At 41.0% G+C, this 72,089-nt stretch overlaps 1 protein-coding gene across 2 annotated transcripts; it reads left to right on the forward strand.

The window, feature by feature from the left end:
- Positions 1–516: 516 nt before the first annotated feature.
- Positions 517–31,560, forward strand: ZBTB10 (zinc finger and BTB domain containing 10). Of its 2 annotated transcripts, XR_007508831.1 has the most exons (6): positions 517–1,774; positions 9,034–9,931; positions 23,180–23,353; positions 25,482–25,657; positions 25,858–25,941; positions 28,454–28,539. XR_007508831.1 is itself a non-coding variant. In XM_049823095.1 (5 exons), exons 1-5 carry the CDS (start codon positions 815–817, stop codon positions 28,757–28,759), a joined length of 2,514 nt encoding a protein of 837 aa, XP_049679052.1. In that variant the 5' UTR covers positions 522–814; the 3' UTR covers positions 28,760–31,560. The 2 variants fall into 2 exon arrangements, 1 of the variants encoding a protein (XP_049679052.1); XM_049823095.1 differs by lacking the exon at positions 25,858–25,941 and having other exon boundaries at positions 522–1,774; positions 28,454–31,560.
- The last annotated feature ends 40,529 nt before the right edge of the window (positions 31,561–72,089 follow it).

Genomic DNA, 72,089 nt, shown 5'->3' on the forward strand with positions numbered 1-72,089 from the left:
ACCCGCCCAAGCCGGCACGTGCGGGCAGCGCACACGCCGCACGCGCCGCCCGGCAGCCCGCGCCTGCGCCGCGCCGCGCCTAACGGTACCGACGCGCCCGGCCCCGCCGATCGCCGGGCAGCGCAGACCTCCCGCCGGCGGGAGGCTCGGCCGCGCCGCTACCTCCGCTCCCCCCTCGGCACCCGCGGGCCCACCCCCCCCACACACACCCCCGCGCGTGGGCAGGGGGGGCGGAAGGGAGGGGGCTGCGGCCCCTCGGGGAGAGAGAGCGAGGAAGGGAGGAAGGAAGGGAGGAAGGGAGGAAGGGAGGGAGGGAGGGAGGGGGTCGCGCGCGCCCCCCCCCCCCCCCGCCCTGCGGCGGGCGGGGCGGGGCGGGGCGCGCGGCGCGGCGCGGCGGGGCGGGCGGGAGGCGCAGGGGCGCGTGACGCGCCCCAGCTGTCGCGCCCGCCCCGCCGGCCCCCCGCCTGCCCGCCCCCCGCTCGCGCTCCCCCTCCCCTGCGGTGGCTCTCCCGGTGCATTGTGGGAGCAGTCCGTTGTTCATTTGCCATTCGACCTGATCCGGGGCCTGTTGGGACGGAAGCGCCGCCGAGCGGGATCCATTGTGGGGAGCCTGCGGCGGCGATCTAGGCCGGAGCCGGGGGGGGGGGGGAGCGGCCGGACTTCGTTTCTCTCGGCCGCCACCCCCGCCCTTCCCGCGCGGCGGCCGGCGCCTCCTTCCCGCGGGCAGAGCCCTCGGCCGGGCGGGGAGCGGCGGGCCAGGGTCGCGAGGAGGAGGAGGCGGCGGCGGCGGGCGGGGGGCGCGCGCGCGCGCGCCATGTTCGCGGAGATGAACCGGCGGACGCTGGCGTTCCGGGGCGGCGGCCTGGTCACCGCCACGGCGGCGGCAGCGGCGGCGGCGGCGACGGCCGGCGGCGGGGCCGGCGGCGCGGCCGAGGCCTGGGAGCGGCAGGACCCCGAGCCGCTGAACGGGCGCGGGGCGGACGAGGAAGTGGAGCTGGAGGGGCTGGAGGCCGAGGAGCTGGAGGCCGGCGCCGAGGAGAAGGAGCTGCTGCTGCCTCAGGAGGCGGTCTCGCCCCCCGCCGCCGGCCCCACGTTCGCCGAGAGAAACCGCCGGACGCTGGCCTTCCGGGGCGGCGGGGGGCTCCTCGCCGCCCCCTCCGCCGCGAACAATGGCTGCGAGGCCCCGGCCTGGCCGCGGAAGCACTTCAACGGGCGGGGGGCGGACGAGGAGATGGAGCTGGAGGGCGCGGAGGGCCTGGAGCCGGAGGGCCTGCTGGAGGGGAAGGAGCTGGTCCAGGACGGGGGCTCCCTGAGTGACAGCAGCGACGACGAGGAGGACGGCGAAGGGGGCAGCCTGGGCGACGGCAGCGGCGCCGAGGGCGGCAGCTGCAGCAGCAGCAGGCGGTCTGGGGGCGACGGAGGGGACGAGGCGGAGGGCAGCAGCGTGGGCGCGGGGGAGGGGGAGAGCATCAAGCATTTCCCGCTAGCCAGGCCCAAGTCGCTGCTGCAGAAGCTGCACATCTCCTTCCAGGGCTCCTGGCTCAAGGAGTTCCCATGGCTCTACTACTGCCAGGAGACCGGCCTCATGTCCTGCGCCTGGTGCACCGCCGCGGCGGCCGCCGCCGCCCCTCCCGAGCTGATCATGGCCGGCGGGGCCCTGCCCGGGGGGCACGACGAGCTCTGCAAGGGCACCCGCAACTACAAGCGGGCCCTGCTCCTGCGGCACCACCTCTCCGCCGAGCATCGCCTCAACGAGCCCGTCAGCGCCGAGCAGGTAGGGGGGGGGGCGGCGGGGGGGGCGTCCCCGGCAGGGTCCGGCGGAGCTGCGCGGGGCAGCGGCCGGCCTCCCCTTCCGCACGGGCGGGGGCTTGTTTTTTCTTGTTGTCTTTTTTTTTTATGCCCACGTGTGACAAGTTGTTTAAATGGCTTCCTGTGTTTGTTGTGGCGCGGCGTGCAGCTCTCGCACGCCGTCCCCGGAGCGGGAGCCGAGTCCGCTTTCCGATCGGGGCTGGCGCTCCCGCTGGGTCCGGGCAGGCAGAGCGCTGTCAGCCCCGCCGTTGCGCAGCCCGGGAGCGCTTGCACGAACTGCCGTTGCCCGTGGTCGTGCCTGGTCAGCGCTACCTGCTCGGAGGTAGCGAGCGCCGTTTTCGTCGGGTTATCTCTTCATCTCGTGAAGATAAACCGGCGACGTGGGAAGAAGTTGCGTACGAATACCAGTGTTGCGGCACTGATTTAAAAACACTCGTTGCAACTTCCTCCTGCGGTACCGGAGAAGGGAGGGTAGTGTCCGGCTAACGACTGCGTGTGAAACTGGTACTTGCCGCCGTGAAATTAGAATTACTCTGCTGTTCTTAACGGTATGGTCCCCATGCGCTAATCGGATAACTGCGTGTAGTCGAGACCTTCGTGTTTAAATCTTTTTTTTCTCCCGATTGTGTTGCTTTAGATTGAGTTACTGAGCAAGAAGTCTGCAATTGCTTGGTGTGTGTTTGAGATAAACATGTGGTTTCCTGAAAGGCGTGTTAATATGCCAGCTCTCCTCTAACGCTTTAGGACCAGTGAGGCTCTTCATGTTCCGCGCTGAACTTAAAATTACTGCGTTTCTTGGCTGTTCTTACAAATAAGGCAGGGCTAACTCTAGAACATACGTGGATGAAAAGCCTCTAAAGAATACTCGTGTTGAATCACCAGCCTTCTGCAGCCTTTCCTCCTAAGGATGTCTGCGCTGCAAAAGTTCACTCAGATCGCCTAGCTGGCGTTAAACTTGCCAGTGAGTACAAGCTAACGTGCTTCAGGTTAGGCTAGTACTTGCACTGTTAGGCTGAACTTGAGCTGTTAGCCAGAATTAATCCCCAGTTGCTCTGTTTTTCACTATGTAGAGCTCAGTTATAATTAAAACACCCACCTTGCTTGTACAGGTGTATCTGGAGTCTGAATTGTAGCACAGTAGTTAAATTGAGCTTATTGCTTGAGCGCTTTAAGGAGCTCGGGGTACCTTGGACAAGAGCTGCTATTCAAATGTTTGGGTAGGATATCAGGATGACAGATAAAATATTAGGTGAACATAGGTTTTCTTAGAGCTAGTTGGAAAAGTTATGCAAGTTTTATGTGAAACTACTGCAGGACTGCAAGGAAAAACTTAGGGTGCATAAATATCCAAAATATTATTTTTGGATTTGCAAATGCAACGTCCACCTTCAAGATGAATAATAATACCTTTTCAGTAAGCGTGTTTTTAAGGCAGCTGTTGTTACAGATGTTTCGTGGCAGTAGGTCATCTTATCAGTTTCCCTCAATCTGGGGTTTGCTATTCACTCTGCAGTATTTTAACCAAACGTACTTTAAATAACTTGTTTCTAATTTTGAAACTTTCATTCTTAATTTCTTTATATCTTTGAAAATGTTCTTTTTGTTTAATGTTATTGCAGTATATTCTTTACTGTCTTGTTGCTTGGTTTCTAACTTTGAGTTGTGAGTGTTACCCTGTAAAGGTACGTCCTGTCACTGCGTAGCCTCCTGTGTCACTAGATGTTGCTAATTCATGCCACACTTGGAAGTTTCTCTCCCTCCCGTTAAGCTATGTGTAAATAAAACATATTCCAAGCAGTTGTTCTTACTAAACTTACTATTTTTTTCTTTCTGTCTTCCTATCCCCAGTCTGTTGTAAGACTATTAAATACTGGGAGGGTGGAAGGGGGGACGGAATATTGGCTTGCATGTCACAGTAGCCTAAAAGTTAATGTAAGTATTTATTTGAAGATTAACCTCTCATCATCATGGGAATCTTTATAAAAATGAGCCTCTGCTTTTATACCACTGACAGTTTAAGAAAAAGTATTTGTAGTAACTGTAATAATAAATGAAGCAGTATGAGATGCGTCAGTGGTTCTTTTGTACTGTATTAAAGATAAGGTTTGGACAAAGTAAGCTTCTGTAAGGTAGCTGTAGAGAGGTGGGTGTTTTCAAGTGGAAAAGTGCTGGATGCATTCCTGTGCAATTACATTTCAGTTAAAAACTTCTCACAAGGGAAGGAATTGCAGGTTTTCAAGAGTCAATGTAGTTTTCTTTGTGGTGCGCTTTCAGGTTACACTTGCTTTATCAAAAATCTGATTAAGAATCTCTGTTTTCTTTCCACTTTTATGTTTAATTTCCATATCCTTTCACACTCTTTTAATAGCACTTGAATTTCTCTTGATACATATGGTTAAATTAATACCAAAACAATTGCCCCATTTTTTCCTTAATGCCATGATACCAGATACTTGGAACAAAAGTAGGTAATTTGTATCCTGACCGTACTTCCAACATACATAATGAGGCAGCAAAGCTGTTTAGATTTAATGAAACTTGGGAGAGATCTTTCAGCCTTTGTCTTAGAGACAACACACATGTATTCTTGACTTGACAAGCTTCAACTGCAGGGCATGTTTAGCAGCTGCTAATAAACATATGGCATAGTGCCACTGTTCAAGTGCGAAAAGGAAATTGTAGGTGTTAAGACAGTAAAGCAGTGGAAATTTCTATAGGTCTGTTGGATATTACACTCATGAAGAAATGAGTGATGATTTCAGTTTATTTTTGGGATACATTTAATTTGGAATGCCAAAATAATCACAAGTGATTGCAGCTGCTGTGATTCAAGGGTATTGAGCTGTCAGTCGGTGCTTCTTTCTAAGACAAAAATCTTGACTCTCTTTTCTAGTTTTTAAAATAACATGTCCATATTAAAGCTTAAGGAAAGATATAACCAGCTTGAAACTACCTTTGTTTTTTTAATAAATGGACTGTTGTGTTGCAAAAATCTTAAGAAATAGGCACTTCCTGGGAAATCACTGCAAAAGACTTTAATTCAGTGATTAATTTAGATCCATAAGATGCAGATTTATTGGCTGCTGAGGTTCCTTCCCTCAAAGCAGCTTCTTAAAACATTTTCTCTGTGGACATAATTTGAAGCTGAGCTTTGGAAATACTGCCAGAAAAGCTTTCTCTAGCCTAACAGGCATGTTGGTTTAAAGCAGAAGCTCTCCAAAAGGAGGAAGGCCTTTGATGTGTTATTTTTTCCATGTGAACTCTAATTGTTTGCTTTATGTGAGCAGTGATGAATAGAAGTCGTGCTTCAGATCTAAGAGTTACATTATATAGTGTTCTAAGTTAACTTCTTGAATTACTCTTAGCAGAGCAAAAATGTTTAGGAGGGAGTCAGGCCTTCAGAGTAAGGACTATCATTTACTGTATTTTTATGTAGCGTTTTTACCAGACCTTGAACTACTCAGTTGGATGTTAGGCACTTAATGGAACAGTTTTAAATTGCTGAGTGAGGACTATATTATAGGATTATAATTTGAGATAATTTTCCTCCGTAGCTGCAGGTGCTTAAGAAGTTCCTGGTAGCTCACTTTTGTTAGAGGATCCATTTTTCAGGATAAGAATTAATTTCGGAGCATAGGGAACTGCTGTAAAGTGTGGTAGTGGGGAAGGGATTACAAAACTGTGGCATAACTACTTTTCATATACATACAGCTGAGGTGGAATCTATGGTTAGATTGGTTTTGGTTTTGTTTATTTCTTTTTTCTTTTTTTTTTTTCCCCCCTCCCTTCCCTTCCCTTCCCCCTTCTCCTCTCACCTCCCCCTCCCCCATTCTTGCTCCCAGGAGACAGAGTATGCTGATGGCACAGGAGGAGAAAGAAAAGAAAGTTTCTAGTAGCAGGTTTTGATCATCTGTTTTTGCTCCTATAGCTTTTAAGCAAGTTTAATTAGTGAATTATATATATCTGAAATAGTCATTCATCTTTGGGTGTATTCAGATGAGTCAAGCTAACTGAAACTGAGCACAATATTAGTTTCCTTGAGCAGTCTCTGTTCTGTTAGACCGCTTCTTAATCTCGCCTACAGAGAGAAGCTTTTCAGACTTACAATACTGTAGATTCCACAAATAAAACTGGAATAGTCCTGATTTTTATTCTAGATTTCTTAGCAGTTTTTCTTAAATGATAAGGTGGTTTTGTGTTGAGATAACTTAGGTGATGGGAATATTTGGGCTGTATTCTGAAAATATAGTTGACGTCTAAGCAAATATCATTAGTTTGGGGTTCTCATTAGAAAAACAGTACCCTTATGGTGATGTGCCATGAGCACAACATGACAAGCTTGAAAGTACACTTTTTTTAAATTTTCTGTAATTGTTTTCTGCATCTTACCTCCTATTGAACTGTATTGTACTTTTTCTGTACAAAGTGAAGATGTTTAAAACTCTCCAAGGGATATTCCTCCAAGGTGTGTTTTTTTTGTTTGTGTTTGGTGTGTGGTGGTTTGGGTTTTTTTGTTGTTGGGTTTTTTGTTGTTTATTTATTTATTTATTTTTCTCATAGTGAATGTTAACTCTACTTGTCACACTTGGTGTACATAGGATTGATAACTGTTCAGATGTTGGGACTTTCATTTCATTTAAGGTGTGGCATTAGGGTTAGCTACTTCCGTACCAGCAGTTAATCAATTGTTTCCAATATTACAGTTAGTTTTAAAAATCTTTATGCACCCATTTCTGTAAAGCTGTAACACTGATCTGTTTCCCCCAACACATGCCCCTATAGCTTGGACATTAGTTGCATAATATCTCTTATTTTCACTCAGCCTTCTGGTCCTCTCATAATGAAGACTTCAGTCTTGTGTCTCTGTAGCACATTTGTGATCTGCAGCTCCTTTTTTACCATGCAGGCTTGTTCTTTTCTTGGGAAAACAAAAAAATACATTGTAAATCTCAATTTCTTTTTTTATCGGCTTGCTTGGATTACATACACATGCTCAGTTAAAATGTACTCTTATCTTCATTCTTTAATCAGAGATCTGTAAAAAGAAAAGAGCCGCTACAGATTATTTTTAAATTTTGTGTTGCATTTAATGTGTTCTTAAAAGAATTAAATTGTCAGCCATCGTAGCATCTACCTAATATTTACTCTGTGAGGTGCAAGTCACTAATGATTGACTTTGACTAGAGTGACAACACTTTAGGGTATGATAATTTTTGTCTTAATCTGATCCAAAGTCAGTGTAATTGGTGTTTTGAAACTACACAGTGCTCTGTTGCTGGAGTGACAGGAACCTAGTCCAGATCCAAAATCTGCTGAGAACTTAGAGAATGATAGGCTTAGCTGTCACACGTTTGGGACATGCTTTCAGAGCTCTGATCTGAGGGAGTATTTGGGTATGTCAGAGAATATGCCGAAAAAATTAAGCCAAGGTTGGAAAAAGATCTGTTGCTCGTTTTCACATAAAAGCCTAATTGCATTTATTTCTACCTCTTCTTTTCACTGAAGTGTTTTTCAGAGAAGTGTAGAGATTTAGAAGCAACTTGAATGTGACAGCAAACTGAAATTTCTCTGCAGGAAATGCTGAAATAGTAAAGTTTCTATGGTCATGCTGGGCAATTATTTGCTGCTTATAGATGTAAATACCATTTTAGAGGATGTATTTACAGTCTCGGTTGTCATCCCAGTGATCCACACTGGGATTATAACTTGAGGCGAGTACTGATTAATGCACTAATTCCTGTGTGGTGGAAAGTGACTTTTTTTTTATATAGTTGGCTTCTACCATAGTCCCAAATTAAGGGTAGTTCTCTTCTGCAACATGTATTTTAGCCCTGGTATAGATTATGGGCTCATGACAGCATTACCATTACTTTGTTAATGCTGATTTTGACCTGTAATGTTGAGGCAGTCAAGCTTTAATGATACCTCTAGCCCCTAAATATTTGAGTTGTTTTAGAAAATGAGAGGAGAAAATAATGCCATAATTTGCAAAATCTGATCTTCTCTCATCTTAAACCATATTGGAGCCAGCCTCTTTTGAACTGTCCTTATTTGCTAGGGAAAAAGAGAGATTGTTAGAGATCGGGTATAAAACACTCTGTCATCATCACTCCTCCTGATGGTAGCACCTGTCAATCAATATAAGTATGGTCTCAAATATGCCAGTCTGTGTTGTTTTCTGCTTTCTCATTTCTAGTTTTGTAGCTACTTTGTAGCAGCTCTGAATCATCATTGTCTAAACATCAGTTAGAAGTTTTCTAAATGCTCTAAAATCCAGTTCAGATCTCTTGTTACTTATCAGCTACTCACTGTCTGAACTAATCTTTAATAACAACTAATTTCTTGGTGTTGGATTGTCTGATACTACTTCTAGCAAAATTTTCAAGTTGCGTTTGAGGTCACATCTTAGGTTGTAGAGAGACAAATAAGTATGTATTGTCTGCATAATAAGTACGGACCAGTTAGAGGTGTTGCTACTGGAAAGTTTCAGTGAAGCTTGATTCAAGAAAGTCTTAGTTAAATAATGTAATGGAAACTTAAGTTTTGTTTGGTCACCTGCAATATTCTGTCCACTGGTCATGCGGTACACCTATTTAATCCTAAGCCTGCCAAAATTAGAAAACAAAGAATAAATGCCAAACTTGTAGAACTGTGTGAGAAATATATCTGCTATTATAACTACTTCAGTATTATGTTTTCTTTAAAGCGTACAAGATGGATGGGAAGATACAGACCTAATCTTTTATGCATTCATCTCTCAGCATGAGAAAATGCTGAATCAGTTATCAGGGTTCCACTCATCTGTTTTAAGTGGAGATTTCTAGGGAAGAAGGGGGGGGTATTGGGAACCATCTACTTAAATCTTTGGAAAGAGACTCCTGAATCTCTAGTGTACGTGGGTTAAGAAAAACCTTCATGGTCAACTAAATCTTTCCTTACATTTGGCCAAAATTTCACTTCCTTTGCCCTCAAGGCAATTCTGTGAGTTCTGTTTTTGTTTCAAATTTGGGGATGGAGGGTGCAGAATGAGATTGTGATTCTTAGTTTTCAGAATATTTTTTAATTATATATTGCTGTCTGCCTTTATGACCAAGAACATAAAAAAATAATCTTTTTAATAACATTATCTTCTTAAGTTTGTTTTCATATCCTTATTGTAGTGTTGGAGGCCTAAGGAGAGCATTCATTAAGAGCTAATTATAGTTGTGGTTTTTTTAATTGCAGGAGTCAGAGTTACCATCAGAACTGAATAATGAAGGATACTGTGATTTTAACAGCAGGCCAAATGAGAACTCTTACTGCTATCAGCTCCTGCAAGAGCTCAATGAGCAGAGGAAGAAAGGCATTCTTTGTGACGTTAACATTGTGGTGAGCGGGAGGGTCTTCAGAGCTCACAAGAACATCCTGGTTGCAGGCAGCCGCTTCTTTAAGACTCTCTATTGCTTTACAAACAAAGAAAGCCGTAACCAAACCACTGTTACCTATTTAGACGTTGTTGCTGTTCAAGGTTTTTCTGTCATCTTGGACTTCTTATATTCTGGTAACCTCGTGCTTACGAGCCAAAATGCCATTGAAGTGATGTCGGTGGCCAGCTACCTTCAGATGACGGAGGTTGTCCAGTCCTGCCGCAACTTCATTAAAGATGCCTTAAACATAAGTATAAAATCGGAAGCTCCAGAGACCGTTGTTGTGGATTACAACAGAAGATCTGTTAGTAGGGATGGTTTGTCTCCAAGGGATCAGAAAGTTGCCAGCTTCTGGGCAACACGAAACCTTACCAACTTAGCAAGTAGCATAAAAACTGAGAACGATGGTTACTCTATTGATGAGGGCCAAATGGAAAGCTACCAAATGAATGACTGCAGTTGGGTCCAGGACAGCTCACCTGAAATGGCTGAAAATGAATCTCAAGGTGAGGGAAAAGTTTTCGTATGGAATGACATGGGTGCACAGGGACAATCAGTTCAAGAACCTGGAAAAGCAAGAAGGAAAAACCAAACTGCAAAGAGATTTATTTATAATATACCACCTAATACTGAAGAGAACTCAGAAGATTGCTCAGTGTTGCAACCATCAGTCCCATATCCAGAAGAAGATTTGTCATTTATTAAAGAAGAAGCAGGTAAATATTGCTTAATGTCAATCATGTCATTTCAAAACTAAATTATTGAATAAAGTACATGACAATGCAACTTTTATAAAGGTATGTTGGATAGGATCTTTTAGTAAAGTCAGCACACCAGTCAGTTTACTAAATCGGGAATCTGATTCTCCACCTGGGGCACAGCAGTGTATCTTTGGCTAGAGAAAGGAATGAGAGTGCTGTGCCGTGCAGAATGTAACATGCTGTTTGCATTTGACGCTTGAGTTGGGGATCCTTACCAGCTGGTAGAAGCTAAAATTCTTACATTTACATTTAAACTGTAGCCACTATTAAGCACAAAATCAAGGAATGATAACTGGTGGCTAATGATGTTAGCTGGTAGCACAGAGATAAAGGGCCTTTATAATTTCCTTTCCTACACTAGCAAAAGATTTTTCTGGTAATCTCCCTCACTTGAGTGTCACCCAGAAACAGAAGTCAACTTTCCGCTGCTGTTTGTTGTAGGGGTATCAGGGAAGATACAAAACGGAGTAATCCTGGCTAGTATAATAGAAACTCTTAAACCAGGCTTGTGAAACAGATTGGAAAGAGATGCCACAATGACATACAGTAGGAGGAATATCTTTTTGTTGAAATATTCTTTAAACAAATCATGAGAGTGACTGAATTCATACGATTTTTTTCCTTAAGGATCTATGGTTAATGTAAATGCTAGAATAAGATTGAATATCTGTTTGCTAAACAAATATGGTCACACAAAGAATTCCAGGCAGACTGTTCACAGTGTAATTGGGATTTGGGGCAATGTAACTAAGTTCAGAGTTTTATTTTTTTAATAATTATTATACTGTATCAATAGTTGAAGTATATATTTGCAGGACTGTCACTTACCTATATCACTTTTAGATGAATTAGCAGTTTTGAAAACTTACCCCAATTTAGGAGTGAAATTAAAGGTGAATTTGAGGCATAGGTGGAACAAAGTGTTTTAGATGTGTCTGTTTCTAAAGCATTTTAAAATGAATGCTGCCTTCAAGTGTCAAGGGACTGTGGCTATCCTCTGCTTACCAGGTTCAAGGAATAGAATTAAGATGGAAATTAAAAAAAAAAATAAATAAATAAAATCAGCACCCACACCTGTGGGTATAGAATATTTCCAGATATTTTTGTATTCCAGTGACAAAACAGAGATTTGAAAGCAGCCTGAGTTCTAGGAGAGTCTAGGAACCTATATTTATTTTGGTGGACGGAAGGATAGCCTTAGTTTCTTCCTGTACACCCAGACTTGTTTAAAAACAAGGCTGAAAGAAATCCTTTCAGTAGTGGCAGGGACAGGCCATTTCTCTTGGGGCCCTGAAATGCCTCTACCTGCAGTGCTGTAGATGCCTCTCTGTGTGGCTGGCAGCTGCTGAGGTGCGAGAAGGCAACAGGTGAATGAATAGCGGTCCAGCAGAGGGCTTGTGGTGACTCTGCACTGTACTGTACTGTACCAGTATATATGCATGAGCATCATGATGACATGCGACAGTGTAGAGTGATGCAGACTGGAGCTGTGGATGTGTACATCTGGCACGTGAGCAGGAGCAGCCACTAAAAGATAGGTCCATATACTTAGCAAGCAGTGTGGCACAACAGGAGCAGCTCTGGAGAAGTGGCCATGCTGAGGAGCCAATGTTCATTCTGTAAATGCTTCAGGGGGCTTGCTTATCTCTGGTCTTCATCTCTGAATTCAGTGGGTAGGTCTGCTTTAGCTTTGCAGTTCAGCTTGGGAGTGTGCACTTGTAAAGTTAATTTCCTGATCTTCTCTTATTGTCTAAGCTTTCTTAGACTGCACAGGGTTTCTTCTGGCTGAAATGAAAATAGAAGCTGTGTTTCAGAAACATGCCTCTTGCATGCCAACTGCTAACAGGCCTTGGGTCCACAGCACCAGGTTAGATCTAGCCTTCAGTAAAGCACCTTTAGATGTGTATGGTGGGGATGTTGAGTCCTCAGCACCCACGCAACAAATCTGCCTGTGCTGGGCTACGCTGCTTGCTAATAATACATACTTGGTTGCAGCGGCATCAAAAAGGGCAGCAGAGGGTCTGGAGCAGGAGCTGAGGACCTGTCTATTAATTGCACAAACATCAAATTTCTGACACAATTTAGCACTTGATTTCTATTTCTGATTTATAGGGGGTAGATATACAATCTCTTTTACTGTTGGAAATACCACAGGTAATATGTCTAATCAATGATGTCCTCAGCCACAGAAATAAATACTTACTTGCATTCTGCAGAACTTGAATATGTGGTGTGGAGCTTTCTTGAAAAAGTAATGGATATGGGCAGTGCAGTAATGATTAAGCAAGTTTAGACCTTACTCAGTTTTTTGGGGCAGAAGCGCCAAGGTTTCCTGTAACTTATTGTACTAAAGAATTAAATTACAAAATACAACCATGCAACATCTTGATGAAAAGAGCTGTATTAGAGGCTAGGGGCACACTGAATTTGTGCTGTGGTGTCTGTCCAAAACCATTCAAAGTTCTGTGAGTGCAGGAGGGAGTTTATTTTATTGAACTGTAAAATAGTGTCAACTAGTGATCTCCTTGGTATTTTCAGAGCACAACATAAGTGGTCTGAATTAAATAATTACATTTTCTGACAGTGTTAGAACCATTTTGGAATCCATATCTACTATTCTTATAATGAGGCCTTTACTTTTACAGAGTTTTTATGTGCATGCATGTTGTTTGAAACAAGAAGAGATGTTGGAAGTAAGGCTTGGTATAGTCTGTGCTTCAGCATTTGGTGTTCTTTCTCCTCTACTGCTGGCTGGCTTTTTCTTTGCTCTTCAGGTAGATTCCACTCTTAAACATTCTTCTTTCAATTGCTCCCTTTATGTCCAAGAAAAGGTGGAAGAGGGAGGAGTGGAGAATTGGAAGAATGACAAGAATGAGTTGTAGAGTAACCTGCAGGTTATACGGTAACTTTTCAGTTGTGGATTAAATTTCTTGTGGAGATGAAAAACTACCAAAACAATAGGCACTGGGAGTTCAAAATGCTAAGAAAATGTCTTCTGCAGTAGATATAAGAATGCTGTGAGGAGAAGAAAAAGGAGGAATAGTAAATTCTTCTGATGAAAGCTAAGGAGTGTGCTGTCCCTTTGGTTGCTAAAAGGGAAAGAATGAACTTCTATTATGCTTTGTCGGGTGGTGATGGCAATAACCAGCACCAGCTGTGGTTATGAGATGTCCAGTTACATGCAAAGGGAGTTGCTGTGTCCTTGATCATGATTTCAGGTTGTCTAGTGTTTTTGTGAGGGGAAAGAAATACCATAGATATGGTAGAAAGGAAGCCTGTTTTAAGAATGCTCCTTTCACTACAAAAGTTTACCCCAAAAGCCACTACCTTGAATTCTGTAGTAAATGGGTACTGCTAGGTAAGTATTAGATAATCAACAATAAAAGCTTTCTGAACTACCTGCTACCCCTCTTGCCCCAGTAAAGCAAACTTGTTAAACTGTCCTTGCCAAACGTAAGTTTTCCTACAGGTATCCATAGGGATATGTCAGCTTCTCCTTCCTCTCACCCTCCATTGCCAGTGAGTTTATATTTAACACCTTCCCTGTAAAAGTAGCACTTTGAGCTTCAAAAAACTTCATGAAGTTGAGACAGATTTTAAACTGCATGTACTGTCTTACTTCATTTACCTACTGTTACTGAAGCTTTCAAGCCTCCTCCAGTTTTAGCTCAATTAAAATAGTTGTGTTTCTTCACACTGAATGTTACTGCTTATCTCACTATTTTCTCTTCTAGTTGGTAATCTGCTAAAAAATCTCTTTACTGTTTACAGCTGTGGTGCATCCTCCAATTAACTATTTACCATGGTGAAAATAACAATGCAGTCAGTCAGCATCTCTTATTCAGTTTCCAGTTCATAAAAGCTCAGTGATTCTAATGCATCATATTTTTAATGTCTGTTCATAGTTTTTTGTAAGTTTTTATCACTTCTTGATTTTGCTTTTCATTTGGGCTTGTTTTTTGGAGTACAAGTGTCCTATCCTCAGGCTTCAGATCTCAGCTGTTAAGTATTGCTTATGCTTTCCAGAGCTGACCATGTTGATTCTTAAGGAAACTTGTATGTAATATCCCAATAGCTTTGTGAATCTACCACCAGATTGTTACTATGACTTTTAGGCTAGATAATGCTGTGTTATATATTGGGGTGGGGACAAGGGAAAGGATAACAAGGGCAGGATGAAAACAGCCTTTCTGTTGAACAAGAGGGTTCCTGAATGATTTTGTAGGGGTTCTTAAGGAATTTAATTCAGCTTGCTGTAGAAACAGCTACTTTTCAGGAGGATACAAGCAGCAGCTAAACCTGCTTACAAAAAATGTAGTGCTGGTCACAGTTTTTGTCATGACGTGAGGGAGCAGCATAACACAACTCGGTCAGGACTTTACAATAAAGACAGGTAACTTTTGTATTTGAAGAAATCCGGATTGATGGACTTAGCTGGACATGTATATATTTCTTGTAGGGATAAACCCACTTGACTGAGTTTAAAAAAAAAAAAAAAAAAGGGGGGGGGGGGCTTTTTTCCTACTCTTCTGTGGTACTATGACTCTCAGTCAGATCTCCAGCTGATACACTGATTGAAAGATTTAAAGTGCTTAATGGACCTGTAACCTCTTTATTTGCCCTGTTCCCTATGTAATCTGCTATTGAAGGCCCTGTAGGTTTTTAGGAATCATCTAAAGAGTACAACACCCGGGGGTCAACCTCTTCACCATTCATTAAATTTACCTCTCCCAGGGATGATCCCAAAGACAAGTAGATCCTCACATTCTCATAGTATGGTTAACCACTGGCCTTGCAACTTTAAGCAATGTTCTGTGTATTACGGTTGTGTTGGTTTGGGGGGGGTGGTGTCACCAAAAAAAAAAAAAAGCAAGCAAGGTGGATGGACTGGGGAAGAATGTTATGTGGTGTCTACAGATCTTTTCTGCCTGAAAAGATTATTTTTTTTTTGCCTCAGTTCAAGTGAAGTGCAGGCAATACATTCACTTTAAAAAAATTATCAATCTGGACTGCTGATCTGATTTTTCTGCTACCTCATTTATGAAATAGTGATGATAATGGCAGCAGCTCCATAAATAAAGAAAACTAGGGGGTGTATTTCTTCTTGATTCATTTGGGGGTGTAACTCCAGCCACAGAAGTTAGCTGTGCTATTTCTTCAGCTAGCTTCCTTCCTGCATCTCGAAGATGTAGCTCAGTAAAGTCAAATCTAATCAGTTTTATTACACGCTGAGTAGTGAAAGTGGTTTTACTCCAGTTGTTTCAGATCCTTTTGGATTGTAGCTAATTTTCAGAGTAGTGTGGAGTTTTTTTATACTATCAAGAAGATTACAGTACAACTTCCTTTAAAAAGCATTTTCCAGGGTAATTACTATCTGGAAAAAGAAAAGTTTTGATTTTATCCACAGCCCTCTTATCTCCTACATGCTTGTCTTCACATGCCTGTCCATTCCTGTATGATATTTATGAAGCTAAAAGACTGCTAAAGGAGTTCTTAAAATATCCTTTATGCCTTCACTGACTTATATGGTACAGAAAAATGATCTTAGGTTTCTTATTTAAGCTGTAGGTTTTCTGTGTTGGTAGGCCTATTTAATTCAGTTACACCACCATAATTCCCTGTGAAAGCACTCTTATGCTAGAGTGACTTTGTCATGTAAGAGTTTATAGAAGTATGAGTTGATAAATTGCTGTTCCGTTACTCTGGGCTTAGCAGTCTTAGTGTGTTGTGTGATTTTGGGGGGTCTTGTGGGTTTGATTGGGTTTTTTTGTTTTTGTTTTTTGTTGTTGTTGGGTTTGGGTTTTTGTTTTTTTCTTTAAATTTACATGGAAGGGATAGATCATCCTCGTAGAATAGGTTTTAAGTGGCATGTAATTTGACTAAAAGATGATTCCTTCAGCTTCTCCTTTTCAGGTTCTCTTTCCTTGCCGAGTTGTTTTGCTTGCTGCCCAACCAGTTATTCTCTGTGTATGTTCTGGAATTCTTGTGTACAGAACTTGGAGTCATTTTTTGGAGTGGAGGAGAGAGGCAGGCAGTATTTCTTACTTGTACCAGTTTGACAGGTATCAGTAAATATATCCAACCAGAAATGTGTTCATAGTATAGAAAGTTTATACAAAACGTAGAATATCGTAGCATAGCAAGCTTATACTATGCGTTTACCCTAAGGCACACTGTAGTACTTGCAGTACATATGTGTTTGTGGGAGTACAGCTTTAGCAGACAATTTCACTTTAACCACTAGACTTCATTGGTGTGGTTAGTTACAAGCTTCATCCTGCCATACTGGAAACAATGGAGAGGGGAGTTAGCAAGATCAGAGTGGCCATTTTTACTGTAAAAATGTAGCCACAATTGCAGAACTTTAGTCACTTCTGGTATTCTCAGGGTGGGGTGGCAGGAGGGGTTGAGGGGATATAATCTTTAAGACGGGGGAAAAAACCCACCCCTTTGTTTAAGCAGCAGTTGTCTTTCATGGTCAGGCTGTGTGCATGAGAAGTATGAACTGTGTAAAAGTTCCAATCTTTTACACATTTGCTTGCTTGTGACTTGAGTTGATCCCCTTTCTTTAGGGTGTAATGTTGCGTGTTACTTTGTAGGGAGAGCATGACACCCATCTGGCAAGCTTAGTTTGTCATGTACTCCCAGATGTTATTACGCAGAGTTCCCAAGGAAGTATCTGGTTTTGGATCTTGGTGTTTTTGGGGGTTTTGGGTTGCTTTTTGTTGTTGGAAGGGTTGGTTGTTTTCCTTTATGTTTTGGTATTTTTACAGATTTGCACCTCTGTCTTGTACCTTAATTTTCTTCAAAGCCCAGTGTAAAGACAAAATCCCTTTGTACTCCGGGACAAAGTTAGGCTTTGGCAAATTAAGTCTGGAATAAATGATACTGAGATGCCAGTTCAACACAAGGGTTTTGTTCAATTACGCTACTGCTTCTAAGACTACCTGTGATTAGAGAAGCTAACATGAAGTGAAGATCTCCTTAGCATTTCCTTTCAACTGTTACAGCATAAAAAGTTGTTTGGGCCAAAAGAGCGTCTGTGCAGCAATGGTATCTGTGCTTATGTCTTTACATAAGAATCAATACAAATGAAGACCCATATCAGTTCTTGGTGTATTCATCTCAACTACAATGATATCGGTGGTCTTTGATAATAATGCACGGTGATTCTTCTATTTTTTGTCCCTCAAGCTGACATTTAATTCTTCTTCTAAGAAAATACATTTACAAGCTACAATGCATAGCTGATAAAATAGTAGCAATAGCAGTTCTCTAATGCCGATGCAGAAAGAAACTAATGGCTTTACTGTGTGGACAACCCTTATATTAGGGTTAAGATGGGAATAAACTTAATCTTCCTTTTTTCTTTTTTAATTGGATGCTTTTTTACCCCTTCATTAGGGAGAAACTGGATTTGTTCTGTAGTCACTTTTTCAAAGAGTTAGCAAGAAAATAGGAGCAGAACGTAATGCCATGACGTTTAATTTGGTTACCAGAGCATCTAGAATGGTGGGTGTGTTTTACTGTATTGAAGGATCTTAATCCTAAATGCCAGTCAGTCATTAGGAGTTCAGTGCAGCCTTTTAGGTGTATATCTCCTTGAAAGTCATGCTTAGATTAACACTTTAAATGTAAGACTTCATGAAAAGGGGATGTGAAATGTTTATATTAGAAAGTCTTTGCGTTATCTCTTGAATACTTTACTTGAGAAAGCTCTTGAGGTACATCCTTAAACTGACCTGTTTGCAGTGTTCATGATCTGGCCCTTGAGCTCACAACATAGTCCAGAAGTTTATGGATGAAGATATTTTCTTGACAGTGAAGGCAAGAAGAGCTATTTTCCTGAAAATAGCTTACTGAGTCTCATACTGTTTAACACCTTCATCAGTGATCAGGATAGTAGGACAGAAGACACTCTCATCAAGTTTGCAGATTACATCAAATTGGTGGGAGTGGTTGATATACTGAAAGGCAAGGCTGGGCTATTGTTCAGATGGACCTCAACAGTCCGTAGGAATTGGCCAAGAGGAACCTCTAAGATGCTGTGCAAAGACAAATTTCAAGTCTTGCATCGGGAAGCAACAGCCCTGTGCATCAGTACAAACTTAGCACTGAGCGGCTGAGTAGTAACTCCATGGAAAAGAACCAGAGATCCTTGTGGACAGCCAGCTGAACCACTAGTTGGTGGTGCCTAGTTTAGATGAGATGAAGAGAAAGATGTCGGCAAGCTGGAGGGAGTGCAGTGGAGGGGCACTGTAAGGTGGTTAGGGGGACGGAGAACATGTTGTTCAAGGAGAGGCTGAGGAACTGAATTTATTGAGTATGGAGAAGGCTGAGGGATCTACCTGCCATCATATAGCGGAACAGATTGCTTGGAGGGTTTATGGAATCTCCCATCCTTGTAGATATTTAAAACTTGGCAAGGTCCAAAGCAACATACAGTCTAGCTTTGAAGTTAGCCCTGCTGTGAGCAGGAGGTTGAACTAGGTGACCTTCAGCAGCCCCTTAAGACCGAAGTTTTTGAGTCTGTGATAGACCCTGAGAACAATAACTCCCCAGAAATAAATGATCTGGATGAGAAAAGCTCTCACTATCTTATGTTGCACTGATTTAACCTTTGTGAAGAGAGATCAGCAAAATAGCTTTCCAATGTGAATGTCACCCCTTCTCAGGGAGGAGTTTTTCAGGGAGTATACCATAAGTAAGTTGAAAAAGCAAGTGGGTGATAGATTTGGCGTCAATTGATAGTCGTCTGGCAGGGTTAGTTGGTAATAGATCTGCCACCATAGTCAAGGCAATAAACCCTTTTTTTTTTTTCTCATGAATGAGAAACAGTAAAAATTAAGAGCAATTGGGAGCAGTACATCGAGTATGAGTAAGATTGCATTGGCAAAATGTCTTGGGTTTGTCTGAGCCTTCTGTTGCGAGAGGCAGTTGAAGTAATGTGCTTTGACCCTTCTCAGAAGCAAGGTTAAAGATGTGAGTAATACTCTGGGAACAAATGGAGTACAATATATTTTCTTTCCCCCTCCTTCTCAGTATGTCAGTCTTGATAGTGCTGGTTTTTCTGTCATGTTACCTAACATAAGCAACAAATCTACCTCTCTAATATCAATCCAGATTGTATCAGTAGGTTACTGCTGCTTTCTTTACAATCCTTGAAAGTTACGGCCTAATTGCCTATCCTGTCTACTTTCTGTCTTTTTTAGTTGATCTGAATGAGCAGTCAATGTCAGAAAATCGGGTGGGGAACAATAGTATTCCTTTTTCTCTTCTTTTGGCACTGTTTTTAGTGTTAATATGTATAAAGAAAACAGAAGTTGAGTTCATTAGACAACTGTATCTAATGCGAAGTTTTGCATTTTCTCCCTCAGCACGCTCTGCATCCATATCCCTTTCTATAATTACCTGCTCAATGGCTTCTGTTGTTGATCTTCTCATTAATTTCCTTGATCATCCCCTACTCAGTAACATCTCTTTTTCTTCCCAAAAATCAGCATATTTCTGGTTACAGAAAAAGAGCAAAGCTTGTCAAACTAAGGATGCTTCTGCTCAGATGCATTTTTTTTCTGGTGATACTCCCCTACCTTTTGCCTTCAAAACTGAAAATCAGTGTGTCTGACTTCTAGTTATCTTTTTTCCTGAGAACACACACAGTAGAACACAAAATCCTTCCATAAAGTTTTTGTTAGTTGTGTAAAAGCCTACACAACCACTTCATTGTATTTTGGATTGTCTTTATCTCTTCTCAGATTGACATCATGAGAATTTTAGTGCTGACAGTTAATCAACTTGCTTGTATTCTGTTTTATTTTTATTATTTTGGGTTTGCTAAGATCAGGTTACTGATAGAAACCTTCTGCATGCGGGGTAGAAGAATGGGTAGATGTTGGAGATTAATTGACATTTGAATTATTAACTTACACCTCTTTTAGGAATCAACTAAACTGTAAAAAGTTACCCTTAGATCAGAGGAAAGCTGCAGTCTTATGACCTGGTTTAGAGTTACAGAATATTATTGCTTCTAATTACTCTCTTTCTTTAAAAAAAACCACAAAAAAAACCCCAAAAAACCACCAAACCAAAAAAACCCCAAATCCACCTTTTTCACTGCTGTCTGTATTTCCCACTTTGTACCCACCCCCAGTCTACCAGTACAACTGCATATGTAGTTGCTTTCAGTCTATCAAAATCATCTGTAATTAAGTTGACAGGAACAAGTTAGATGATGACTGTACCTGTAGTTTTGCAAGTAGGCTTCAGGGGGCAGTAGCCTGGGTGGGAGGAGGAATGGGAAAAGATGTTATGATCCACAGGGGTCTGTAATAATATCTTATACTTGGCCCAGCTACAGTAAGAAGCTTATCTGACTGTAGGCTATATGTCCACCTGGGGAAACTAGTAGAGGCTAGGTATTACACTTCCAGTTCCCAGTCTATATATAATTCATGGTTTTCCTGTTTGGATTAGCCATTAGACATTAAAAATGCCTTTTTTTGTTGTTTTGTTTTGAACACATTATATATGTGCTTAATCTAGAAAGCAGGTTTTCTAGGTCAACGAATTATTCTAAGAATAAGCATTAGGTTTAATTATGATCTGCTTAGTCCTGTACTGTGCAGAGACTGAAGTGTCCGTAGCAGCTTCTTATCTCTTGTGGTATCTGTGCTGGTGTTCTTTCATGTTATAACAGGTTTTCTCTTCAAACTGGAGGTAGAAGAATTTAATAGCTATTATCCCCAGTAGACTACACCTTTTAAGTCTATTTGGCTCTATGCCAAGTCTTATGCCAAGATATAGACCTGTGCAGGGATTTGAGTTCCTAACTTCAATACCAGCTGTGAGCATAAATGTTTCCAATGAAATTCAATTTGTGTTCTCTTAGATCCTGAAAAACTGTCAAAGTGACCATGTTATAAATGTGTTCAGCTTGGTACAACTCTTGCTTATGGTCAGTCTTTGATGTATGCTTATTTTGAAGGAAGCTATGCAATATTGCCTGTACACAGCATATACATTACATCTGTGAGCAGAAAAGGCTTGGTCTGTTATCTTACAGATATTCTTCCCATAAGGGGGGGGAAATGTGATTAAATATTTTGATCACTGATCTTCCACTGGTCAAGTAGAGACAGGACAGCTCTATTAGAGGGGAAAAGCCTATAAAGAAAAGGTCTAATATTTTAAACAGATTATGGAAGTTGTTTTATTTTTTATCCTCTGCTAGAGCCTGAAGCCTGCTTTAATTTGGAGGCTTTTAGCCTTGAGGTCAAGTCATCTTTGCTCTTGCCCAGAACTGCTTCCTCCTCACTAATCCTTTCTTGTATATTACAGAAGGAAGCTTTACTGCTCACCTCAAAGGAATGTGTAGTTGGCATGTCTATAGGGTATCTGTGTTCTATTCCTTGAGCTGTTGTGAGATGCCATTGCTGGAGTCCATAGCTCCAAGTTAGTGTAAGGAGTTCTTGCCTCTTTTGGACATAACAACAGCGATTGGAGTCAGTAATTAAAACAATATAAAAATATTTTCCTCTCTACTTTGTTGCTTAAAGGAGAGGGAGATTTATTCCCTTCCCTTCCCCTTCTTTCTTTGTATACCAAAATAGCTAGGTGGATGAGCTAAAATACTGGGATTTCTCTTCCTTCATCCACTCAAGCTCTGCTTTTTAAAAGCTCTGCTTTTTAAAAGCTCCAGTGGAATACCTAGTTTGGCAGTTGGGATCCAGCTTTGCTTATCATTTGCCATTGTCTAACAGTTAGGATAGAGTTATAAGCTTCCTATTTGGTAATTGATTTCCTTTTGAACTGTTGTCCTATGTTTCAGATGAAACCACTGCTGCCAACCGTAACAGTGCCTGAGCAGTAAATGAAACTACTGTATATGTCTAATGCTGTGAGGATTTGTAATTGGTACTTTTTTTTCCCCCAGTAAAACTAAGTTGTGAGTGTTTTAGTATGCGGCTTACCACTAGCTGCATGAAATTCTAATTTACACTAAGACAGCTTCCTTTCCCAGAAAAATCCTGAGAATGAGCAGTATAGGGACAAAGGAAAAAGTCTTTTTGGACTATTAAAATGTAAAGTCTCAGGCTTGAGAGTAAAAATGTATCTATTTCCTCTGAAGCCCTTCACAACAGTGACATTGGGAATCCAATGAGAGGACCTGAGCACCATCCAGACAAATAAAAGGAAATCTGCCAGTTTCCACTGCAGTTTGTTTATTTAACAACTGTGTGCCTGTGAGGAAAGTAATGGTTTATAAGTTCATGTTTTCCAACAAACTTCTGTCTTGGGGTTTGGGGGGAAGGTTGATTTGCACTCTTGCCAGAAGAGTCTTTGCCCCACAAATATGATTTTGTCAAATGCCTAGTGCAACTTTCTTGTGTACTATTTATAGTTCTTTGTGCTGTGTAATAGTGATTCCATATTCACTCGTGCAATTCTTGTTACAAAAGTACAGAATTCAACAAGCAAGAGTTGTCTTAAGGCACTATTCACTTCTGAAAGATTTTGTTCTTTTAAAGAGGAAAAAAAGCTACAAAGACCATGAAAACTCCATGAAGAGCTTGTCTTAAGACCAAATGTAAATATGCAAACTAGTCTTTTAAGATGGTATGTTCCAAGTAATTATGGTGTCTTGAATTGATGTGGTTATAGAGTAATGGAGATGATTATTCAAAAAAGGATTTAGACATAGCTGTAGGATACTTTATGTAAATAAAGGTATTTAAAGCACTTTATATACCACTGAGATATTTTAAGGCAGTAAAAAAAATCAAACCTCCAGTAGAAAATGTTTACTTTTGTACCAGCTAGACTGCCTGTGGTAGACCAGATGAAGTCACTGCACAAAGCAGTTGTAAAGAGATTCCAGTGGAAAACTTTTTATCCCTGTCATGATGATAGTGAGGGAATAAATATCCTTACGATAAAAGTTCTTGTAGTATGAAAAAGGCTTTGAATTTTTCTCAGGATGTGCAGAAGAAATGGTGCTGTGGAGAGTAGTTGAAAGGTCTAATTTCAGTGAAATTAGGAATGCAGTTATTTCTTCATTTCAGTATTGAAGATTATGTGAAAAAAGATAATTACTATTTTAAGGTTTGAAACTTCTCAATCGCAGTTTAGAAAGGATATATATTTTGCTAAACAGCATGACCTACTAGAACCCAGGAAGCTAAAGTAAGACTGTGTCTGTAATAGGTACTTCAAGTGACTTCAAGTATGGACTGCTGCCGGGTACTTCAAGTGACTTCAAGTATGGACTGCTGCCGGGTACTTCAAGTGACTTCAAGTATGGACTGCTGCCGGGTACTTCAAGTGACTTCAAGTATGGACTGCTGCCAGAATCTTGGCCAAAAGAAGCTTGGGAAAATGGCAAGTATATCTGATGGAGAGAAGGTTGTTTTTTTGACTCCGATAGGTGTTCTTTATATTCTGTGTCACTGCTGGTAATATTTGATTAATTTGTTTAGAGCTTTACAAGATTAAGTGTTTACATAATCTCCTGCCATATCATTTGCCTTTCTGGATAATGTAAATAGGAGTACTTCCTTGGAGGGAGAAAAAGGAATTCAAATGTATGGAAAAGTAAAAACAGAACATGATTTATATCAGCTCTTGTATTGTGCCTGAATATGAAGATACCTGAGGTCTTTAATGATCTGATGGCTCCCCCCCCAGTAAGCTAATTACAGATAAATGGGCTTCGAAATTGAACGCTTGGATGATGAAGTTATGAAGTTAAATATAATTGTCAGAGTATCAGAGTAGACATCAGAGCAGACATCAGAGCATACTTCTTGCTATTAAAAATAAAAGGTTTTGAATTCAATGGAGCCACAGCTAAAGCCCTCTTCAGTCAAACCTATGTTGTATAACCTACCCTTTCACAGCTTATGTGCCTTTCTTAATAGTTAAAGCAAGCGATTATCCATAATTATTTTTCTGTCTGAAAACATACCAAAAACCCCACCACATCTAAAACAATTGTTGCTAGATTCTTAAAATACGTAAAGTCTTCAGTAAAAAGAGGATCTTAAGGACTGGGTAATAGTAATGCCCACCTCTTCTCTCTGTAGCTTTGAGCTATTACTGGGATGTGGTTTATGGTTTACTGTAAATATTTTGTTTTTTACGGTGGAAGGAATTGGGTCATCATAAGGTGAAATTCATTAGCAGGCAAGGGATTAGAACTCTGGTCTTAGGAGGTCTGCCTGTTCTTAAACAGTTAAATTCCCATATATCTTACAGCCCTGATGTCTGCCTTTCTGTCATACCCCTCTTGATGTGTGTAAGACTGCAATTTAAAACGTTTTTTGAACTTATTTTTCTTCATGTAAGCCATATGTGACATTATGCTGACATGCAGCTTGCATGAGTGCTCCGATATACCAAGGCAAACTTTTGAATACAGGCAAAATTTAACTTCCATGTTATGATGGATTTTGAAGCTGGGAGGAGGCATTTTAGGTATAGGCATGCAATCCCATGCACATAGCACACAATTACTTTTGTTTTCTTCCTGCCAGCATGAGCATTAGAAACTTATGTCTATAATCAAGTAGCCTTAGCCAGTGCTTTTTGGATGCTTCTAGGTAGTTATGATCATGTTCATGAATTATGTCACTTGTAGTAAGTTGACTTGGTACCCTATTTTCAAAATAATACTTGTATTCCTGTGTGGACTTCTTTGTACCTGTCACAGCATCCTATGCTTTTCTATTTCACACAGTAATAGGCAGCTGTAGTAAACCTGTTTTACACATATCCTTTGAGCAAGCTATGTTAGTTATCCTTGGTCCAAGGATATGTAAATAGCTCTCTTGTTTCATAAGGAAGTGGGATATTGCTGCTTCCAGAAGTTTTTTTTCTGCTCTCTATTTTTTTCTACTGTTATACCAAAATAGACTTTGGGTAGAGAATAGCTAAAATCTGAACCAATAACTTCCCTTTTTAGCTATTTCAGAATTATGCTACCTCTTGTTCTATTCCTTTTGTCAATATTAATTCTTGCTTAATTATACTTTTTTTTTTTTTACTTACTTGTAGAGTCAGGTCTTGGCAGGCACTTCCTGCACATAATTCTAAATGGAATATTGGGGGAGAAGATTGTAACTGTCTAAATGCCGCAGAGCTAGAGTGTTTCTAATCCAGAATAAAGTGTGTTCTGGTATAGGTGACCTCTAGAAAATGGAATACTGCTAATTTGGAGCTAACTTCCTCTGACTCATGAAATAAGACTTCTTTTCAAAGAATTGATCTGTACTTCTGTAGTAAAAATTCTCTGGTTACAAGTAGGTATTTTTCTAGCAAGATCATACATGCAGAACCTACCAGTATTTGTGGTTTCTGCAGGCAGGCATTGTCCTGATTTGGCTGATGAAAAGTCATGTGGGTGCTTTATTGTTTTGGCACCTGTTTATTTTTGTGCACCAGGCAGAACATATTGAAATAGTTTTTTGTGTTTCATCATCTTTTCTCCTGATGACTTATTATCTTGTAGGCGATTCCTCTGCTTTAATCATGAACAAGTTGAAGTGTCCACACTGTAATTATGTAGCCAAATACAGAAGAACACTAAAGAGACACTTGCTCATTCACACAGGCGTGAGATCTTTCAGTTGTGACATCTGTGGGAAGCTGTTTACTCGAAGAGAGCATGTAAAGAGACATTCCTTGGTAGGTAACCTCAAGTGTGTGTGTGTGTATGCGCATGTACAAGTGGGTTTTTATAGTTGTTTCACACGTTTTGGTAGTTGAGAGGAACACTGTTCTCTGATTTGCCATAATGTAACTTGTTTTATCTTAATCTAAAATGTATGAAGATAAACATATCTTTGTGATAACTATACCTCTTATATTCTTAATGGAAAATGCAGTATCAGTTAAGACAGTCGCTGGAATTCTGATGAGATAATTTCAAGATGATTTTCAAAGTGATGTGATAAAGAGATGCAGTATATGTAAGTATTCTGTAGATAATGAAAGGGAATTTTGGCTTCGTGTTACTGCAGTAGAATAGCACATCTTCTTGTTCTATAATGCTGCATCACCATTTTCTGTGAGGACACCCTGTTAATCAGCAATTACACAATATCTTGGGGTAGTTCTGAAATACTTATTTCCCAACTAGACAAAGCTATAGTATCCTATCTGCTTTAAGATTTAGGAAGGAATACAAAAATACTTGAGATGCAGAAAGTAAATGTCCTTCTGACTTGCATTTTACCGAAACCATAATCAGCAGGTGAGCTTACCCTGTCCTGTGCATGTTGCATTACTCAGGATTTGACTTGAGTACTGTTTATCTGAGGAACAGAGAAAGTATTATCTGTCTTGGGTATTTTGCAGGTACTTTATCTAGTCTGTAAGGAAATTAAGACTTCGTTATAATATTTACTGTATAAAATCCAAAGTGTGTTTTCAGGGAGTAATAAAAGCAAGATCATGTTGGTGGTGAGAAAGTAATAACATTTCTCCAAACTGCAATTTTAAAAAAACTCATTTTGCAACATGTTTTGCAGATACTCAAAATAGGTTATTACATGGATCAGGGTATATTGTACTTCTCCATTTTGGTAGCTTTCCTCAGTCCTTTGAGAATCAATGGACCACCTTGCTCCCTCATGAAGGTGTTCCATAAGTCTCCATACGCTCCTTGCAGTTGGCTTTTTGTTCCTCAGTGAGTAGAAAAAGTGGTTGTGAGCTTCCAAGTTTTAATGCAGATGCAGAAAAGAGCTTTTGGTGTAAGGCTTCCTAACTTTCCTTTCTAGCTTGTGCTATCATGAAATGGACTTTCTGTTAGCCAGTAATATTATTAAAAGTAAATAATAACCTGAGTCATATCAGGATATAATTCTAGAAGATATAAATTTAAGACCGCTATAGTAATTTTAAGTATTCCTTAAATTGCTCTACAGGTAGGAAAGACATATGTTAGTAGCTCCTACGTTTTAGAACCAGCATCTTTCTTATGTTCCACTGGACTTCTCTCATCTTGGATACACATCTTTCCACTCTGCTACTGCTGCCTTTCTTCCTCTTCCCATACCACCTGGTGAAGGCTTAGATGCCTGAAGGGACGGGAGTACCTATGATGCTACTGAGTCTGAAGGACATTTTGTTCTGTAGTGTCTGTAGGTGACTGCAGTGATGGAGGTGGTGATGGTACGGGGCAGCTCTGTGGCTGGGCAGAGGAGGTTAGGTCATTATCACCTTATTGGTGGTGATACTGTGTAAGACATCCCAGCAGCTACTTTACTTCTTCCTTTGTGGCTCACCAGAGAAGATAGCAACTGTGGGTGGTAGTCAGTCTACCAGGTAGAGTAGAGTGGGACTTTAAGTTTCTGTCCTGCAGTATCTGATGAGGTCTTGTAGCTGAAGATTTTTTTTCCTTCAGGAAAGGAGATGAAGTTAGACAGGTTGAAAATAGCTATAGAGTGAGCTCAGCCCAGCCCAGTGTTTTAACTTTTAACTGAAGTGTGCTCTCCCTGATGGAATCAGAACACCTTCCCCCCTCACCACCATTCAACAGAAACCTCAAACATTCTGCTTTGTGTGAAACACTATCATAACAAGTCTAGAGGCTGAGGAAAACATGTAGTATCAGCTGTACAGATTATACAGTGGGACTAAGGTAACTATTTGTATCTTGACCTTGTTTGGGTTTGGTTTTTTTCCCTCATCTGGGTGGTAATTTCTGTTTTATCTAAAATGGCAACTTTTTCAATGTGACCTCAAATGAGATATTTAAGCACATAGTTGTAATCTGTTATGGGGACCCCCAATAGAAGAAGGAAGCCTTCAACTTAATTTTTTCCAAGATGATAACCATTATACATGGTTGCTGAATTCAGTTACTTGTACAAATAACATACCCCCAAATTAAAAATTAAAATTTATGTTTAGTCAAGTTAGTCAACAGCAGCCTCCTAATTTTACATGCAAGCTCACTCTTACATAGAAGACAAAAAATTCTTCAAAGGAACCTGGAAAGATGATGATGGGTTTGGTTGTGTTGGGAGGGAGGTGTCGTGGAAGAAGGATCTTGCTCTTTGAATTTACAACTCCAGCTTGTTCTTAATGTTTCTAGGACTTAATATTGTAAAGGTGATTTTCTAAATGAGTTAAGATCCTGTGTACAACAGAAGTGCTTATACTGTTCCCAGTGCCTTTCAGAGTCTTGTTCTGTACAGTGAATTGTCATAAAATTAACACTCACCTGTTTACGGAACAGGCAGCTATTCAGCTATCTGCTGAACAGTAAGCAGCTAGTTTGGTTGTGGGCAATAGCTTGTAGTCAGAATGGACCTCTAGTAGTACTTCTCTTTCTCTGAACGGTGTTGGGGCATCCTTCAGAAGAGGTCAAAAAATGAATTTTTCTATTAGTAATTATTATTAGTAGTAGTTCTCTAGTACTATTGCAAATGCAACCTGATACACACATTTTCAGCTGTTAATGTTTCTCTTCCATAGGTGCATAAAAAGGATAAAAAGTATAAATGTATGGTGTGTAAGAAGATTTTCATGCTAGCAGCCAGCGTTGGAATAAGACATGGATCACGACGTTACGGAGTTTGTGTAGACTGTGCAGATAAATCTCAACCTGGAGGGCAAGAGGGAGCAGACCAGGTGCAGGACACAGATTTCCCTAGGGATGAAGAATATGAGGAAAATGAAGTGGGAGAAGGTGATGAGGAGCTTGGTGATGATGTAGAAGAACAGAATGACCAGTCTCGATGGGATGAATCTGGGGAAGTTTGTATGCCTTTAGATGACTGACAGAGCATATGACTTCAGGGTGCCGCAAATGGACACTATGTGGATTGACTTTGAATTTTTGGACTGAAGGCTTGCAAAATATGGTACAGGCTGGGTGGTAGTTATGTTGCTGTGAAAAATGTAGGGTCAAAGCCTTATAGCAAAAAAGGATTATTAATTTTTTTATGATATTTGCACAGGACTGTACAGAATACAACCATTTGGTTGAATTATACAGAGTCCTCACATCTACAGTCAGTTATCAAAAGAAAAATGTATTTTTTATTATTTATAGGATATAGCTACTTGGGTCCTATTCAGACATAGTAGTAACTGTACTTATGTTACACATTCATGTATCTGTTAACATGAATGAAGAAAATTGCAACTTCTTATGGAAATACAAAGACAAGTTTCCCAAATCCACTCGTACTTTGTCAGTGAACCAGTTAAGCTAATTTGGGCTATTGGCTCTTGTTTCCACAAGCATGTCTTTGCCATACAAACCTTACCTCTCCCATACTCTGATAGGTGAAAGCCAATAATTTAAATATGCATCAACTATAATGCCAACACTGTACTGAAATTTGGTTTTAAAACTTTTGGCTCTATGCTGGCAGGTGGTATAGGTGATAAGCACTGGAGAAGTTAATAATGGCATTAATTTAGTGTCTCTTCACAGTTTTGAATTTTCAAGAAGGCTGTTATTGATTCATCAGTTCCAAAATGATCTTGCAGAAGGAATGACCAATAATGAAAATAATAGAATGATGAGAGCATGGGTAACTCTTCTGCCACTTAGTCAGAAGAGATAGTCATGCTAAAAGGTATCTGATGTAATAATGTTTCCTCCCTCCTCTAAGGCCCTCCCGCCCCCCCCTCAAACTTTTGATTTCCCTGGTGTATACCTCAGTCCCACACAATAAAAATACAAGGAATGGAGAAAGTGTCATATTAAACAACTTTTTTCGTTGATAATTTCTTACTTGTCCGTTTTTTGGCTAGTTTATGTGATGTGAATTGGACACTAGGCTATTGTGCCCATCGTTCGTCATTAAAATGAACACAAACTATTTTTTATTCTTTTGTACTTAATGGGTTGTTGCTAGTGTTTAATATAAACCAACTACATTTAACTTGTTGACTTAATTTGCTGGAATTTTTTTTTTTTTTAAAGAAAAACAAAAAGTCCAAAGCAAAATAATGCTCTTTGAGTTGTCTCCTCTTCAGGATGATATGCTCCCTACACTCTTTATTTCAAATTTTCTTGGAGGTGTTGAAACTTGAATTTTTGTAGCCATGTGGGTTTTTTTCCTAAGCTTGTAATATTGTACCAATGACTTCAGGCCTCTTTCATAGGGAGGGGAGGGCATTACACCTTCATCTTGAACTCCTTTGTGTTGTCTAGCCTAAAGGCAAACGAATTCAGGCAATCATTGGAACAATAAATCTAATGTACTATTATGTCACGAGTAAATATGCAGAGCATTTATCATGACACATAGCTAGGCCAGTGTGACAGTACTGTATAAAAACCAGTTGAGGGTCACCATATTTTTCAGCTTTGTTTAATTTTAAAATGAGTATATTTTTTCCTATTTTATATCAGGTAACTAAATTATGCTAGTTGTGTGGATAACTTTGAACTTAATGCTTTGACAGACAGAATCTTAATGGTGCTCCATCTGATCAAAGTTGGTATGTATTTAAAGAGACGAGCTTTACTGTTGTCCTTTACATCAGTAGAACAGTAACATAATGTTAAGACATTGTTTTTGTTGACTGAAGCTGAGATAAGTTTGAATTACAGTTAATATGGGAATTAAAATGCTTTTTTTATCATCCACTTGTTTCATTGGTAGTTTCCACAACGTTGTAAACCTGACAGATGATTAGTTTTGTGGGGGAGGGTGGGGAGGGTGGGGTGCCTTTTTTTACACTGAACAATACATCTTATTCTCATTGTTCTAGACTGAAATGAGTAATGTGTAATTCTGGTGGGGTCCAAAGTAGAAATTAGTTGGGCAAAGATGATATGAATGAAAAAATATTTTAAACGTTTAAGTAATGTTCTGCTTTGTGAATATGTAAGTATAGCATAAAGATTTTTTCCATCCCATTTATCCCCTTTAAAACCATAGTTTACAATTGGTAGATCTGTCTATATATATAAATATATATATATATATATATCTGAAATTCACCTAAATCTGCTTTATTAGGATACTGCTCACTTAATGCTTAGAAACTGGACCTGGCTCTACATTCTTAATGTATTTTCTTTTTTTTTGTTGTTGTTTTGTTTTGGTTTTGATTTTGGTTTTTTTTCCTCTAGACATGAACTTATTCTCTTGGAACTGAATCTTCTTTTACTACTTAAATCATTTATGTATATCTGGTAAATTATGACCAAATTTGTTGTTAGACTGCATACAGTAAATTGAAATATACACTTGGTACACTACAGAATTGTTGTGCTTTTGTTCTGGTTATATTTGGAAAAGCAGGCTTTAATAGAAATTAGTGTTATTTATAAATAATCAGTTATTATTCACTGACCTTAATATTCTGTTGCATTGTGACAATCATCGATTCCTTGATATTACTTAACTGCTTGCTTTTATAGTTGCATGTAATTGCCCTTGGTAGGACTGGAGGGAGAGGGACGACTATTGAAATGTGGTAATAGCTCTTTAGCAAATGGTGTGAAATAGTTTAATGGAGATCCACTGTTCTTGTATTGGGGAACCAAAAGAATTTGTTTGGAAGCTATCTGCAGTCTGGATTTTCTGAGCTGTTTATTCAGAAGTTATTTTAAATACATTATTTGATTGGGGAGTTCTAAATTAATAAAAGTAAATTTCCTAAGAGTTACCATAAAAGGGACAGCTCCAGTTTCTTTACTATTACAAAAAATAGGAAGAGATTTCTGTTTGCCCTAGAAATCATCTTCCCTTAAGAAATGCTGGAGCTATGCTGTAGTAACATGGCAGTGAATTTTAGTTTGTCTGATTTGGGGGGTTTTGGGGGGGGGGGAGGGGGGGGGATGTGATTCCTTTTTAAAAGAAAACAGACTAAACTGTCTTCCTTACCAAATTAAAAGATACCCAGTGTTTCATTTTGTCTTCTGATGAAATAGTTCCCAAACCAAATGTCTGAGACTTGCTTATTTGGGGCAATGATACACAAGAGTAGTGTTATAAAAAGAATTTTATATGTTTCCTCCCATTCTGTGGGGGTTTGTTTGTTTCCTGGTCTCTTCAAGCAGTGGCAGTTATCTTTTAGAAATAAACATACAGAGCAGGGCAGGGAACCATGATGCAGGGTAAAATCAAATCAGTGGGTAAATTCACTTTGATTAGAAGTCCTTGTTAAAGTAGGTGTGATGCAAGGAAGATGGACAATGTAAAATGTGTTTGTCTTATGCCAATGTTACTACAATGCAATAGCAAGCATTTTTCAATTGTAATGTCAGATGCATCTTGCAGGAAAAAGGGCTTTTTTTTTTTTTTTTTCAATTGTGTAGAAAACTTTCATAGTTCAGTTTGCTAACAGATCTTCTAGTGAAATCATTTTCTGAAGTGAAACCAGTTTTGAAAGCCAGAAATGATACTTGGTTGTCAACGCAATGATGCACCCTAAGAAGTAAGAGTTGAAATTACTGGTCCTCACAGTATACACTGTTACTTGCTGAGACGCATATACTTCTGCAAATGCAGAGTTTTCAGGTACTACTACATGCCCCTTTCTACTAAAAAGAATAAGAATTATTGGGACCAGTACACTGGCATGTGGTAGGCTTCCAGTTGTGGGTCACAGCAGTAATGCTGTTAGCAGAAGATGCTGCCTATGCCTAGCTTTAAGTTGGTAAGACTTTTAATAGGATTTTCTTTAATGAGGCCAATCTCTGTGGTTTGCTTGCTTAAAGTTTTGTTTCACTTGACTTTTCCTGTTCTTGCCACTCAGTAACACAAGTCTCCCACCTAATCTAAAATATTGCTGTAGTCTGCTGACTCCATACAGATCCAGAATTCACTTTGCAAGAACTGTACCTTATTGGCTGTTCATTTGTACTTTGTTGTATTTAAATGGCCTTGGAAACTAATAAGAGAAATGAAAGCAAGATAATTTACACCACCACCAGCCTGAAAAACTTGTTGTGCCAAAAGAAAGTGAGAAAGAAGAAAAATGTTGAATGCAATGTGATAAGAAAAAGGCTTTTGGATTTGAGTTGTTACAGTTCCTCTTTTTTGCTGCTTGACTGTTTCGGACAATTCACTGTATTTCTCTCTAGCACAATTTGGTGACAACCTTCTGATGAAGAAGCTATGCAAGGAGCCCAGTTCCGAATTTATTTGGTGTCTCAAGAATGTGGTTCAGGCTCTGCAGAGGTAGTACCACTGAGTAGTTTGCTGTAGATATTTTACCATATACCCTTCTGTTAGCATCCCTCTTCACTATGTAATTGTTATCCATTTTTTATTTGATAAATGTTTGCTCCTTTTATGTTTTAATAGCACACTACTGTGTTTCACTAAACAATATGGTAAAGGCTAAATATTAACACAATGGATAAAAAGAAATAAGTTGGTTTTCATATAGTTTATTTTAACAAACCTGTAATAAAATAAGTCTTTTGTAATAAAGAAAATACAGGTTTGAAATCCAGGGGCAGGGACGTTGCTGAGCTGAACCCTTTGAGATGTTGAAGATCCCACATATAATTCACTATGGCTTTTTAAAATACTTTATGTGAAAAAAGGTAAAAATATACTAGAAGGATCCTATGACTTTAAACTGGAAAATAAAATTGGCTTAAGTACTTTGTATGTAACATTGTTGCAATCTGAAGCAAATGTTTAAAATAAGCTATATATAATGTTTTGCTTACCTGAATTGATTTGAATTAGCCACTTCAGAATACAGACATAAGTAATTTCTCACTAACATACTGATATGTAAACATAATTTCAAGACTTCTAATACTATGTGCACCAGTCTCTAAGTTACCATGCTGCAAATAAATTTAAAAAATAACTATTTCATTCTATCTATTTTTATCTGTGCCCTGCATCCTCACCCTCCACAAGTAGATGGAGAGATTTCTTTGGATGGATAAGTGTTAACATACAGTCATTTGCTGCAAAGGACTTAACTTCTGCTTCTGACACAGAATAGAACTTAAAGAAAATAGAATTTAATTTAAGGTTGTATATTAAACTTTGCTCATAAGAAGGCAGATCACTTTAAGATAACTAGTTTCTAAAAACCAGCAGCCCAGACAATGTGTGTGTACCTAAAACTGGATTTTAGACAAACTTCAGCACAATGTTGAGCAGATTACTTAAGGGATACTTTAGACACAGTCTAGTGCATACCAGAAGAAGGCTTGGATCCCCTCAGAAATGCAGTTGTACTGTGTGCGCCCAAAACCTTTGCCTTGATGTTTTGTTCCCTCTCTTCAGCCCCACCAACCTGAGATGTTTGTAAAAAGTGCTTTCACCTGGGTTTCTCAAAAGCTTCTTGACTGAATAATGCTGGATGTGTGTTTGAGCTGATCCTTCTGTTATCTTCCTAAATGAGAGTTATTTTTGGTAGGTTAAGCACAAGTGGGTTCCTTCAGTTAAAAAATGATCAGCCCTTTGTCAGCTCTTTCAAGGATTAGGAAACTTCAAATTTTCTGTTTGCCTCATACAGAAAATTTTAGGTTTTGTATCCTGGATAGGCAAGTCTGCTTGTACGTCTTGACTTGGATACTAGGCCTTTGTGAAGACTAAGGCTTTTTCCTGCTGACTATCTCTGCACAGCTTTCTGATACGTAGGTAAAGCACATAAGCAAATTGTCTTGTGGGGGACAGTAGTTCTGGTTTTGGGAGAGCCTGGAAAATAGCTTGTAAGCCGTTGAATGAACTTCTGCATTACTTTTAAAATCATCTGAATGGTGTTTCTCAGAGAATTATTTCAAGACTTGAATATATTTTCAGCTTGTTAATTAAGTGCTATATAGTAACGTGATGTTTTCTTGTTAAATTTATCTAAACTATTCTGTTTTGTCTGAGTATGTTAGGAAAAGAGCTTCAGATTCCACCGAATAGTGTTAACTTTGTAGCTAGAAAGGAGCAGCAGGAAAAGAAATAAGTTTCTTAAAATTCAGCAAATTCAATGTAATTAGATAAGAGTTAACATTGGGACAGGAAGCAGTTGTAGCTGAACTGCAGAGTTTGTAGGAGGGTCATGAAAAAAGCTAATGCTGAATGAAATAGTCTAGCAGCATTCTTCATGGACCTGAAGTCGAGCTGCTTTCATCAAGGACAGGAAAAGATGCTTATCTTTGCAGCATGGTTGAGTTGATATTGCTGTAGAAATCTTAACTCTTGAAATGCTGACCTTTAAAGGATAGACCTAACATGAAACTTTTAAGCTCTCAACCTCTTTCTAGCCCTTTAACTTGAAAATGCTTACAAGATTAACTCTTAAGAGATACCAGACTTATGCTGAGAAAGAGCCCACATTGTTTTCAAATCAAATGAAGAGGGGTTTTTTGAGCACATTAAGTGAATATACCACTTCAGTGCATTTTTTTTTCCCAAATTCATAGAGCAGAGGCACAGTACTTGTTCAATTCATTCAAAGATTGTATTGATACTGAATGCCAGACTGTCAACTTGATAGGAAATGGTAACTGCATCTCACTCCTATTAACTCTTAAAATGCCTTTAGCTTTGAAGGGTTGCTTTTATCAGTCAGTGTGCTGCATTCTTCCATGATACTGTCTCCCTAGGCAACATCTTGTTCAAACAGTCCTTAAGTTCTGCCTTCTGGGTGTAGACTGCAAAATGTTATCAGTGAAGAAGTGTCACAAAATAAATCCTACCTGGGAATATTTTTCTTGTGTTTTTCATGGCTGAAAAGTAGGAAGTACGTTTCTGAAGCGCTGCTTTAATTGAAAGATACTTTAAGTATTTTTCTTGAGGAATGCTGATTTGGTGAGTGACCTGCATGTGCTCTTTGAACGTTGTCATACTATCTTTCTGCAAATTATTTGCTGCATCCACTTGAAAAATCAGACTGCTGAGGTCATAGGATATAATATTAATATATTGATGCATTTTTGTTGTCTTTCTCAAAAATTGAGGTAATTGGAAAAGGGGGGGGAGTGGGAAGGTTTATCTTTAACCTCTGAGTAATTGGAATTTAGGAAGATGCTTGCTTTTAAACCTTACTGAGACTTGATGTGCCAAGATGTTTTATAAACTGCATGGGATATGTAACATTACTCTTGCTAAGTTTGCAAAAATTACTATTGCCCTGTTTAATTATATTTTTTCAAAACTATTGGAGTTGTAATCTCAGTCATCTTTACTGTCATACCTCTAACATAATTTACAACTTTAGAGGATCTACTCACTTTCTGGAAACAGCAAGATATGAATACTGTTCTCACAAAGAAGTTGTCAATAACTTTCTCTTGAAAGGTATTCTGCCCTGGATTCCTCCTTGAATAATGGTTTTTATTGTCTGGAAGATGTGGAAAGGGGCATGGTGCCCACTGTACACTCACATGGAAAAAAATGTTAATCTGCAAAAAAGGCACATATATACATATTCTGGAAGCAGACTTTTCCCTTGGAATTTCTTGTACTTTCCTTTGAAGCATTTTAGTTTTGAAACCTGAATAGTAGTGTAAAGACACCACTAGTCAGTCTGAACTGGTGTGGTAATTTGGTGGTATACACCATTTACATTAATAAAAATATGATCTCATAGTGCTGCACAGGTCTTAACTGCAGTTGTTACTATTTGCACTGCTTTAATAACGGTAGCTATCGAAGTGGTGTAGTTCCATTACAGCGTTTGACAGGGCTTTTTAAAAGCCCTTTTGTTGTCCACTTGTGCCGTGTCCTGCTGGGGAATCTCAGGGAGGTTTTGTCCCATATATGTCTCTCCCCAGTTATATCTTTTTCCTTTTTGCTAGATACTTCATAAAGCTCTCCTGAAGTAGTGAGAAAAGTGCTATTCAAGAGCCTAAGTATTGAAGTACCTGTGTAAATCTGTAGTGTTTAATGAGAATTATTGGAAGTTCCTCCTCTTTGATGTAGGTTTAGAAAAGAATCTAAAACTGAATGTGGTTTTAAGTTACCACATCAAATGATTTAACTTTAGAGTATATTCATTGTGATGGATGATGACTCATTTCTTTATCATCACAGGCTAAAATCTCAAACAACTGTTCTCTAAGAAACACTTTTACCTGTTTAGCTTGCACCAGATACTCTTTTGTTCTCTTCACAGGCTGGAATGCTTCAACTGAGTTTGTAATTATCTTTTCTCTACTTCTGTTAGCCTGCTCTGAAGTGATTGTCCCTCTAGATCCACAGACTTCCTTCCTTGCTGGAGACATAAAAACTCTGGAAAGGAGTTCTGTAGGAAGAACCCCAGTGGAGTTAGGGAGACCTGGGTCTGCTCAGCGTGAGCTGATAGTTGCAAAACACCCTTGATTTTTCTCAATGCTGTCATAATAGTTAAGAATTAAACAATGGAAAAAGAATCATGACATTATTTAACATAAGTATCTTCTGCTGGGCTGGGGGGGTGGGGTTCGTGATGCTGCCTTGCTTTTACCAATGTTAATGAAGATGATTGGCTTTCCCCATACCTACTGAAGGTAGAACAGTTACAGTAAATATTTAAAGTGAATGCATCATGGATATCGGCCAAACAACTCTGACTGTAAGTTGCTTGCAAATTTGGTGTATCCTGAAGATTGCTAGCATGCTAGAATGCTTAAATTATTTGTAAGCAAAAAACCAATAGCTTTTAATTTTGGATATGATGCCACTCGTTTTAAAACACCTTAGGTGAAGTATCTTAAAATGTAGTTCAGGGTTTTATGTAACCAGTGTTTGGAACGATATTGCACTAACTAAATTACTGCAAGTCATTTGTATTTCTGTAACTTGATAGCGGGCTCTCAAAGCAACTTGTTTAATATCAGCAAGTAACCACCTGATTGCTGACCCCTGACTGCCAGTCAGTTCTCTCGTGAAGAATGGCAGGCAACAACTGAAAATATCTTAGGAGAGGGAATCCTCAGGTTTGGCACAGCAGGGAGAAGGACCCCTGCTTTTAAGAATTCCTTTCACAGTAAAACTGCATGGAATTAGATTTATGTACTTTGGAAGGCGGAAGGACTGAGTCAGCCCTGTTGGAATTTGAACTTTTGTGCTAGGGCACTTAGATATTTCAAGTCTGAGCTTACACCGCATCCCTTTTAACAGTGTATAGGAGCTTTGTTAGTATGTTGTAGCGTTAAGTCTGCAACCTGTTGTTGCCATATGAAGGTCAGATTGTTTCAAAAACTGACTTAAGTTCCCAACTTAACATTCAATTTTATTTTTTTTAAAGCTGCTTCCACATGAGCATTTGAGAATCCACTATTTGACACCCTGTGTGTAGTCAGTATTTAATGCAGGCTTTGTGTTTTGTGTGCAGTTGTTACTTCAGATAAACTAGTTTGAGCTCAGGTTGCCTTCCTTTGTTCCTGTAGGGAGGCTAGCTCAGAATTCCACTTTGAAATGCAGCTGCTCCTTACCTCCCTCAGCTGCTTTTCCTGTACCAAATCAAACGTCAAACTCATACCATATTTAGCGTATTTGGTAAGTGCATAGTTTGAAAGTCGGTATTTTTTACACTCTATATAACTTCTTTAAAAAAAATTTTAAAAAATGCTTTGCAGTGTTTTTCAGGTGCTTAAAATAAAGGTTGTTCCTGAATGTTTGGCATCATCTATGTTCAGGATGGCCAAGGCAATATCTTATTAATGTATTTAATATTAATGTAATATCAACTTTGCCTCTAAAGCAATCTCTGGTGGTTCTGTGCCAAAGTGTGTGCCTTCAGGCACAACTGTAATTATGAATAAAACATGGTACAGAATGCAGTTGTATTAAAGAAGTGCAGCAGATTTATTCGGCAAATAAAGTGGAAGAAATCAAGGTATCGCTAAAGCTCGAGCTACCAGGGCACAAACATTGCCAGCCAGCCTTGTGGCATGGAAAGCTTTTCTGAAAGCTTGATCATGTCCTTCTTGTTTGCTCTCTGCCAAGAAGCGATGTTTTTCCTTTTTAGTGCGTGGTTTTCTCCTTAGCATCATCTCTGAGGGTCAAAATTCAAGTATATCAGGTGTACCAATTTCTCTCCAGGGAGAGGGTTATTCTTCTGAGCTTGCTGTTATTTAATATGCACCCTTCTTTAAATAGTGTGGGGAAGAGTATGGCAGTTGTTGAGGCTTCAGATATTTAGTAAACTCTGTCATGAGAGGTGGTGTTTGCTCAGCTTTTCAAGTTTGATATTGAGGTCTCTGTTACCTTTTAATAGCCATCACACGATATGGAGGTGATAGGGATGATGAGGTCAATATTGACTGATTTTTGTGAAGTTTGTACTACTATTCCTTCTTGTCAGTTTTAGCAGAGTTGGTGACTGATGCGATTGATTCATTGGTATCCTGTAGCTTCTGCTGTTATCAGCTAAAAAGCAAGGGGTGGAGCTTCAATTTCTGATTAAGTCCTTTTTGTGATGTTTTCTAGCTAAGGTGCCAGTGCTAATAAGCTACTTTACTCTTAAGCTTTATCAGTTGGCTACTACTGCTGTTAAATCTAAGTAACGTACAAATCGGCCTTGTCAGATCATTACGATTTAAAAGAAATAATGAGGGAATTGGAATGGATGCTATAAAAAGGACAAGTCTGCTGTTAATCAGGTCTAGCTTGTTTAGAATTTATTGTGCTCGGACATCTCTTTTTCAGAATAATAAAAATTATTTTCTGAGAAACTTATCCATGCCCAGTTTCTCACATACTTACAACTGATCATTTTGTTTTCCAGCAAACTATAAAACAATTACAATCACTTTTTCTATTCCTCCTCTCCCACCCCTTTATTCCACCCGCCACTTAGGCTGAATGAACTTCCTTTAAAAGAGGACTCTTGTCGAGTTGCCTTCTGGCTTGCAGTACTTGAGACTGTAAAAGACAGGTTTCTTTTGTTTGGTGTCCACAATCTTTTGCCATTTTGTTCTGTAGACATTTTTCATCAGTGTGAAGTTTTGAGCTGTTTTCTGAGGATTTTTGGCTCCCTTGCTAAATATATAAACTTAATTATAAACTTGAATAATGTATTGTTCTGAAATACTGCATGAATCACACTCTTATTAAACTTTAAAACTTTCACATGTGGATCCAATTTTTTCACCTTGCAGAAGGGAAGTGCAATTTATTCCTCTGCTCAGTTTAAAAAAAACACAACCACCCTATCAAAAAACCCACCGTAGGGTTGGGCATTTTCACTAGTATTCTTAAATATCTTGGGCCGTATCTGCACATTAATAAAACCCAAACCCAAAGGGATGACGAAGCAAAGGTGATTTAGTTTTCCAGGTGTCTTTTTTGTCACTGAAAAAAAGGTGACCCTCTGAGACTGGTGCTGGGAAAAACAATGAAGATCCTCCATCCACCTCTTCTTAGGAGTTCACACTGCACACAACGCTCATCTTTGCATTGCTACGTGCTGTTTCTGGGCTGATGAGAGACCGAAAGATGTGAACTACCCTGTATCTCTTGCAGAGTCAAGGTGCAGACATTTCAACTTAAGTCCATGTTTGGATAAAGAAAAGGCGTCACTTTCCAGTACAGTCAGTCAAAAATGGAAGTAAATGCATCCAAGTCAGTGAGTTAGGTTAGATCAGAAAGTCACTTTTGAAGCAGAACTCTCAATCATCCCCCACTTACCCAGCTTCAGTTTATATTGCAGAGGGTTCTGAACACTTCATTGAATTTCTTTTTGATGAAACTAAACTTGAAGACACACTTCAGGAGTGCTCCTGATACGCTTCAACCATGAATACCTCACTGTCCATGGGACCAAGTTAGAGCTGATTCAAAGGAAAATGTGCTTGAAATCTGTATAGTCTGGACAACTGTTTACAGATCTGCTTTTGTGGAGTCACAGAACTTAGCCAAATGGCCCCAAATCAGTGTTACCCTAGAGCTGTGCTGCTTTTGCTTGCATCAACTCTACCAAAGATGAAAATGATGACACAGAATTTAACTTCCAAAGTAATTGCTGAAAAAAGTGATTTGCAAACCGTGATAATTACTGGCAGTTTTTCCTACCTAAGTTCTTTAGCAGTGTGATGTTGCACAGCCTGGGAGCTAGAGGAGTATTCCTGCTGATGAAGCAGTACTTGCAGTCTTGCACGGTCTTATTTATTTTCTTTGTATTGCTTCAGTATCCTGCTGTTACTTAATTTTTTTGATGAAGCTGAAACCAACACAACTTCTTGACATTTCAAAATCTTTAAGTTCCTTTTTAAAACTGTTCTTCTGGTGCAGTATAGTGTCTTTACTGGAAGCAGTGACAAGAACTAAAGTGGGGGGAAAAGTGACAGTGCTGACAGCAGGATTAGTTCTCCGTAAGTTGTGGATGTGATTATTGCAACCTTTTTCTAACGTAGTGGAGGGGAAAAACTGACAACCACTGTCCTAGAGCCTTCCAGGTGCAGGAAAGGCTGTCGTTCCAGGGGTGTTGTGGTGCTTCTGCTCTCACAGGGACTCCCAATAGTGCTCTGAAAAACATTAGGGATAAAATTATTTGCTTATGAAGTCTGTTAGCTGAGCATCTTGCTGAAGAAGGCAAAGCTGTCTAGGTAATGGCTATCACCACAGTGGAAATACTTAACCATTTTCCATTGCTGTATGTTCAGTACTTCTTGAAATTGTGCTGACAGAACATGGGACCAAATCATGATACTTTCTTATGCCCTGCTATTCATAATTTTGGTAGAGAGCACAGCTTTGTTTTTTCCGTCTGCCAGCAGTGCAAGCAGTGTCCAGGTGAGATGTGCACACACAAGGAGCTGTCTGGTGTGACTCAAGTGCCTGCTTTGCTGATTATCACAGACCAGTTTGGGGACAGTGGACAGAAGCAATCGTTAAGTCGAGGGCACAGAGCTAAAGTTGACTAAACTCAGTGGCTTTTTAGGCCCCTACATTTGATTGACCCTGCCTAGAATCTTTTTTTTTTTTTTTTTTTTTTTTTTTTTTTTAAATCTCTTGAAGAAAAGCTAAGTAACCATTGGCTTTTATATCCTTTCCCTTGGAAAAAGTACCATTTCTCAAGCCAAGCCATTTTCCTTCCTATTCAGGGAGCTGCAAGGTTGGGTCCTAGAAAGGGTATCAAACTACTTAAGGTATTTTGATAAATCGTCACCTAACACAAGGGATTGTATTTATATACTGCAAAACTTGGTCAGAAACCTTCTACTGTCCATCTTTCTATCACATTAAGTGCTCTCAATAACACTGATTGTAATCTTCACTCTGATTAAATCTTCATCACATTTGTAAAAGTTACATTTTGACATGCAATTATTAATGTTTATGAAGCATGTTGAGAGTGAAAAATACAGATGACTGGTAATATGAGAAAATAAGCTATACTTGATTTTTCTTGTGCCCAGTTGCTTAAAATGTAATTGTGCGTGCTCAAAACAAGGGTTAGCTTGGAAACCAGCCTTTTAATTATTCTAGGGTTCACAAAAATCATTAATCAAACTTTGATCATGCAAAGTGGGAAACTTCATCAACCAGGTTTTATAAACATTCTTCAAACGTGTGGCAACAAATTAGGCACCTCCCAGAGATCATGCCGATTGTACTGAGATAATGCAAAGCAGGCAGCAATCATACTGACCTTACAGAGGGTGGAACACCTACAGCTGTAGGAAGCAAGTTGGTATCTTTTGTCAGGCCAGTGGAGTGGGTTTGGGTGGGAGGAGGAAAGAGGAGGGGGAAAGGGACACCTTCAGGGCTCAGGATTCAAAACCGATGAAGTCTGAGTTTGTTCCTACCTGCACAGTATCAGTGGGTGTAACTTAAAAATAACCTCTGCCTACAGCTGTCTCTTTTTAACAGCTGTTTGTGATACAAAGTGCTTCAGTCAGGGTACTGATGAGGTATCTCCCCCAGCTGATGTGGCCCATCTGTTAGTTTTGACTGAATGTGGCAAACAGATGTTGAATTAATTGTGGAAGAGTGTCTCTTACGCACCAGGGTCACAAGTCTTTGCCCTCCAAAAGATGCTGGACTAAGGTTGAACTCAGATTAAACAGGGCAACCAGTATTTTTGTTTCTTGGCAATGGACCTGCTGTGAATCCAGGAGATGAATTTCAGTCCCGTATTTGACTGGCGCAGTTGGTGAGGGTCCTGCTGCCGACAGGTTTTTAGTTCAGGGAAAAGAGGTCTGGGGTTTTTTTAGGAACCCAGAACCTGTGTCTTAGCCCCTGCACCCCAGCCTGCTTCAGCAAGGCATGCCCAGTTAAGCCTCGGTGGCTTGGTGTAGTTTATGCGTCTCTGGATGTGACAGAGGTGGGGTTTTGTGCCTGCACAGAAAAGCATTTTAGCTGTCGTCATCTTTCTGAACCTGTAGAACTTAATCTGTGATTCCCATGTAAACCAGTGAGAGGTGGCCGTCACTGTGAGGCACTGATAGCCAGGAGAAGCACGTACAAAGAGATGTTCTGAAAACAACCACCTTGATCTTTACCTGTTTCCCTTCATAATGGAATTGTTACACTTAAACCTAAGTGGTTTTTAATATTCCCATGAGATTTTGCAACAGCTCTGTCCAAATTATATTAATTAGATATGCCTTGTCCACTCATCCCTTAATTATATGCCACTTCTACTTTATCTGGTCGTGTACAATCTTATACAGATTTACTACTCTTATCAGTTACTCCTGACAATTGACAAATCCAAAGCAAATATTTAATTCTGGATCATTCATTTCAACTTCTTAAAATGCTGGTTCTTTGATTTGAAGAAGCTTAATCAAATGTTTCCTGAAGTTTTGGCTTCAGTTTATAGGCCTGGATTCTTCAAAGCACTTGAGTGTAGGTTTTATCTTAAGTGTCTTCAAAAATCCAAGTCTTAATTTATGTAAGTATCTAGGGACCTGATCCAGTGATACTGATCACTGAGTATGCAAAGATATTGTTCAGAAGAAATTTAGTGCATAGACTTGAATGCTGAACTCCTGTTGAAATATTTACCACCTCAAGTAATCCAGAGTTTTGGAGATTGCTTGACAGTCTTGAGAGTTTGCAAAGGCTTTAATACGATACAAAAAAAAAAAAAAAAATTCTAGGCAAAAACATAGTTATGGGAATCAGTCAAAGGATGCAGTGAAAACCTTTGCTCTCCAAATGCTTTCTAAGTAGGCTGGCTGGTATACCTCAGATTAAGGATCCTATTTCCAATTCATAAAAATCCATGAAAATTAATTCAGGAAAGATGGTAAAGAGATTATATTACTTCATTTTTTTAAAAGATGGGTGCTGTGTTCTTTTTTTTTTTTTCTTTCTTTGATAGTCACTAGTTTTGTGTGGTTCTTGCTGATACTCTCTTTGTGAAATGTCTTGAGTGGAAATATCAACCACCTTCAGCTGTGTAACATCTTCCATTAATAACAGCTTTCCTGTCATTTGCATTTGTGTGAAATAGTCATCCAGATAGCTGTTGCATAGATTTTAATCTGTACTATTAAGATTGGCACAAAGAATTCTCAAATTTAATTTTTATTAAATTGCTGTATTGAATACCGCTTTGGAAAATGAGAGGGAGGGGAAGAAAAACACACAGTGTTTTCAGTTAAATTAGAATGTGTCAAATAATGTTAGAGAGCCTTCTTTTTAAGTCACTTTTAAGAGTGAATTTTAATTGAACAATTATTTCTTTTTCAGAGATAAATATCTTCCTGAAATCCCACTCTATTCCCTTTCAAGCATCTCCTCAGAACCCATTTGTTTTAGATCCTTGTCAAGAAGTGAGTAGGCACGTTAGATTTGATTTGCAGGAATCTGCACGGACCCATGTGTTGAAATGAAGTAGCAGCAAGACTCAGTTCTTTGTCCTCCACCCTTTTGAATAAATGACCTTGGTGAAATTACAAAAAAAGTCCATTTATCTTTTGTCTACTTCCCCACCAAATGCTGCTATTGATTTTAAAGCTACCTATGTTGTTGAATCACACTATTGTGGTCCTCCTATTCAGTGTTGTCCTGTACTCTGCAGTCCCTGAGCTGCTGTTGCTTTCAGGGAAGTACGGTGTATACCGTGTTGCTCTTGCGCTCGTATCTATGCAGCTGCCTTTGGTCGTCGCTGTTGGGGTGCGTGACGCTAGGGAAGATCCGTATCTTCAGTCTGAGCCAGTATGGCAGGCCTTTCCCTTACAGTGCCCAGCGTGATTTTGAACTTTCATCTTGTGCTAGACTGTTTCAAAATAGTTTCATCTCCCTGTACCTAATTATCTTAATATGTGCATTCATATTAATAAAAATGATCCTCTGATAAATAAAATGCCTTTGTGACAGGCCCAGGTAAGTGCTGTCTGCAGAATGTGGTTTAAATCCTTGTCAGGCTTTGCAGACACTTTCACATAGTTTGATTTTTCTCTCCCTAAATCTTATCATGGTTGTCATTCTTTCCAAGTTTTAGCTGGACATTATTTATTTCTGACTGCTGCCGCTAAGATGGAAACGAAGAATAAAAATTCCGTGTGTTTCTCCAAGTTGTGCCGCCAGGAGAGGCATCAAAGCTTCCTTGTGGAAAGAGGCCTGGCTTCTTAACAAACAGTAAACTGAAGTAAAATGAACAAAGAGAAAGCATGCAGGCAACATTTTTAATTAAAGGAAAAGAACCTCATTGCATGTTCTAGGAAGACTGAAATAGTCAAATTTCATTAGAATAGGGGAATGTAGCTGCTAGTCTTAATTTACAATGACGTATATGAAACACAGGCAATCTCTACCCTTAACACAGGCATGCTTTTCCACCCAAAGGCATATGCAAGATTTATGTCGGCACTAGATTGCATCTCACCTTGACTGTCTATGTTCACCTCATCCATTTCACATATCTGCTTTAGAACAAGATGAACTTAACCCAGGAGGTGCTTATGCTTTCTAATGATTATAAAAGAAACCCCTTTCTCATGAAGGGAGCTAGGGCTCAATCCAGCTGCCCAATTTCAAATGGTTTAGGGTATCTCGCTTGGCCTTCAGCTGCTGGTCAGAAAGCATGTGGGTGACTTACAGATCCTGCATAGTATCTGTTAGTCCCATATGGATGTTTTGAAGAACTGAAGTACTGAACTGATTCCATAGGATGGAGTTTGGTTTGATGCCAAGAAACCAACGCAGGCATCTACACGTGAGGTACGTGTCCATTAGAGTCAGTGGAGAGCTAGTCACTACACTGGCTGCGTTGGAAGCTCAGCTCAGATGTAGACTAAAAAGCCACTTAGCAGACAAGCTACCGAGAGCCTGGGTTAGGGTAAACAATCACCCTAGAGACCCCCATTGTGCCTATTTAGACAGGTAGACAACTGAAAATTAGGTGTCTTGATCTGGAGCTAAAGCTCTCCTTGTGTTTGGTTAGAAAACAATTTCACTTGATGCATCTGTTGCTTTCTGAAAGTTCATGAGGCAAAAAAGCAGAGGAGCTGAAAGCTAAAGGAGAGCCCTAGCCAAGACTCTCAGCAATGTCAGGTGTGCAACCTTGAGAAAGGCCTGCAAAAGGTTTGTTGCCAGCTAAATGCTGGTATGTACAGTGATGCTCCCTCCTGTTCTCTCTTGAGGGAAACAGTATTTGTTAAGTATGCAGAGATGCATGGAAGAGCCAATTGACAGTTGTCTTCCTCAGCCCAGAGGACTCCAGGTTTTTGTTAGTTACGTGGGCCAAAAAGTAAGACTTATCTATCCTTTATTGGTCATTTCACAAAACACTGTGGTATAGCAACTTTCATGTGTGTATGAGTCAGCCATGGCAAAGAGCACCACAGAAAGTCATGCAGTGCTGCGCCTGCCAAGGAAATCCTCAGATTGGAATCCAATTCTTTAGATTGGGATTTCTTTAGAAGTGGCTGCTGCTTATGACTAGATTCTTAACACCGTAATGTGCAGAAAATATCAGAATATCTATTGTGGGTGAAGCTGTATTATTCACCTTTGATAGATTCATAAGAGCATAATAATTAAAGGGAGTCATGAGTTAAGCAAAAGCTCAGCAAAGCAAACTGGTGCTGACGTACACAGATAATGTCAGCTGATAGCTGGTTGGCATTATGAATCGGTTTATAATTAGGTAATTAAAGCAAGTCCGTACAAACTTTAACTTTCAGGAAACTGTAAAAGTACATGTAGCTGTAAAATTATATTTAGCCATTAATTTCTTGTAAAGTCTGTCATACCTGCTCATAAAATGCTGAATAGAGAAGCTTACGCATGCACAGTCTCATGCATTTCTTCTAGAAATTGCGCTTGTAGCAGCACAGTCCTAGAATACCGAATTACAACTATAAAAACATATATAATTTTTTGCTCTTCATTCCTTTTCAAGCTGAAGTTGTTATTACAGCTTCCGTCTTTTAAAGGCAGGAAGGCATTCAAGGCCCACCAGAAGGTAGTCCTGCTGACTTAGCCAAGACCGTGCAAAAATGTCTGGTTTTTTTATACAGGATCTCTAGACTGAGAACTGAAACTGTTGGTTTCTGGGATTTGGATTTCCTCCTGAGTTTCATTTCTGTCCCATTGCCAGAAAACAAATCCTAGGACTTCACAGGGAAAACAGATGTTAGTAGGTATTGAGGCCTGAACTATTACATGGTCTTTCTTTTGGATCTTGTAGATCCAAATAAGTATTGTACACAATACACAGATATCTCATGACAGACAGGGAGGAGCTGATGATGAATGAAGGCACACCAGCAGATTCACAGTAAGAAAAAAAAAATCAGAATACAAGCCTACAGAACAGATTTAATTCTAGGGTATTGAGTTTAACTCTCTGTTGCACTTGGAAGTCAACGAGATTTTGTACCTGTAGCCTGAGTATGGATTTTGGTTCTGTATATGTGAATGTCCAATTATCTGTCCAGAGGATCCAGGGTCTTTATGCAAACTAACTTGCTAAACACACACTGTGTTTTTTCCAGGGACTAATAATGGAGGATTCTTTGCACACTTTTAGTTTCATTTGACTAATATTTTTGCAGAATCAGGCCCTGCAAGGTATATACAACAGACAATAGGCTGCTACAAGCATCTTTTGCCTTGGGTATTTTCTCCTAATGTTGAATAAACTACATAGAGGAATTTATCTAAAACTAAAATGGATTAAAACCAATAGATATATCGCAGATGCAGAATTGGCTGATGTTAAAGTTTGTCAGTTTTGAGTTGTTTTTTTTTGGCGGGGGAACACTGTTGTTGAACAGTTCATACTGCAACAGTAAGGCCCTTTCACAAAAATGTAGGTTACCCTAACTTCAAACTCAAGGTATTTTATGCAACATGGTTTTGTTTTGTTTTGGGTTTGTTTTGGGTTTTTTTGTAGAAGTGCTTAGCTATCCAATACATCTTTGATAATAATGCATTTGACTCCCCACAACGGTAAAAATTGTAGAATTTCTAAGGATATGTTCATAACTAAACTAAATTGAACTTATCCAGTATGCAGCTGCTAACATTATAAAAAATTGTGATACAGTAGAATAAAACAAAATAGATAGGATACACAGGCGAACTGAATGCTGCCAATATCAATTGCTTTGCATCTTACTTTACACAAGCAATTTCCCTTCACTTGGAAAATCCTTCTGACAATTAAATGAACCTTAAGGTGCTTTGGGGGCTGGCACAATTTTACTTCCTTTGTTTTTCTCATACTTTATTTATGACCTGCCAAGTGCTTGTAAAAGAAAAGCAAGGGCTTTCTCTCGCGGCATTTCACAATGCTTTGATTATTGGAGCAAAGCTTGAAACTCGCTAGCGCACTTTTCTAAGTTTTAGCTACAGTACCATAAAAGGCAATATAAACTGAAATATTGGTATCTGAAATGCTGGTGTCTTCTTTTCCTAACTGTGTTGTTATAAAGATGTATCAACAGTAATAAAGGGCTGCAGCGGTCTCCCAATCTGGATGAAGGGCTCAACTTTCCTAGTGCATGTGTTAACCATGCACATGAAAGCACATGTATTTATTGGAGCTTCCTATGTAAAATTTTTTAAAAAGCGCTGGTCATATTAGTTCCACCACAAACTCCATCAGAGCTTCAGTTTGAATTTCATAATTTATTTTCTAAATTAGACAGTACAACAGTGAGTTTAAAACAGTCTGCCACTTGTGTGCACCACTATTGTCTGCTAATGGTCTTGTCCCCATCCCAAAGGACATGTATTCTGCAGATGAGCTAAAAATCTGCTTTTGAAGAAGGCTTAAAGGCTTAAACTTTATAAAAGGTAATTGTCTTTTGTCAAAATGAGATGTGAACACATTTAGAAAGCAGTGGTATTATAGGCAAGAGAAGTCAGAAATTAGCCTGAACGCTGATATCTTGACACTTCAGCTTTTAGGTAGCCATAACTGGAATCGCTGGCTTATCAGCTTCTGTTTTCCAACTGTAGAGTAGATGTGCTATAACTGCTGGAAGGGAAAAACTTGAGGTTTGTGATGTACATTGACATTGGCACTAGTAGTATGTTCTACAGAAAAAATACCAAACTCTTACAGCAAGGGCTTAAAAAGTGCTTCTGGAGACCTAAGTCCTTACCTGTGTCGCAGTGAAACGACCGGTAATCTTTTGAGCTTCCCCATCTAGAGCCACAATGCAGTTCAGCACAATAGACCCAGTCCAGGCATAAGCAAGGTCAGGTTAGCAATCCAGAGCCTCCCAGCTCTAATCCTAGCTCTGACACAAACTGCCCAACCTATGCTAAGGGACTTTGAGATGGCAGATGAGTTCTCTTGAATCACACGAAGGTGGTGGTGGACATAGCTAAGGTCAGCAGAGAGCTTGTGTTGCCCAAGCAAGCAAAGAGAACATCAGGCTACAAGAGATTCATGGCTGTGCTGCAGCCGCCTCCTCCTCCGCAGTAGCATCAACTCACCCTTCTCAATAGGTTAAGCTGATGTAAAGAGCTGGGAACGGGAGCAGCTCAGGCAGGAATCTATAGTTTGTTCTGCTCTGCCTGTTCTGGGGAGAGGTGGACAATGTTTTGCAGACACGAGGGTAAAGGAACCTCTTCTACTGTGCCCTCTTAAGATACTACAGAACCAGTTTGCAGGTGCCTTAATTCCCCACTGGAGTATATGCTTAACTTTCAAAGAAAGGAGCGTTCAGCAGCACCAGTAGGCATGCCTGTGCTAACTAAAACCGTGTTGCACATACAGACCTCAGTAACTGTGGTTCATACTCTGGATTCTTTGGTGAACGCGCACGTGTAGAAGTCGTTGCTTCCAATATTCACTGCTGTCATTACCCATGCAGTAGGCAAAATGCATTGCAAGGAGACTTGCTCAGTCCAATCACCAGGCAGAGGTTAATACGATTTATTCACAAATATCACAGGATTTTTAAGAAGGTTAATCAGGGGATGCTAAGTTACATCCAGTGATGCCTAGTCTCGCTCGATCTTATTTCAATGGCTTAGAGGCAGGCACAGGTATCACGACTCAGCTAACGAGATGGTAGCTTCTTAAACATGCAGTCACTGTACACATGTCACCGTACATGTCTGTGTGTATGTGTCTGCGCGGGTAAGGCCTTTCAGCACTAGAAAGAGGAGACTACAAGGCAGGAGGCAGATTTGCATGCAGCAGCTTTTTCTGCTTTCCACCTTGCATTATCACAGAGATCTAGATTTATTGCTTCTGTTTCTAAGGAAATAAAAACCCTGTTGTTCTTGTATCTAGTTCTTATTACATTTACAGATATTTAAGTTACTTAATGTGCAGTGTTGCTGTATTTTAGAATATTAATAATTTCTCCTTTCTCATTCTTCACTCATCTGCAAAACCCTCTACTTTCACTATTTATTCAGACGCCTCATATATTTTCAGTACCTCAGAATCGCAATGTGCTAAAAGTTTTTTTTTTACCTCTAAACAATTTAACTGACTGCAGTTTTCCTGGAGGATATCTGAATCTCCATGGATTTTCTAAATGCTCTGTCTCAAAATGCTCACAAATGTGAGATACGATGTCAAAACTGGCAGCTCCTCTTTAACAGAACAGCTCTACCTGACCACTTGGGGTTAATGTGCCCTAGTTCATGTTCTTTAGGAAAGATATGGACAGATAAGAAGCTGAAGCTTTACCCTGAAAAAGAAGAGAACTAGCAGAAGAAAATGTCTTTGGTAACACGTTTTATTGGTTTTAATCCACTCAACCCAGAGGTAGTTGAAACATTTCCTGCATATGGGCCAACACGTGCTGTAGCATCAAGGCTATTGACACCCTGCAGGAAGGAGTGAATCAGCCACGCTGGTTTTAGCTAACGCGGCAGAATCGCACTGAGACCCGGCTACACTGCCAGCCTGGCTCCTCCTGCAATGAATTTACAGGACTCCTGGGCACCATTTCTTCCTGCCCACGAGCCATTTCTAGCACTTTTTCTGTCTTGATTGCAAAGTTAAATATGGTACGTTGCTTGTGGCTATTGATTTGTATGAAGATTTCAGTACTGTGGCTGGGAGGCTCAAGAAGGTTGGCCAAATCTGGGCTAGTTACAAGTATTTTTGTAGTCAACGCTCAGCATTTTACTTCTGGTTTTTATGTTTCTGCATGCTGACACAGACAAGATTTACTTTCCTCAAGCATGGGAAATGACAGTCCTGCTTTAAATGCCAAGAAGCACATGGGCTCGTATGCCTAATGCCATGGCTCTACGGCATAAGCACATTAAGTGCAGACCAGTCCATACAGGTTTTTTTTTTCAATGTGGCTTTATACTGGAGGAGGACAAACAATACCTGAAATTATATGGAATTAGATCAATGTAGCAAATGGAAAACAATAACTGATTTAGCAATGACAGTTACATCTCCAAATTTTCTCTTCTAATGGATTTGTAATGGTTTAATGCTTTGGGTTCTGTGCCTGCAAAAGTTTCATCTATACTGGGTGCCTTAAAACACGTCTAGTGGAGCTGTTGTCTAAGAGTTGCATGGCACAGAGCTTTCTGTAATTTTTTTCTGCCTCAGTTGTGCAGGTGGCAAATATAATGTAGGCTTCCCTCCTTTCACTTGGTTTTGAGCTCCACCTTTTTTTTAGGCCCTCAGTGTCTGACACCAAATAAAGATTGGGCCAATATCTGATACTGTCAGTATCACAAAATGGAGTTGGGAGATGCAAAGCTCTATTTGGGACCATGGCAGAGCACTCTGAGCACTGAAACTGCTATGAGCGCACGAGATCGTATTTAAAATAGAAAATAAACGCAGTTGGGATCAGGCTGAGGGAAAATATCTTTCTCCTCCAGCAATTTTCCTGAATGAGATAGATTGCAATATATTTTTCCCATTTGCACCTCAACAAAAGGGAGGGAACGAATTCTACTAGGCTATTTCATCTGGTGGAAATTCACTGTGTACATTTGGATGAAAGTTTTTGCTCTCAAATTCTTTACAGAATAATAGTTTTGTAGCCAGAACTGTAAGAGCAGTAACTATAAGAGTTCCTGAATAAATGAGGCCAGTCAGGCTGGAGGAACTGGAGGTGATTGTACAGCCTTGTCAAACTGGTTGGGGAGGAGGGTGCAGGGTAGCAGGCGGCAGCCACCAGAGACCCTACATCTGGAGGGGAAAAAGGCCACACCTCAGTGAGCTGTGGGGTCACACTTCAGAGATTTAATACAAGTGAGAGCTGTAAGTATTCAGAATTAGAAAACTACCTTCATCTTCTGCAAGGCTTGTTCTGCATGAGTGGTGGTTTTTGGTTGGATGCTGGTAACCTTGATGGCCTGCTCTCATGATAAATTACTGTTCAGGAATTGTTGGCTTGGTCATAGACCAGTATGGGCTTGTTTTTTGCGAAGATCACGTGGTAATTGGAATCACACACTAGCTGCAATTTTCTTACTTCTGGCCAGAATATAATATTTGGATACAACAATTAATACGGTACCTACTGTTTTCATCTTGCAACAGACCACCGCATACCACGCCTGAAATCTCCATCTTGTTTAAGTAATGCACAATTAGGGAGGTGCCAGCTTCTGTGGGTTCTGTTGCAGCTCATTTTATAGTAGATTTTCCTTCTCAAGGTTTGAGTTGTAGGAATAGAGTGATTGCAATAGAACAGAACTTTTCTAAAGCAAAAATAAAATAAGCCCTACAGCTTGCATAGTGCTTGGAAAATGTGAGTCAGGTCCACCCTCAAGCTCAGAAACCAGAAAGCAAATAAAAGAACCTAACAATGTTGCCCAAAATAAATAACCACAGTGTGGGGACACCTGACCGGGGGGTGTGAGGGGGAGAATTTCTTAATTTATTTTTTAATCCTCAAGCTTGGCACATCTGCCACAAACTAAATAAACAAATCGTTATTGGAGTCAGGAAAGGACAAGCTAATGTAAAACAGGTTAAGACATAAATTAGTAGCCATAGTAATCTGTCACAGGTGAGTGCTTCTCAGAGAAGTAACTTGAAGTGCCAAACCAACCTGCTGAAATTCTGGGAATGTGTTTATCCAACCACTTTATTTTAATCTAAGAACTAGCAACAGCTACTATGAAAAATACATATAGAGAAATATAAACACTGCAAAATGTTGTTAAATTTACTAGTAAACTTCCTTCCGTGGCCTCTCTGCCATCATAGTGCTTGTGTAGCCACATGCAGTGCTGAGCAGTCACAGTAAGTCAGGCCTCTAAACCAGAAGCTATGAAAACCTTAAGCACTGCTTTTTCTTTTTAAATGTCAATGTTTTATGGAATACAATTTCTTCTTTTTTCTTTGCAACCATTAGAATTATCAATGGCAAAGAAAATAAAAGGTAGAATTCCTACATAACTCCAGCAATGGAGTTTATGGTTTTATGGGGGAAAAAAACCACCCACGGTGCAAGACTAAGGATAAAACAATGACAGCTGCTAACAAGTAAATGTGCTCATCTCCTAAATGCTTTCATACTTACAGCAACTGTTAAAGCCAACTTTGCCAAAACTTGTCAGGAAATGTCATATTATTTCTTTGTATTTGTTCTCTGGGTTAGCACTGGCTTGTAACATTTCAATCTCAAGATGCTATGTTAGGCTAAAGGTGATGATCATACGAACACCAAGGAAACTGTTAAGAAGATGCCAGAATTACTGGCCCAATTGACAAATAAGTAACTAACTTTGACCAAATGAGTAGACCTAATAGAGCACACACAAATATGTGCTCTGAAAATACTGAATGGGGGCTATTTCTGGAGTGCTTGAGGAGCATTATGACAGTAGGTTTGTTCTTACAGTTCAGCCAGCCTTAATCGTCATCTCACATTTCTCACTTCAGATTACAACTGTCTAAAAAATTACTTCTGTCTGAAGTGCTGTTAAATTTGGAAAACAATGCAGTGGGTTGACCCTGGCTGGATGCCAGCTGCCTACCAAAGCAGTTCTACCACTCCCCTCCTCAGCTGGACAGGGGAGAGAAAATATAACAAAAAGCTTGTGGGTCAAGATAAGGACAGGGAGAGATCACTCACCAGTTACCATCACAGGCAAAACAGACTCAACTCAGGGAAATTAGTTTAATTTATTACCAATCAAATCAGTAGGGTAATGAGAAATAAAACCAAACCTTAAAAACACCTTACCCCCAACCCTCCCTTCTTCCTGGGTTTAACTTTACTCCCAGTTTTCTCTACCTCCTTCCCCCCAGTGGCGCAGGGGGATGGGGAATGGGGTTTGGGGTCAGTTCATCACACGTTGTCTCTGCCGCTTCATCCTCCTCAGGGGCAGGACTGCTCACACTCTTCCCCTGCTCCAACGTGGGGTCCCTTGCACAGGGTGCAGTCCTTCAGGAGCACACTGCTCCAGCATGGGTCCCCCACGGGGTCACAAATCCTGCCAGAAAACCTGCTCCAGCGTAGGCTTTCCACGGGGTCACAGTCTCCTTTGGGCACCCACCTGCTCTGGCATGGGGTCCTCCCCAGGCTGCAGGTGGATATCTGTTCCACCATGGACTTTCATGGGCTGCAGGGGGACAGCCTGCCCCACCATGGTCTTCACCACAGGCTGCAGGGGAATCTCTGCTCCGGTGCCTGGAGCATCTCCTCCCCCTCCTTCTTCACTGACCTGGGGGTCTGCAGGGTTGTTTCTCTCACTTGTTCTCACTCCTCTCTCCGGCTGCTGTTTCTGTGCCTGCTACAACTTCTTTTCCCTTCTTAAATCTGTTCTGCCTACCACTGTCACTGATGGGCTCAGCCTTGGCCGGCAGCAGGTCCATCTTAGAGCCGGCTGGCATTGGCTCTGTCAGACACATGGGAAGCTTCCAGCAGCTTCTCACAGAAGTCACCGCTGTAGCCCCCACTACCAAAACCTTGCCACGCAAATCCAATATAGCCCTTAGTTCGTGAGAAGTACTGTCTGCTCAGGCTCAAGTTGATTTGATCAGAACTCAATGAATAGTGCAAGTTTAGATTCCTTTTTTTAGGCGTAAATCTGAAACAATGGTCCTAGAGATTTTATTGAATCTTTGTGATAATGGGGTCTTTGGGTAAAATGACAAAGCAGGTTTATTTGACGGCTGGACAGTCTTAACAGAGCTAAATTGCTTAGACAGCAAATCTTTATTTAGATTTAATTGCAGCAGTATCTAATTAACAGTTGTATATTAAAGACTTGAGAGTCTCTGATCTCTTTGAAAATCACCAATACTGCCAAAACTACAAATTCATAAAAAAACATGAGACTGATTTACATGGTGAGATTTTTGCACTGAAGTCATGCATGTGATTTCTTCGGAAGGAAAATAATAGCTGTCATTAAAAACCAACAAAAATACAAAAAGTGACTTAAAGGGCCAAATCTGGGAGAAAGCATGAAACATTGGAAGAACTAATAATGAAGAGACTTGCCTAGTGTAAGCAGCAGACTACTTAAGTATCAGTTAGATACTGCAAAGTTTCAAGAGATTTTCATGCTATCATAAGGAGGAATCTAGGAAACATATTTATATTTTACCTACAGAGTTATAATGGCAAAACAGTGCCCCTAGCAGGGGTGGGTACAGCCCTACTTTGCCTGGCTGCCAGATGATGGGGTGGGCCTGTAGCACAGGGCTCCAGGTAACGTGAGGCTGTAGCTTACTTCTCACGTTTCTCTGCAGCAGTACAGACACTCTCTGGTTTACTTGATCTGATGTGCAGACAGGAAAAAAAAGAAGTTGCAATACTCCACTGAAAACAAGGGAGGCAAGAGCTAAGGTTACCTACAATAATGATTTTATGTCTCTCCTCCCTTCAAAATCCTTGGCTGCTGTATTACTTCCATCAGGAGAAAGTTCAGGTTTAGAAATAAAGAAAAAAATATGCATGTGACTTTTTTTTCTTTTGTTTATCATCTCTTCCTTCCTACTCCTCCACCGTAGATGACTAATTTCCCCTTCAGTCCTCGGGGGGGACAACAGTACTGCACAGCCCCCAGCTGTTTCAGGAATGACTCTTCATTTTGCAAGGAGAAACTTGCCCGGATGCAGAATGTGCAGCCCATGCGCAACCTCCATACTGTGTCTTTCTTAGATGCAGCTACTGACCACATGTAGAATGTGGAAATAAGGCCTACAGCTTCCTTTTTGCAGGTAAAATGGTACCACAACATGATGAAGACCTGTAACTTCTCTTCTTTTGTCCCATAAGCTCTTTAGGTCTGGAGAGGACATCTGACCATAACTGTTGTATTAGCAAGAGAAATCCCGCACTAGTCTACTTACCTGCGTGACTTCCCTCTGCCCTTGCAAACGATAGCATCTGCCCAGGTTCCACCCCGGCTCTTGGGCATGTAGACCCCCTCCAAGGAATGCCACAGCCACACAAGGAGAAAATATAATGCTCAGAACAGTAACATGCAATTATTCAATGCAATTCAGGCAAAGTCGAACAGTTGTTTCATATCTGATCCCAAGAACTTCTCGGTGAGCAGTGAGATGCAGCTGTACTCTGATACTGCAGAAATGGAGAAGTCAGAAGTATCTACAGGTTAATGAGACCATGAAAAATGTAAACTTAATTTTTTTTCCTTCCACATGGAATTCTGACATCTTTTCTATAGCTTGTCTCGATTTTTTTTTTTTTTTTTTTGACCCAGAGCAGCTGGGAATATTAGCCCTCCAGAAACAAGTTTTGAAGGAAAATCAAATTACATACACTGTATTTCAACCCAGAGCATATTTTACAGCCTACCTTGAAAACAAAGCTACTAGTTATTGTGCTATAATGTTATTACCGATGTTATAATAGGGATTTTGTGTCTGACCTGACTCCTATCTCACCACTCTATCAGATTGGTTGGCTTTTGCAAAGTCTGGTTAAGCATTAACTCAAAACATAAATCCTAAGGAATTTTCCCAGTCACTTTGACATTTTCTAGTTTGCTGCCATGCATAAAACCCCCATTCTACAAAATCCTATGCTGTCGCTTTAGTGAATGAATGCAAAACATTCTTGGAGCCATGGTAAATACAGACTTTTACATGGAGACACTTAATTCATTCCAGCTGCATAATTTCTCATCTATTGCCATGTTCTATGTTTTCCTAATCAAACCACCTGTTGTTTCAGGTAAATGGCTAAAACTACTATCTGCCTTTAAGTTTAGGATCCAAAGAGGACATAATAACAAGACGGTAATTCAATCCGTATTTTCCAAACAGATAACAAAATTATATATTCAAATGAAAGACAAATGTTCAGCTGGACAGAAAAGCAGCTCAAGCAGCTTGGTAGACTGCATTCTTAGTGGGAAGAAAGTCCTCTGCCTTTAAAATCTAGGCTGTTCTCACAGTTAGGAACACACCCTTAGGAAACAGCAGATTCTCCCAAATATGGGGAACTCCACACAGTTTCCAAATAAGGAATTCTCCATGGATTCTTGAACAAAGGAAATCATCCTCTTTCCCTACTGTAAGTCAAATGAATCATTTTTCCCCTAAAAAAGGCTTAAGTATACTTTCCTAGATGAACACATTCACTTCAGCATTTTGAAGTTCCTATGCTTTCAGTTTTGTTTTTGCAAAAGGATATAGAAAAGATGTCTCAAGTTCCAGTAGTCAGACTTGTTTCTCTGGCTTCTTTGTATTCTCTGCTCCAGCTGATTTGGGAGAGTCTGTCTGTCTGCAAAGACAGAATGAAAAGCGTTTTTTTTTAAATACAAACTATCTTTCTGAAGTCTGTAGGGAATATGTTCATATGACAAATATTTGTTACTGCTCCCAGAACAAAGGGACCAAACCCAGATGTTTATAACTCGTTTAGGAAAGAAAAAAAAAAAAAAAGCCTTAACAACTGTCTAATCTGCTTTTGCTCTATTAGCCTTTTGCTGAGTAACAGGCTTTAGGAACCTCTTAGAATCAAGGTCAAAGATTGCTATGCTTGCATGGATTTAAAAAAATGCCTTTGAGCCCTTAGCTGACATGCCCTTGCCTTCCAGTTCCAGCAAAGCCACCTCTACCTCTGTTACTTGCAACACCTTCTTGTGAGCTCCTGGACAGAACTGACAATGTCAGTTATGTGCAAATCTACAGTTCCTGTCTGGAATTTGGATTTTTCTTCTGTACTAGTGCTTTGTATCATGTTCTTACTTGCAACTTCCTAAGCGCTGTTTTAGCCCACAGGCAGACCTCTCAATTACTGTTGCAAGATCTCCCAATAAAATCAGGACCTAACTATTAGTAATTTTTTTCCCTCCAAGGAGTTGGTAAGCAATCAGATTTAGAGGGGGCATGGCCTCTGACCAGCTGACACCCTAAATATCTTCCCTGTACCCCTGTGGGCAGCAGTGGCTGCTAGCTGCTCCAGCCAACTCAGTCCTTGGAAGGTGCCAGCAGGCCTCCTAGTGATGCTCCCTCAGAGCTGGCTTCAAGAACAAATACAGTTCTAGACCCTATAAAGGAGGCAACATAGCTGGAATTTCCATGCATATCATCTGACGCTCACTTTCCATCTCTAAGCTGAGGGCTCGGTCTCAATTCAGAACATTTTTCTGCTCCAGCAGAGACTGGAGTTCCTCAGACTCTCAGACTTTTTGCTGGTAACAACAGCACAATCAATAAACACTGTGAAAAGAATACTGGGAGGAGTGAAAAGGTTGTTTTGGCTTTAAGGAAATAATGCCTTCATTCCATAAAGTTTCCTCTTCTACTTGGAGAGGGGGGAAATGTGGAGAGGCGTAAGAGAATAGATTCACACATCTCCCGTTTCACTTCTCTATGACGCAATGGAGGGAGTTGTGCTCCACATCTGGCCTTAAATTGAGCACTGGACAAATCCCACCCCAGCCACTGCTGCTCAGTTACACTCTATCACTCTGTCTCTCATCTGTCTTCAACCCTGGGACAGCTTTCTCTTGCCAGGCATGTTCTTGCCTCCTCCTCCCACCCACCCACCCATGTTTCCCTGGCAGATGTGTCTTAGCCTTGCTCCAGCCCTTAGGATGTCTGTCTCCACCTACCACTTCCTGCTATGAAAACCCTTTAGATTTATACCACATCTGCTAACTTGGATAATGAGATACCAAGTGCTGAGCTGTATCACCTCTCAAAGGCACGGATGGGGGAAGGGATGCAGAAGTGACTTAACGTACCTTGGCAGCTCTTTTTCTGCTTGGATTCTAGGGGATCCACATGCATCAAGAGCTGAGTCTGTTTTAGCAGCCCTTGAATTCCTTTAATTTTTTCCAGCAGCCCCTATAGCACATAAGAGTCACCACAGCAAACACTTCCTGTACAGCAGCTACTGTGTGGGAGTATTTATGGCTGTCCTACACAGCTCTCAAGATATGACAATTCTCCTACTACGGTTGTGATCCTTCATGATTCTTCAGCTGCAATAACCTGGCCCTGATATGATCCTTAGAAACTGTTAGGGCTCTTACGCCATTCCCTTGTGCATAATACGAGAACAAATACACAGCTCTAGTCTGGCCAGGTGTAGAAGGGTGCAATGGCTTTTAAGACAGAAAGAAGTTGGGAGAAAGGGCAGGAGGATGTGAGCTGTATAGCTCTGTGGAGACTAGGAAAGGCGCTGCAAAGGGCCGCAGTCCTGTGGGCAGAGATGTTCCACAGGAAGCTCAGCAAGAAAGAGGAGTGTACTTCAGACCCCCTCTTGACATCTTTTTTTGTGGAAAAGGGAGTGAATTAGTTCAATGCATCATTGTTCAGCAGGTAGCTTGTTCTGTTCGCTCTATTCCAAGTTATTAAAAATGGAAATACAAAAAATGAAATCAATTTTCCAGAATCTCATTCCATCAGCAACTGAAAAGAAACATTTTTACGTTTTATTTCTAGCAGGTATGTTATTTAGTGTTGTAAAACTGTAGTATCGGGGCTGTAAATGCTTCAGGAAACTTGAAAGAAAGTTATTTCCACTGGATCTTAAATCACAGAAACATTTCTATTACTATGAATTTCTCACACTGTACAAAAATGAGCTTTGATGCTTTTAAATTTAGCTCTTCTTTATTTACCTCATAACATTACAGCAGGATAGGGTTCGTAACTGTTGAGTATTATACCTCAGATAATGTCAAAGCAATGAATGTCAAGATTCCTAAAGAGAAAAACTGTAGTTTTATGACAGTAGGCAGCAGGGACAGAAGAGAGAGACAGCGAGAGAAAAAGAGAGAAGGTCATGTATTAGAAGCTGAACGTTATGCAGAAACAAATATATGACTATATTTCTAATAATGTAACTCTCAGCAAACATATGCTATGAATCCTTTTGAACCCCTCAAGACTTGTGTGTGGAATGCAGTATGTGCCAGAGGCCCAAAACAAGGAATGCATACAAATACTTCAAGGAATTAATTTAAAATACTATAGGACCCCTGCATGTAGTATAAATTATTCTGACTGCAATTTCAAGGCTCTTTATGCCTGAGATGAATAAAACCAAATTTCCTATATTCCTGGAATATAGGAATATAGCTGTGAAATGAGTGCATGATAAATAAATTAGGCCTTTCTCTCCTTACTTTCACTGGCTTTCTCATATTAGGAAAACCTCAGTGCTGACCAAAAGCAAGTTGTTTTTTTCCCCACAAGAGACCAATGATTGTAGCATTTCCTATCCACCCCACATTTCTATCCCTTGTTTCCTGGAGACTGTTAAGAGTCCCCACCACGCCAGCCTAATTGTCATGATAATAAAACTATGCCCTGTTCAGTTTCTGATAGACAAACAGGATCCAAATCCAGGAAAGAGTTCATGGCTGTGAATCAGTTAAGGAGACTTCCTCCAGTCCAGAGTTAGTTAAGTAAGATCCTGAGCCTCAAAGATTTAGATGTCTAACTTGTATTTAAAGGCACCTAATTACCTTTAAGAATCTGAGCCTAAGTCCCTTGGGGTTAACTTGTGGCTCTCTCCTTAGTGTTTCCTACAGCTATTTCAGAGAGATCCCTGTTCAGTTTGCTGGTGCTACCTATTTCAGGATGGAACAGGTCTCTTGCTTTAAATCTGTGGATGTTATTAGGTATCAGAGCAGTTAAAAGCTAAGGTGCTTCAAAGGAACTGTTGGCACCTTTTAAATGCCCATAGTGAATTTAGCTTCTTGTTCCCACTGACTTGACTTTGCACACACCTGAAACCCACCTACCAACTCTTCTTATGCTTTCTGCCTTCTATATGCTTAAATACAACAAGTTCTTCCATGAGCCCTACATAACATGCTGCCTTCCTCTAAGAAGCAGCAGGCTTTTTCTTTCCTCTCCTGCTTTGCAACATCCTTGCTTTGGAATCCATCCAGTAAGCTCCTTAAGCACATGGAGTCACAAGTACTTAGCACAGAATGGTATTACGTAAATAATAATAATAATAATAATAATGATAATAATAGCCCATAAATGGAATCTTAAGGGGGTTCTAATCTTCACACGTGCTTGGAAAGCAACTTTCCAAAACTATTTAATTTGGGTGAGAGTTCTTAGCATCGACATAATAGGCAAAATATCAAACAAGTTTGTACAATTACATAGCCAAGTGAGCTCCAGCACAAGGCAATATGTGTATATAGTTCGGCTGTGGCAGAGCATTGCCCATCCCCAGATTCCTGAAGTTGATTTTCAAACAAAGTTTGCAGGGAACGTGTAGGATATGTTACTCTTCTGCACTACTCACTTGAAACTGGGTGCCAGGTTGGAGGAGTGAAGAATTTTGGAAGCGGTGGATTTCTTTAAGTTTCTTGAAATAAGAAATGACATAATGTATGCAGTTACACACACACTAGCAATACACTGTTGATGCCTATATTTAATGGTCTTGATTTTTTTAAGTGACGTCATATATAATTTCAACAACCCTGGTGTTTGTAAGAACATTTTGTTCTCTATTTTCATGGAAGATTTCAGTACCAAAGTTGCGAGCAAAATAAGCAGAGTTGAGTTACTACTGCTGCTGGAGTTTGTGGTCTCACCTGTGACCAAAGTGTTGCTTATGTATAAAAAAATAAGAGATATCCTTGAATAACGATTTTTGCTTCAGACCAACTTGACTACAACATCTTCCCCCCACTGGTCAGCAGTGGAATCTTCAGAGAGATCCTAATCACCAAGTTTTCCATTAAATACACGTTTTAGTAAAAACTTGAATGGTTTAGAGTGCAATATTAGTCTGCACTTGGAAAAGAGCTGTCCTGGAAACCAGCATTCCCAGAAGGGGCTAAGACACAGGCAACAGCCCCTCTCCCTGATGCCCCACAGGCTTGCATGTTGACCAATACTTTCCATTTCTGGTGCTCGACTCCACAGCAGGTCCTGGGAAGGCATCAGCGTGTTTTCCACAGGGACGTGAGAATCTCCTGGGGAAGACCAGACTCCCCTTGGAAAAAGCAAGCTGTCATTGCCAGCCTACCCTGGGATGGGGAAAACTGCTGGCTTGGAAACTGGGGCACTGAGGCAGCCCTCAGGGCTGCGCCTTCTCACAGGCCATCCCCAGAGCTTGCGTGTGGGGTAACAGAGGATCCTCTGGGATGAAAAAGATTTGCCCGTATCAGCTCTCCCTTTCCCTCACGTTTTCCCTCCTGGCTCCTCGGAGACCGCCGGGGGGATGACAGGGCCGGGCCGCCCCGCCGCCGTTCCCGCCCTCTCCCTCCCAGCAGCGGGAAATAGGGTGCCGCGCCGACTGAACCGCCGCTTGCCGCCATGGAAACGCGACTCGCCTCAGCAGGCCGCGGGGGGGGCGAGTGGGGGCGGTGGGTCCCCGCGTCGCGTCCCGTCCCGTCCCGTCCCGTGCCGCTGAGGGACTGAAAGAAACCCGAGAGAAGTCGGCCCAAAACGCAGCGTCATGGGGTTTCCTTCGTGGCACGCAGTGCTGGGTTGTGGGGGGGAGTCCAAATTTAGTCAGCGCACCACTTGTGTATTTATTTATTTTTAATAACCTAGGAAAGCGGCGACGGGCCGAGCTGGTGGGGAGTTTTTCCTGGCTGAAAGGGGAGGAATTGTACTTGAGGCGGGGGACGAGGCGCTGAGGGGAGGCAGCGCTGAGGGGAGGCTGGCGGGGCGGGAAGGCGGGCGGGAGCTGACAGGGCTGGAGGAGGCGGTGGAATAGCGGGGGCTGGAAAGGGCAGCTGTGGCGGTCGGGAAAGAGAGGTCGGGCGGGATCTGCTGTGGGCAGATGGTGCTGCAATCTCCTCCCTCAGCAGCTGGAAGGACCGGAGCATGGGGTGTGCTGCCTGCGGGAAGGGATCTGGGGTGGATGGGGAGGCAGACAGAAGCTGGAGTGTAAAACAGGGTTCCTGAGCAAGGCAGAGAAAGCAACACAGTGGGTTGAAGGGGAGGAATCTAAGGTTTGCCTGGGAAGAGCAAAGGCAGCAAGGCTACTCTTCATCAGCTGCCATTCCCCTCCGAAACGTGGAGGAGGGCCCATCACCCCTCAGGGTGCCAACTGACCACACAGCTGAGGTGGCCTCAAGGCCAACTGCTGCTGGAGTGCTGCTGCACGGCCCTCCACCTCTGCCTTGCTTGGTCTCTCCTCATCCCTTGTGCTGCCCTCTGCTAATCCTGCCCCAAACCAGGGCAAGGAAACAGAATGGTGGAGAGGCTAGTCACTACTGCAGAGTTGGGGGGAATAGGATGTCCCCTGCTGACAGACCAGCTCGGCTGGAAACATGGAACTGCACCCACGATTTCCTATTCCTCTGCTGTCAACAAATAACAGCGAGAAACCATCAAGTCCCTACACTGCTCATCTGTATGAAAGATGGCAGTTTGCCACTGGCAGAGGTTACTCCTCCAGCTCAGACGGCAGAAGGGCATATTGTGGAGTTACAGTGTTCATCAAGCCTGCTAATGATCATGAGGTAACATACATGAATTCTGATGATGGGATGAGTGTCCTCTCATTGCCTTTAATACAACCTGAAAATTATGCTGCAGGACTCATTCTTAATTTATCCTCCTTCTGCATATATTCATCACATTGCAGGTTTCAATGGCATGATTGTGTGGTTTTTTGCACAGGATGCCTTTCTTCCTCAGTGCATGAGGTGGATGGTGCTCTGGGGATGAATTGTAGCTGGACACTGAAGGGGGATGTTATCTGGCTGGCTCCTGTTTCAGTTTGCAGAAACTGAACCATGTATAGTGAACGATATGTGGGAGGTCCGAAGGAGACAGGATGGTCTCAGGTGCAAGGTAGTTAAACACAACTTAGCTGAACTGCAGTCTTTCTTTGCCTGCACGACAGAGCTGCTGACAGTGCTGGTCACTGCAGGTATGCACTCCATTGCTTGGATGTCCAACCTGTGCTGTCACAGCTACAGCTGAGATCACCAGACTTCTAGTCCCAATAAAGAGAGTGCAAAAAAATGCTAAACACTCTGAAAAAGCAAACAAAACAGAAATTGGAGGTGTATCAGACTGAGAATCCAAAGTACTGTGTCCCTTGTTCGTATTATTTAACAGCCTTAAGGTTTAGTTAAATGAACAGTTTCTGCGATACCAAAGCTAGATTCTGTGTCTCCACATCACATCTGCCCATATGCTGTTCCCTGCTTCTGCATGGCAGCTACCAGCTCCCCAAATGTACTAATGCAACTGTTTGTGGGCCTGCAGCGCAGATGATTTACAGGCCAATCTCATAAATGGTTGCATCAGTGCTACTATGGAGACAGTGAACTGTGCTGCGAGAGTGGGACTGGGCAGCTGGAGATGGGGGCCAAGAGAGAGGGAACGTCTTCAACTGCTTTTGCCATGGTAGGAAACTTTCCTATAACTACAGCCTGAGTCCCTCATCACTCGAGTAGTAATGATGGTGTGAAAACTTGCCCCTCACCTCCGAAAGGCATGTAACAACATCTACATTGATGTTGGTGAATAACTCTGCCATCGAGCCCCTGAGCAACACTGATGAATAATTCTCTGTGCAGAGCAGAGTAGGGGCAACATTTGGTGTATAAGGACACAAAAGCACAGGCAGAACAGAGGAGAAATCAAATTATTGACCAAGTGGTCACTGGCTGTTCTGCTCACCAAATGATGCCAGAATCCCACAGGAAAAAACCCACCCTAGAGCATCACAGGTAGTTAAAGACTGCACAATTGTGCAAGGGGCTAAGCAAAGGGCACAGCTCTTAACCTAGAATTTGACTAAAATACTAAATTCCTTTGAGACATTCTGTTAATCCAAAAATACCTCTCTTCCCTTTTAGATCTGGTCAGAATGGCTTTCTCCATTTCAACCTGCCTGTGGCACCTGGGAGGGTGCTGCACACTGTGAGCAGTATCCTGGTGCCCGAGGAGCAGCAAGGAGCTGGTAGGGGCCTTCCAAGTCCTGCCTGCTGCTGGGGCAGCCCAGCCCAGGGTAGCTCTTGAGCCGGACAGGGGCTGCTTCATTTATTTCCTTCCCCTGAAAGCAGCATGTGAGCTGAGAGCTGTTCGGGTGGAGAGGGGCCACCTGCATTCCCCAGGGAAAGGCTGGCTCTGGGATAAATTATCGATTTGCTGGGGGAGACTTGCCGGAGAGCAGAGAGAGAACAGGTCAGCTGGGCCCTGCGAGAGGATGGCTTGCTCCACCAGAGATCAATAAGCTTCAGCAGACTGGGGAGCAGCAGGCGCTAGCAAAGCCAGAAGTTAGAAGGGCAGAAGTTTCGTTTGTTGTGTTTGTCTTATAGAAAAAAAGATATAAGGAAATAGGTTTAATAATTCTGGATATAGAGAAGGGAATAACCTCCTTATTTACTAAGTAGCACAGTCCATGCAGCAGTGACAGTTTTTTTAAAGACTGTTTTAAGGTTGTCTATAGCTGGGGAAATGGTGACTGGTAAGGGTGGGGAATCTAGAGAGTTTAGTGCATGTTTGTTGGGTTACTTTTGGTTTGAAATAAGGGCAGCTTCAGGGACAAGTGGCCAAGTTCCCAAGCCAGTATTTTGTGGTTTTACAATCACACTTTCAAAAATGTTTTCTCCTTCCTGTTGCTGTGCAGAAGATCCACCAAAATAGCCCTGAAGATTGCCAGCACACCAGGGAAAAGAAAAAAATATTGCTAATAGCATCTGTTTTGCAGTTTGTGTGACATACAACACCAGGAGACAAATAGGTTTGAAATGCAAGTGTGTTTTCTATTGTTTTTAATTTGACAGTGACTCTTTAAGAACATAACATTGCCTCCAGAGTTTATTTTACAGTTCCCAGTAAATAAGAGTTACGCTGCCAGGCGTGGTTACTTTGGGGTTTTTTTAGTTGTTCCTAAAATCATGGTCTAAAAACTCCTAAAATGCAGATTGAGCTGTTGCATGTTTTTAGAAGGACTTGTTCATTGCGTCCCCACAGCGCTCCATACTCTGCTTTACTGTTGCACATTTGCCTGTATTCAAAGAAATAATTTTCATAACTTTGTTCTTTTTAATAAGAAAATATGAACAGCACTTCCCTTTTTTTTGGAATAACTATGATACAAAAATAATGAGCTAAACAGGGCACAAGTGGTGACTGATGAGTGACTATTCCTGCTGATAGCATGCTTCTTGGGACAGCTTTGGTCTATGCTGCCAGTACTGCTCAGGCAATGCCCAGGCACACGCCAGAAACCATTCCCAGTAGGCAGCATGGAGACTTGTTTTAGCACAGAAGGATAATGCTGCCACATGGACACAAGCTTGGCAGTGTCACTGGCCCTTAGAGTCAGAGGACAGGCACTGAACCTGTTCAGGTTACTAATACAGACATAACTGAAATGATTTATAAAGGAGGCAATTCCCCATTTTCAAGTGTAAGGCTGAGGAGCAAATGGTGAGGTGAAGCAGCCAGGGCAAGCAATAGGAGACCTTGGGATACAACACAAATCTTTTTATTAAGTTTCAGGGCCATAGATTCACAATGTTGATGTTTCAGGGTTTGATAATCAGGTAACTAGTATGAAGTGCTGCCACAAATCTCAGCTTCATTAAGTACTTAGCTGTCCTACACCTTTCCTGTGTAATGGTCCTGGTCCTCAGGAGAATCCATTAGGAGGGTCTCAAGCCAGTGGAACATGTAGGGGGCATGGACCTGCTTGCCTGGTTTCTTTATAGAGTGGACAGTGACTTAAGTAACAAAATGCAGATTTCAGCTGCACCAGATATATCTGAGTAGTCTTCTTTTCATCAGAAAAATGTGCGTTTCCTCTAGGATGTGAAATATGAGCTACAAGGTAAAAGAAGAAAGAAGCTGGATAAAATTTGTATTTTCTTCTCCTACTGGAAGTCTGCAACCTCTGGCAGTGAGTGTCATGTCAGCTGGGTGTGTTCACGCCTCAGACGTTACTGCTAAGCCTGCCAGTGTTTGTCTGTGAGAGACCAACGGCAATTTGAAGGAGAAGGGAGGTGTCAGGAACCTGTCTCCTTCAGCATGCTGCTTCAGCTATTCAGCCACTGAGCTTAGGGATACAGCAGCTGTAAAACAACAAAATAAATTCCAGCTTCCCTTCCCCTCCCCACACACCCTGGGTTCTTCCTAAATAATGTCTGTGGTCACCTATTTAGGTTACTTGCAAAGTTTCCACTTACCGCAGTCATTTTATAGGAATGAGTGTGTTCCTTCACTGCTAGAGGATACGGCTTTGTGATAATAAGAGCAAAAATAGGGAATGGAAAAAAAGATGAGAAGAAAGTAGAGGCCTCGCCTAGTACTGCTCTTTTACCTAGTAGCCTGAGTAGAGAATCAGGGAAAATCCAGGCAGTACTTGATGCTGAACTGTCGCATCAGTTAAGATAGAAAGCAATTACTGACAGTTTCGCAGCGTTAAGACCACATTTAGGGTTGGATGATGTTTGTTCAGGCAAGAAGGCTTCTATGCAGTTAACTCAAAGCATTTCTAATTAGTCTGATTGCCACATCTGAAAACAGTGAAGTCCAGTTAAGCCTGGAAACAGAACAAGGCAACCCATATGCACCTTAAAACTGCCTTTCTTAAAAACAAGACTGAGAGTGCAAGTCCTCACTTCTAAAGCAGCTCTGCTTTAAAATCCCTGAGGTTTTGCTCCTCTCTCCTCCTGTTAGACTGTATGAATACCTGGGGAGTTTAAGTCACAGAGACTTTCACTAGAGTAAGTGTCTTGCTGACTTGAAGCTTCATCAGAGCAGTAGCCTTATAACCTGAAACAGCTGTCTGTGGAAGATCAGGTGGGCTATACAGCTGATCAGCCTTTAAAATCAAGTAACAAGCTCACCTGCTACATACTTAAGACAGGTCTTTTTAAGGTAGGAAAGACACAGATGTTAAGGAAAAGGTTATATGCGTACATATGATAGAGAAGTAGAGCTATTCCCAGCACAAATGTGGATGTGTGCGGAATCAGGATGTGCTAATCCAGACTTGTGTGGATAATGCACTGAATTCATATACTCCTTTGTTTTTTGAGTTTGAAATTTCCAAAGGTGCCTCTAGGATTTAGGTATTCAATTTGCAGTGGTACCAGGGTGCTTAAATGCAGTAATTAGAAGTACAGACTTACAGTGAGGGCACAAAGAGAAGAGCTAAGTGACTTTGAGTAGTCATTTTTTCACCAAAAGTGATGCCAGTGTGTGCTTCCGGCTCCCATGAAGTGGCCATAGGTGTGCACTGTTTCAGTGAGAGTGGTGTCCTTGAGCAACTCCAGCCATTGTGCTTTTGTAAATTGGCTTTCAAAGGTTCTAGGTTTTCCTTATCAGTGTGGAGGAGATCAAGCCTCTTTTGAAATGCTTGTTGATCCTACTCTTTATCTTACAGGAAGGGCATCCTGGCTTCACCCAAAGAAATCTGCCTTGCTTTTGAAATGAGCTGTCACTGCTTTTGCATCACTGTCAAGTGGAAGTCTTTCTCTGCTTGGCGTTGTGAGTGTCAAAAGCCTCTGACCTACACAAGTCTACAGCCACGTAACTGTTTATTACCCTTTTTATTTCAGCCTTTCCTCAGAACTGTGGAATGTAGAAAAATGGTTACATTTCCCCAAACAATTCCAGTAATCAAATATGAGAACAGTAGAAAAAATCTCTATGTGAACTTAAATGAAATCTTACAGAAAATTCAAGTGGATTTTTGTATAGCATATTTTTAAAGCTAATAAGTAGCTAAAAATACATTTCATCTTTGGAATTTCACATGAAAACCACTTCTAAAAGAAAATATCCCTGTTTCTTCTTTTTCTCAGTTCCTGGGGTACTTGCCACAGCTTGTGTTTTGTGTGGTGAAATTGGTGTATTAAGCACTGAATTGAATGAAACAAAGTGGTAGAACTTGTCCTTTGTTTATCTTTTTTTATTTGCTTGCTACTTGCCTTTCAGGCATGAGTTGATACCTTGTGTCCTTTACAGAAACAGCACTCCTTTACATTAGGTGCCCAAGCCACCAGCCCCTTGGAACAGCCCACATTTTAGACACTACTAACCTCTCCCATCCCACTTTTAAAAGACTGGTGGGCTGACCTTGTCAAACTGTTTCTGTGATCTCTTATGATGTGTAGGGAGAGTGGCAGGAAAAGAAGGCATGAATGTGGTAGAGGGATGAACTACAGTGCACAGCAGTGTAGCCAATAGGTATAGAAGACAGTTGAAGGAGTACTGTGCTGGCTTTGGCTGGGGTAGAGTTAATTTTCTTCACAGTAGCTGGTATGGGGCTGTGTTTTGGATTTGTGCTGGAAACAGTGTTGGTAACACAGGGGTGTTTTCATTACCGCTGAGCAGCCCTTACACAGAGCCAAGGCCTTTTCTGCTCCTCACCCCACCCCACCAGCGAGGAGGCTGGGGGGGCACAAGGAGTTGGGAGGGGACACAGCTGGGACAGCTGACCCCAACGGACCACAGGGATATACCAGACCATATGACGTCATGCTCAGCATATACAGCTGGGGGGAGAAGAAGAAAAGAGGGGGACATTTGGAGTTACAGCCTTTGTCTTTCCAAGCGACTGTTACGGGTGATGGAGTCCTGCTTTCCTGGAGATGGCTGAACACCTGCCTGCCGATGGGAAGTGGTGAATGAATTCCTTGTTTTGCTTTGCTTGTGTGCGCAGCTTCTGCTTTACCTGTTAAACTGTCTTTATCTCAGCCCACGAGTTTTCTCAATTTTACCCTTCTGATTCTCTCCCCCATCCCACCACCGGGGAGTGAGCCAGCAGCTGTGTGGGGCTGAGCTGCTGGCTGGGGTTAAACCATGACAAATACAGAAAGTTTGAAGAAAGGAAAAGACAGAAGGACATTTTAAGACACTTTCAGCAAAGTGCTTGTGTGTCTATATTATGGTGCTGTGTTTTGTAGCAGTGCCTTACAGAGTTTATCAGGAAGAACTCTGAGGTCTTGGACCTCAAAAGTCTTTGTCTCCACCCCACTCATTTATGTTGCCATCTAAGCCAAACATTTCACTGGCTTCCTTCCTTTTTTCTTTTTCTTTTTTTTTTTTTTTTTTTTAATCCATTGAGAAGTTCCTCCTGTCCCTCCCTTTTTCTCTGCATAAGATGCTCATTAGCTATCCACAACTTTATAGTCCTTTTCCCTCCCATGCCAGGGACTGTCTGATCATGTCTCTCAGATAACTTTAAGGTACTTTAGAAAATACTATGTTAAAATTCCTTCAGTTTTGAAGCCTTTCTTGTTACAGTTCCCCCAACTGTACATTGGTAGATCAAAGAAGCAGAAATCATTGCCAGCTTAAGATAAAACATCTCCACTGCAGCTAAGCACAGCTCTATGATGAGCACAGACTATCTTATCTTTCTTCTGTTCTTTTCCTGTGGCTGCTGTCCTTACAAGCCCATTCTTCAATTTCCTACCTCAGCTTGTGCCAAAACTAGGATCCAGCTATTGACATACAATTAAGTGCAAGAGAAGGGCTCAGAATTTATCTTTACAGCAGGCCAACAAGCACTGGCCTTTCAAAAACTAGGATCAACAAAAGGGTGCCTTCTGTCTTACCTCTCTAGAGCAAACAGAGCATTGCACAAAGATGTGAATTATACTCATATGGATGGCACAAGTAATGGAATAGGTGTTCTCAGAGTAATAATTGTGATTACCTCAACAAACAAGACAGGTACCCTGGACATCTAACCCAAGTCCTGTTAATCTGGACCGTCACTTGCCCTCTAACAGCATAATTTGCCTTCCATGTAAATTTAATTCATAAAACTGAATTGTGTTTTAACTGGGACAGATCAAAGAAGTTGCCAGACACCTTTGTCAGATTTTTAAAAGTCTGTTTTTAAATCAGAAACCAGGTGACATAAAACATCTGGTGGCCTGTCCTCGGAAAGAATAATTTGCTCAGTTTACAAGGCAGAATTCTCTGCCTGCTATAACCTGCCAGGGAAAGATTATAATATCCTCAGAGATGGTTTACACGCATGCTGGCCTTCATTGTGCTGGAACCACGCTGGTTTAAGCAAGCCATGTTTCCTGTCTGGTTCAAGACACAGCCTTTCCACTGCTGGGAGATTTCTTACAAAGGAAGAGTTTTGATCTGCACTTGTTGCAGTCTGGGCAGTGCCAGTTAGCAGCAGCCCTGCAGTGATGAACACAACCTGCCAGCCCTTTGCGCTAGCCGCAGCACCCTGTTTTCTCAGTGGAGAACACCCTTTAGTCCCACACATGTGTTCCAACTCCCAGGTGACAAGCCCTCAGTCTGCACAGGAGGTTGGGGAAGTGAGGACAGCACCTGGCTTGCTCATCTGTGAATGCACTGTAAGACAAGGCAAGCATGAATAGACTGCAGTAGGTTGCCCCTTTACACACTCTGTCAGTGTTCAAAGAAAGCATACATGCAATCCTGGATCTGTAACAGGGAAGGATGCTTCCTAGCAGGGCAT

This window comes from Accipiter gentilis, chromosome 2 (genome assembly GCF_929443795.1).
Source record: "Accipiter gentilis chromosome 2, bAccGen1.1, whole genome shotgun sequence".
Lineage (NCBI taxonomy): Eukaryota > Metazoa > Chordata > Aves > Accipitriformes > Accipitridae > Astur > Astur gentilis.

Coding starts and splice junctions, on each gene's coding strand:
- ZBTB10 (XM_049823095.1), top strand. CDS start 815: ATGTTCGCGGAGATGAACCGGCGGACGCTGGCGTTCCGGGGCGGCGGC. Junction 23,354..25,481: donor AAAAGAAGCTTGGGAAAATG/GCAAGTATATCT, acceptor ATTATCTTGTAG/GCGATTCCTCTGCTTTAATC. Junction 25,658..28,453: donor ATGTAAAGAGACATTCCTTG/GTAGGTAACCTC, acceptor TCTCTTCCATAG/GTGCATAAAAAGGATAAAAA.